The sequence below is a fragment of the Danio rerio genome, chromosome 2 (genome assembly GCF_052040795.2).
Source record: "Danio rerio strain M-AB ecotype USA chromosome 2, GRCz13ab, whole genome shotgun sequence".
Taxonomy (NCBI): domain Eukaryota; kingdom Metazoa; phylum Chordata; class Actinopteri; order Cypriniformes; family Danionidae; genus Danio; species Danio rerio.
This window is the reverse complement of record NC_141022.1, coordinates 43,111,798-43,179,285: the sequence shown is the minus strand read 5'-3', so window position 1 is coordinate 43,179,285 and position 67,488 is coordinate 43,111,798. Positions and strand designations below refer to the sequence as shown.

Below are 67,488 nucleotides of genomic sequence, written 5' to 3'. Positions count from 1 at the left end.
GGGATAAACCATCTCCAACCCCACGGCCGAAGCAGCCCGGGAAAGCACGGCTAACATGTCCGCTTCAGGATCCGATTTGACAGCGCTCACCTGCCCGGAGGGGGCGAGCGGGTCCGGATCTTCGTCGGACAGTGAAAGCCCACCCTCCGATGCCGCGGAGGACATCTGATCTCCGGTGTCAGCGAGTGTGAGAGCTACCATCTGGTTAGACGGATCACTCTCACCACCCGAAGCTTGGATGGAGCGCCGTGAGGAGCGAGAGGTCCGCGAGCCCGTGGGCGGCGGATTAGCTCCCGCTGAAACCCTCAGATCTGCCCGAGCGCCCGCTGCTTTTTTAGAGCAGGAGGCAACTGGGGTGGCTCGCTCTCTTGCGAAAGTTAGCCGCGATCTTAGCTGTGCAACGGTCATGGCATCGCAATGACGACATGAACCGCCCGCGAGCAGCGCATTAACATGCTGGACCCCCAAACATGCAATGCAGTGATCGTGTCCATCATCCGGAGACAGGAAACCCCCGCATCCAGAAACGCACAGTCGGAGCGCCATCCTGAAAAGGACGTGCTGCACGACTGTGTTGCTCTTTTAGGAAAGTTGCAACTATACGCACCGCTCTGGAGGACCGGACCCAAAGAACCGCAGGCAAGGGAGTAACCCAGCTCGACCGTCTGCCACCGCGAAGACCCACTCTGGACCGGGAGACACACTCGTTCGCTCTGAAGTGCTGATCAGCAAGAGGAACCCTCATCGACTCACTCAGAAAGGATCTGAAGCGAAAAGGATGGCGTCTGCTGGCTTCAGGTGTGCTTATATGCTGAGATAATTGCAGATGTCGCACACCTGCGCAAGCTTACGCTGCCAATTAATTTCATTCATTGGCCCGTTCAATACTCTCCAGATAAGCGGCTTCTGATCCGAATCCTCCCATTCATGGCACTGAAGTTCCCCAACCGAAGGGGAACAGTTTTTATACACAATGAAAAAAATTTCCCACAGAATAATCAGAGAGAAACACATTAAATGAACCTGAATAAAAAAATAATTGTATTTGAATGTCAAATGTTATTTGCTCCTTTTTTCAGTATATACTCCCTCTAAACCGCAGTCAACAAAAACCTACAAACAAAGAACAGAATACAGAGGAAGCGCGTAAATGAATGGAGAAGGGATGAAGGAAAGAGAAAGTGAGAAAGAGTAGAGAGACAGAAGAAGGAGATTGACCAAAGCAGGGGAATTAGGGACACACTTTGCCTCGGCTTTGATCATCATCAAAGGATCACACTGACACATGGAGGGGATTCAGCAGGACAAATGCAACAGTTTCACTCTTATCTTGTGTGTGTGTGTGTGTGTGTGTGTGTGTGTGTGTGTGTCTGTGTGTGTGTGTGTGTGTCTGTGTGTGTCTGTGTGTGTCTATATATATATATATATGCACAGGTGAGGCATCATCACGTAGCATTTCCAGTCACATCCTCCTCTCAGTTGCTTTGGAGAGACACTTGTGATCTTGTGATGGAAGTGAAGATGCCGTAAACTTTCTTCTCCTCACAAAGACCTAGTGGAGTGTGAAATAGTCCTCAGGTGTGTGTTAAACCTGCCAGAAAAGAAAAGTACACAGACCGAACAGCCGCCGTAAACCTAGACAGCAAAACAGCCTCTTTATTTATGGACACAAGCACTCTGTTACTGGGGAAACTCGATGATTGTATACATGGAGATGTGGAGTGTAAAAGCACCATAGAGACGTGCATGAATGTTTGCCTAGACATTAAAGGCAGCCTGTGACTCTTTTAAAAGGCTGCAGGAACATTCGATTATTTCACGGCCTTTGGACACGAGCGTTAAAGAGCGCTAGTTCTTGCTGACGCTCAGAAACGGGCAGTTTCCAGACTGGAGACTTTGAGATTCTCTGCTTTTCCTGAAGAGCTTTAGAGACTGCACAGATTTGAGCAAATGTGATTACTGAGACTTTACTTAAAGGGTTAGTTTACGCAAAAATTAAAATGATGTTATTAACGTCTCCCTCTCATGTCATTCTTGAGATCTTCATTCATCTTTGAAATATAAGTTAAGATATTGTAGTTGAAATCCAAGAGCTCTCTGATCCTGTATAGACAACAATGGTCCTGAATCATTCAATGTCCAGAATCAAAAACAAATATTTTGGCACACAAAGTGTTTTTGCAGCTTCATTTGATTACAGTGGAACCATTAAAGTAACATGGAATAATTTGACAATGTTTTTTTTTTTTTTCTGGTATTCTAGATCGTCTCAAGATCGTTGCTGTTTGTGGAGGATAAGAGGCCGTTCACACCGAATGCGCGTTTACGTTTCAAAAACACAAGGCGTTACTTACTGCTTTTTTTGTTGACAAGAAAAAAAGAAGTGTGGTGCGCTTTTTGTCACTAGGCAAGACTGAATCAGCTGCCTATTGTGCGCAAGTGCTGCTGTTGATATTAATATAGTTTTAATATTTAATAATATTGTTATTTGTGAGCCGTACAGCACCAGATAACTCAAAACAGCAACCACAAGTCTCTCCTCCATCTTCAAAAGTCTCTGTAGTTGTCTTGACAACAATAACAATGCAGGCACCTCAACGGAAACCACGCCTCTTCTTTCATTTGATTGGAGAATGAAAAACACGCGATTGATGAAGCTGCATGAATCGGTTCATTATTTAATAAATGACTTGCGCCTCAGAAGACGATGCCAACATGCAATAAACGCGTGTAGTGGCGTTTGAAGGCATGAGACGCGGAGAACAGATGCTCTTGACAGTACTGGAGGTAATTAATAACATAATAACACCAATACTGAAATGTTTAAGGCATTTTAGAATGACCAAATCAACATTTCAGATGTTTTACAGTGTTCTCAGCCTGCTGGTTTGTCCATTCGTACACATTTTTATCATCAGATGATCTCTTATAATGAAATCACATGACTTTTTAATGCACATACTGAAATGTGTTCAGTAAAAGTGTTTCCATTGTAGTTTATGCATATTTGTTTCTTATCAAATAAAAGGTTTATCCTACTCGGTTATATATGTTTTTATGCACATTTTCAATTATTATTTATTATTATTATTTTATTTATTTATTTTTTATAAAAAATTTTTTTGCAGCACTCAGATAAGAATGAACGTTTCAAAGTGACAGCTTTTTTTTTCTTAAAATTATTATTATTTTTATAATTATGTAATACGCTTTCAATTAAATGTTTTCCTTTCATTCAAAATGGGCCATTTCCTAATTTTCCCAGCAGCACAATAAAACCAATATCCTTGAATCAAAGCCTTCAATCATGTGCTATATTCAAAAGAGACAGAGCGATTATATCCCCATCTACAGCTAAATCAATGAATACACAAAGCAAAAAATGAATACACTCTACGTTATTTCAATGGGCAACCTAAAAAGGGGGGTGTGAAGCTTCGCTTAAAGTCACTGTAAGGAAATGTCCGCAGTATACAGATCCAGAAATGTGTGTCAGTCTGGTCAACGATGGGCGGAGGCCAGCAAATCATGGCGAAACTGCATTTTACAGCTCTCATTGTTCTCCGTCTGTTTTTCTTTTCCTATTTTTACAACCCAAGCCCACCTCCCATCCACTAACCAGACCCAGGCCTAGTTTGGGCCAACAAAACCCAGCGGCCCCATCACTTCAGTGGGGAAGAGGGTGGTGATCTGGAGGGTCTGCTTCATTAGCGCCATTGATGAAGATGAAGAAACGCATATGGGGCTTGGGTAAGACTCAATCCGCCTGCTGTACGGCTGAGAGGAAAACATGTCATTCCATAGGAGGGAAAATAAACACGGTGAGCGTTTTGACGACAGACAGGCACACTGAGCTGTGGCCAGACATGGAGGAGAGTCCAGGCTACAGGAAGCCATCTTTACCCAGACACCCGGCAGCATAATCTACTGAACACATATGCAGAGGGCTGTCATGTGACTCAGGCTGTGTAAACACACACACGCTTGCTGTCTGCCTGTCCTTCACACTTCTAATTATTAGACCTTTATTGAATGTTTTTTTTTTTGGGTGTAATGCGTTCCAAAGTAACCCGTTACTGTATTATAATTACAGTTTTGGACAACGCAGTAATGTAAAGAATTACATTTTAAATGGGTGTCATTTGAAGCCTATTGAATAATTTGTTAATTACTACAGTGGTGTTGTACCACAGCAACAATATAATTACTACAGTTTAATTCAAGTAATTATCTATAGTATGCTTCCAAAGACTATAGTATTTTTCATCTAACGCAATTATACAGTATGTACTGCAGCAATGACAGGCAAATATATATTAGTGTAGAAGTAAACTCGGCCCTCTTCATGATATAAGGATCATGCCCTACATATGTGCTTATTTTCTATTTATATCTCCTTTGAAATATGGTATAAATCACAAAAATATGGACTTTCCTGTATGTCTCCCATTCAGATTTTTACTTCCTGCCCTCCATCTCAATTTCGCACGTCACCAGAACCACATGATTGAAAACAACCTATACTAGGCCCTAAAACACATGACATTAGAATTAGAGATAACGTAACAATGAATGCAAAGTTCCTATCTAATCTGGTTCTAGACACGTCATCTACATGCTGCTTGATCGGTTGAAGTTTACATGAGCAGCCAATGAGCTTGCTCCTCAACATTTAAATACCTCAAAATTCCTCCCCAAAAAACTAGCATTTATTACTGAAACGTTTACTAAATCTGCATTATAACTACCCATGATCTCTCTTAAAAGTAGTCCTCATGCTTTTCAAAGTTTTGACAGTGTTGCAGTTTAATTTTAGTGTTTGCACTGATGTTATTTTTGTTTCTTTAATTTTATTCGATTATTTTTTTCAGTTTGTGTATGCTACAGTACTGATCAGTGTGTTTTATCTACTTTCATGAAATATATGGTCCTTTTTAAACAGACTTGTCTGCAATGTGCAGCTAAAGTCAGCTGACAGCCTTGCGGTTCTGTTTCCTCCACACACATGAATCTCAGAGAAAGAGAAAAGGCTGTTGTCTGTCTGACAGCCAAGAGCCTGCAGTGGTGCTTTATCCTGAGAATAAGCAGACTTGACCTTCACCATTGGCACAGAATTCCTATATCCTTCCGATTGCTATGGAAAAAAAAAAAAAAAGTATTATTTTTCACCGACCATCTTTCCGTCTAGATTTTCTTTTCTTTTTTGCAAATCTTGCAGTGGAAACAAATCTCTGAGGGTTCTTAGACAGACTTAGAGTAGGCTGACATATAATTTACTGGCTTTAAAAAAATCCTTGTCACTTGTGCTCTCCTCTAATGTAGGTAAACCATATACAGAGCACATAGTTCTTTCTCTTCCGCCCCATAATCTCAAGAACACAATTGTCTGATTGTTTCCCACCCAACTTTCCGCTGGATAAGAGCACTCCTTTCTACGAACACTGAGCCTCGTGCCAGAAAAATTGATAGAGAAAAACAAGAAGCAAAGAATGAAACATCCAGAGGGGAAAAGAACACCTTAAGGGAATGAGACCTGAAGAATGTTTACAGCGCCCTCTATGGGACATATTTATACCTTTCCTGTATACTGTATATGCATTCTGACTGGCTGGACATATAAAAACTACAAAAAAACATCTAAATAGTGAAAAAAAAATAAAAATCAAATGAAGGAAAGAATGTTTGACTATTTATATTTTAGGTAACCATTTTTGTTGAAATCAGATTATTATTTATTTATGGGGGTTTTATTTTTTATTTATGGGTTGAATTATTTGTTATTATTATTATTTCCCAGAGATGGGTTGCGGATGGAAAGACATCCGCTGCATAAAAACAAGCTGGATAAGTTGGCAGCTCATTCCGCTGTAGCAACCCCGGATTAATAAAGGTACTAAGTCGAAAAGAAAATGAACGAATGAATATTTATTTATTTATTTATTTATTTATTTATTTATTTATTTATTTATTTATTTATTTGTTTGTTTGTTTGTTTGTTTGTTTGTTTTTGTTTACTTGTTTATTTATTATTATTTTTTTGCAGTCACTTAATATTCTACTGATATCCAATATATGTGCTTGCATTGATCCCTGTTTAAAATTCTCTTGGTGATCTCCATTCATTTTAATAATAATTATGATATCTTACATTTATATGGTGCTTTTCTGGATGCTCAAATTGCTTTATACCTTTTTTGGGGAAGGTATATGAATAGGAATATGGAGGTAGGATATACTTGGTTATTTATAGGTGTTTGGTCTTAAGCTGATTGGATAACAGACTGAATAAGAACATTCACATGGACACCAATACTCTGATTTTAATATGATTAAGACAATACTCTAATTAACAGTCTACCATGTACACAGCGATTTTTGATTATCTTAATCCGACTAAAGTCGTAATTGAACTAAATAGGAATGGAATTAAGACATGGAGTATGCCAATTGTTGTCGTGTAGTACAGACATGTAAACACTTTATTCAAATTATTACCATCTTGTAGTACATTTTTTGTTACATTTTACAAAAGGATGCACACACGGCAGTTGTCAGGCTTTTAAAGACAAACAAATGAGAATGGCTTCTAGCAAGAGTTTAATTTTTGGTGTGAGCAAAAAAACAATAACAACATTTTACATGGACACCTGTAATCAAATTGTTTGCCTTAATCTGAATAAGACAATAATATGAGTTTTTAAGATTTTATATGAGTTGCTTTTTGAACATTCCTTTCATGATCCTGTGTTGCGATGAACGTTGTTAAGTCACCACGCCAACCCCATTTCTTCTGGAGTGTCATGTAATTTTGGGTGTTTCATTTTTAATGCGTCGACTTTAACCGCAGTTTAGCACTTTCACTTTCATTCAGGAACATTTTATGCACGCCCCCATGACAAACAAGGTATTGGATGCTAGTATGAACTGCTGGAAGAGAGTTGTTTTAATAAAATTTTTCACCGCATGCCGTAATGGGAAAAACCTTAGGTGTCTGTGGTCCTTCACTGACTCGGTAGGTGCAGAGAATAGCGTCAAACAGCCGTGTGTGTGGACTATCCTGTCGCAAAATCCTACACAATGGTAATAGTTTGATTAAGGTATTTACATGTTGGTAATGCACTTCAATAATGTGACTAAAATTGGCATTCACCTCATGTCGTAATTTGATTTCTGTTTAGTTCGATTTTTACCTCAATCAAATTAAATTAATCAAAAATGGCTGTTTACATGGTAGACTCTTAATCAGAGTACTGTCTTAATCATATTAAAATCAGATACCTGGTGACCATGTAAATGTACTCAATGCCTATGCCCTCATCCAGTATCTCAGAGTTTGTCGCAGTGGCATGAATGAAAGGTTAGAGGTGACCTGTTGCTGGAGATTTTGCATCCGTCATCGTCTGTTTGTACGCATAGTGTAAGAAATTAACTGCAGCTGAATTTGTTGCAAATGTAAAAATGAAACACCCAAAAGAAGTATAGGAAATGATGATACAACTGTGTGTAAATGGACAAACCAGCAGGCTGAGCTCATTGTAAAACATCTGAAATGTTGTTTTAGTCATTTTAAAATGCCTTAACCGTTTCAGTATGAGTGTTATTATATTATTATTTACCTCCAGACTGTGAAGAGGATCTGTACTCTACGTCTCATGGTTTCAAACGCCATGTTCGATGCAGTCGGTATTGTCTTCTGAGAAGCAAATCATTGATTAAACAAAGAAAAGATTCACGCAGCTTTTCCTACCGCAGCAATTTCCCTTTTTACTGTTGATATTTGGCTCCTAATAATCAGCAAGTGGCGATTTTGTTCTCTTTGACTCTTGAATAAAAATTCTGCTTTATTCGCATGTCTTTTATGTAGTTTTCCAGTTTTGTGTATACATTTAATTACCATTTTTGGATGGGAACAAGTTATTTCATGTAAAAATTTGTACATAAAACTTTGAAAAAGCAGGAGGTTTCCATAGATCTTTTTTTTTTTTTTTTGCTTTTCTAGAAATGAGAAAATCTGAGTCACTCAACATTATGACCTTAACTTGTATTGAGCCCAGACTATTCCATTATAATCAAATCAATATTTCATGCCTATATCTGACACAGTCTGCAGGTGAAATCAGACTTTGCCTAAAAGTCTAAATACGTCTTGTCAGCCCGACAGCTGGGTTTGATCTTCAAGCATGTCTTGCTCCAGCACTGAAGTGCAGCAAGAAATATCTTTATCGGTGACTCCTGAATTCTCATCTCACCCTTCCTACTTTAATGCATTCTCTCTCTCTCTCTCTCTCTCTCTCTCTCTCTCTCTCTCTCTCTCTCTCTCTCTCTCTCTCTCTCTAAATGCTTTGATGCTTGCAGAGTCCTTGAAAACATCCCTGCAGACTGTTCATTTGCAGAATTCTAATAGACTTCTCAAAGCCATGGATTCGTTCGTTCGGTCCACCGCTTCAGAGACTCCCAAATCTCCAAATTAGATGTGTGTTGTTGCAAAGGTTTGTGACCTGTCTTGAGCGGAGACACTGAGGGAGAAGGATGGCCAAGCCACCAGGCAACTTCTCCTTTGCTTTTCTCCTGTGAAGCTTGCGCTGGAGTGGCACATCAGTCTGAGAATGACAGGTGGCGTCCTTGAGATGCCATGCTTCTCTTCTTCTCTCTATAAAAAGTGCATTTCGGAATTACATTTAGATGAATGTCCTCATAAACTAGAGCAGGTTCTCCGACACCATAATGAGGGCTGATGTAATGAGATGAATATTCTGAACATGCAAACCAAGAAGGGCTGGAGACTTTTAGTGGTGAATGAAGTGGTGGAGAGAAAAAAAGGCATGGAGGGTCAAGATGACATGAGATGAGACAAGAGGAGATAAAAAAAAATGCAGCGGAAAGATGAGAAAAGGAGGAGGGCAGACAGGAACTGAGATGAGATTCAGTTAAAGATGAGAGGAAATGACGTAGAATGTAGGAAGAAGGAAAGAGGGAAGACAAAAGATGGCGAAATGAGATGAGAGAAAAGCAATAGAATGAGGAAAGAAAGAAAGAACAAAAAGAAAAGACTAAAACCTTTGATGAAGGAATGGAAAGGGAAAGACAAAAGAAGAGATGGGATGATAAAAAGGAAATAAAGAAAGGGACTGGAGATATATAGATGAAATGACAAACAAGAGCAGATAAGAGGATGAAAAAGTTTTTTTTTAAATCAAAAGAAGAGAAAATGTGAGATGATGGAAAAAAGAAAAGAAGAAAGTGATGAAAGAAAACGGACAAAAAAAAGAATGGATGAGATGACAAACAAAAAGAGATGATGAAAGAAAAATATATTTAAAAATTATTTAATTAACATGAGAGAATGAAATCGAAAAAAGACAAATATAGGTGAGATGATATCATGAAAGAGAAAAGAAAAAAGAGACATAAGGAAAGAACAAATGAGATAACAAACAAGAATAAATGAGAGGAAAGTAAAAAATCAAAAGAAGAGATGAGATGGAAAAATGAAAGGAACAAAAGAAAAGAAAAGAAGAAAGAAAAGAAGAATAGGTCCAAAAAGTGGACAAACAAGAACAAATGAGAGGAGAAAAAGGAAAGTCAAAAGAAGAGATTAGGTGAGATGAAAATAGTAAAGAAGAAAGGAACAAAAGAAAAGAACCAATGAGATGACAAGCAAGAACTGATGAGAGGAGGAAAAAGAAAAGACTAAAGAAAATAATGGGACAAAAGAATGGATGAGATGACAAGAACAAATGAAGAAATGAGATGATGAACAAAGACGAAATGAGATGATGAAAGAAAATATATTTAAAATCAATTAAAAACAGACGAGAGGATGAAAAAATAAAGGAAAAACAGATGTAGAGATGGTATGATATAAAAAGAAACATGAAAGAACAAATAAGATGACAAACAAAAACAAAGAGGAGGATCAAAAAAGGAAAGTTAAAAGATGAGATGAGATGAGCAAAAGAAAAAAGAAAATGGCAAAAGAAAAGAACAAATGAGATGAAAGAATAAGGATAGAAAAGAAAAGTCATAAGAAGAGATGAGATGAAATGGAAAAAAGTAAAAAAAAAAAAAAAAGGGACAGAAGAAAATAATGGATGAGATGACAAACAAGAAAAGATGAGATCATGAAAGAAAATATATTTAAAAATCAATTAAAAACAGATGAGACGATAAGAAAAGAAAAGGAAAGACAAAAGTATAGATGAAATTATATCATGAAAAAAAATGAAAAAAACAATGGATCATAAGAAAAGAACAAATGAGATGACAAACAAGAACAAATGAAAGGGTGAGAAAAGAAAAGAGAAGTCAAGAGAAGTAATGAGATGAGATTAAAAAAGAAAAGAAGAAAGGCATGAAAGAAAATAATAAATTAACAAATGAGATGAAAAACAAGAACAGATGAGAGTATAAAAAAGAAAAGGAAAGTATAGATGAGATGAAGAATAATGAGATGACAAGCAAAAACATGAGATGATGTAAAAAGAGAGAATAACAAAAGAAAAAGAAGTGAAAAAGTATGAGAGGGAAAAAAGGAAAATTAAGATAAAAATTAGATGATGGAAGAAAGAAACAAATAACAGGAAGCAGGAAAAGAATAAATGAAGATGGAAGAAATTAGATAAAAATGAAAAAACAGAATAAAAAAGAAAAAAGAGACAAGATAGCAAATGAAATATACAAGAAAAAGAAAATAAATGATGAAATGAGGTGAAGATGGTAAAAAAATCAAATGATAAAAGATAGACAAGATGAGTTGATGTGAAGATTAACAAAAAGCAGAAAGATGTGAGAATATCAATCATAACAATTGAAAGAAAGATGACACAAATTAAGTTGATGAGTGGAAGATGAAATGAGTCAAAGAAGAACTTAAATGAAATAAGTGAAGATGTATGAGCTCAACCAGTTTCAACATTGATAATAAAAAAATTATATTTCTGAGCACCAAATCACCACATCAGAATGATTTCTGAAGCATCAGCTGACACTGGAATAATCATGCCAGAAAGAAATTAACATACACAAATTACAGGACAAATAAATAACACAGTAAAAAATTACTGTAATTTTATCGTAACTTACTGGCAATTTTGGTTGCCAATAGGACTAAATTTACAAGCACACTGTAAATTAATAATTATGGTAACACTTTACTATGAGGTTCAATAGATAATGTTAATTAATGCATTTACTAACATGAACAAACAATGAACAATACATTTACTACTGTATTTGTTCATGTTAGCCAACGTTAGTTAATGAAAATACAGTAATTCATTGTTAGTTCATGTTAACTCATGGTGCATTAACTAATGTTAACAAGCATGGACTTGGATGTTAATAATGCATTAGTAAATGTTTAATTATGATTAATAAATGCTGTACATGTGTTGTTCATGATTAGTTCATGTTAGTAAATACATTAACTAATGAACCTTATTATAAAGTGTTACCATAATTACAATTGTAATGTAAAAAATACAGCACAATTGTGTTTATGTAATAACAGTGTGCTTGTAAGTTTTACAATAACTTACTGGCAATATTCGTGCAATCATACTGCAAAATTGCACACTACTTATAAGTATAAAAAACAGCACAATTGTAATTATTTATGTCTTACTGCCAATCAAAGTTACAGTATATCTTTTTTCAAGTGTATATTTAAAAGGAAACAGGTATTTACTGACATTTTATAATTTTAAAAGTAAATCTGAATCATTTAAATGCAGCCCTGATGAGCGTAACACTCCAGAAGCCACTCACTTTTTGAGCAGCAGTGAGGTAACAGTAGATGAGCTATAGCTGAAGCAGCTTTCACACATTGAGTGTGTGTTTACAGCTCACTGGCAGGTGTGAGGAGGAGTTTCTCTGTGTTTCACACTGACTCTTCACCACCACTGATCCCACTATGAGATGGATGACGGTGTCAGCTGTGGTGCAACATCAAACTCTTCCTCTAACAACTGCCTGGAGAATATTTCCCCAATTCATGTGCACTGCAAGGATAATTGGGAGTAAACACGTCTGCTTCAAACAACAGCTACGGTAGATATAAAAGTTAAATGTTTTAAACAATCAGTCAATCAATCAACAATGTCATTATATACTCTTTTCTATGAACATCTGAACTGTTTTGACTGGATTAAGTCATTCAAAACAGTTTTATAAACCAAATGATTAACTGAAAAATAACTGAAAAATGTTTAAAATATAGATAAGCTCATCAGTTTACATTTTTATTAAGTAGTGGTGACTTTTTATAATGTTCTTCAGATTTGTGCTTTATTAAGATTATTTGGCAATAGATTATTTTAGGATTCTAGTAACGCTCTTGATGGGGTAACTTTCAACTAATAACTAATATTTGTATTTATTTTTTTATCAAAATAATAGAGTCTGCAGAAAAAAAAGCATAATTAACTCACACCTATGCTCTAGTTAGGTTGTTCCCAAATTAATAAATACTATAGTAATTTAGTAAATTCTAGTGTTTTTGAACTAAACTGTAGTCCTTGAATTAATCTGTTGTGTTAATTCTACAGTGCTGTGGTAATACAACAATGGTAGTAGTATGAACAAATGACTAAGTTTTGAGCAGTATATTTTACTTCAGTAGACCATAGTTTACTGTTCTAAAACTAAACTATAATATAGTCTGTATTACAGTTATTCAGTCCACTATAGGTAATATTACTGTATTCTGCAGCATTTATTAACAATACTAACACTATAGTATTTACTCAAATTTTTTATTTATTTTTATTATTTATTTATTTATTTTTTTTTGTATTTTTGAGTTGTGCTTTAACTCAAATTTGGGTGAAATATGGACAAACCCAACTAAACATTTAGGACTGTTTATTTTTTGCTTCAATTTGAGTTAAATCAACCTAATTATCTATAACAAACAAAAAAACAATATTTTGTCCAATGAAATATCTGCATCAATTTGGGTCTTATATAAATATTAATCCATAGACTCTTTTCACAAGACGGTTATGATGTGTTAAACGGTCATCAGAATCTTAAATCCTGGAAGTTTTTTAATATTTAGATTTTTTTTTTTTTAAATATGTGTAAATTTATAAAGGTATACTTTGTAATATACTAGCAAATAAATTAAAACTAATTAGTTAAACAAACAAAAACTAGTTAACGCTTTTGTAAGGTGTCTGTAATGCAGCGTCAATGGCCGGAACAATAAATTTGACATTTGTTCATTCTTCTAGCTGCCATTATCAGCCCTGCTGGAAGGCCACTGTTCTGCATAGTTTAGCTCCTACTTGCAACTCAAGCTCTTAATAGGCATCCTACAGACTTCCAGACAGGTGTATTGTGGCAATTTGGAGCTAATCTCTGCAGGACAGTGACCTTCCAGCACAGCTTTTGGACACAATCTCGAGGATAGCAGTTTAGCACTGCTCATTTTGCAATCTCTAGAACCATCCATTATTTTGTTGCTGGGGGTCATTCTGTTTTTTTTTTTTTTTACTTTTTTACCTCCTTATATGTATGAACCACTGGGCAGGGCTACAGGTTTGATGATGTAGAAGTAGGCAGTGATCTTCTGCACAAATGAACATTTATCATACTATGAGTATACTTACAACATGCAACACAGACTCATTTGAAAAATGTGCCCATAGATACATTTTGGGAACTGAGAAATATGTGATTGTGTGCCACACAAATGCAGAGGCAGTATGGACGGCATTTCCAGCATGATTATTTGTGCTCGTTAGCTTACCATGAATGGTGTCAGACTTGGGACATGGAGTGAAGCAGACCTGGTTTGAGTTCAGTGAACAATGATTCCGAATACCAGGTTAAACAAAATCCCCGAAAAAGCTGTGTGACGTCATGTTAGAAGCACTCGGCCGCAACACCTTTTCCCTTCTAGTTTGCTTTTGAAAAAACTGTTAGTTGGGTTTAGGGAAGAAGGTGAGAATTGGTTCAGGTGTGTTTGATATGGGTAGCGACTGAAATCTGTAGGAAGGTGGCTCTCCAGGAACAGGGTTGGCCTACCCCAGATCTAGAGTTTTCGGCAGAGGGTGAGTCCGTGGCGCCTCTCAAACTTTGATGCTTCGCCATAAAACAGTAAGTTGTTATAACTCAGACATGCATTGTCTGATCTGCTTCAGAATACCCACTTCGTGACCTGAACATGCCAACATCCAGATACAGTTATAGTGTTACCTGCTGGCAATAGGAAATTACATGTTTTACAGTGTTTTAAACTCCTCCTATAAATTTGATCAAATCCTATCCATGTTTATTCAGTATAATCCAAAGGCTTTGTGGTATGAAATTGTGAAGATCTAGAGTTTTTGTCGAAGGGCATGTCCGTGGCAAACTGACAAAGTCCAGTGATTCGCCTTAGAGGAGGAAGTACTTATACTTCAGCCAAACAATGTCTGATCTTCCTGATAACTCACAGGTTCGATGAGATTCCTCTCCTGAGGACATCCACATGCCAATATTGAGTCACAGTTATAGTGCCACCTGCTGACTGAAAGACGTTTGGCATAAATCCATGATTTTTTCAAATTTTAAAATATTTTTCAGCTTAAATAATCATTGTCCGCTGTTCCCTGTCATCTTAAGGCCACCGGGTGGCAGTGAGCCCGGTTGCGAGGTCCCTTTCATCACTGCTTGCAGCTTTAATTACAGAATGTTTTTATAACACAGTGACCTCTTATATGTCAAGGGAAATTTCTTTACTCATGACCTCTTTAAATTGAAACAGAAGTCTTGGAATAGAGTGCGTGAGTAATATGAACTAATACCAAAATACAGCTGTGGTAGACCAAGTAATATAAAAATGCTAAGGCACCCCTGAACATTTGGTTTGTCCATTACAGTCCAATCGTTGTACATCAGCATCCCGCAATAACACAAGTGACTCTTTCAGCCCAGAACGAAGCTAAATAAATCCTGAATATGTGAGCCATGCTCCACCTTCTCTCCATTCATCACAGAGGTAAACAAATACCGTAGCGTATTCCACTGGGGACCGGATAGGAACAGAGAAAGATCGAGAAAGAAAGAGAAATGGAGAGAGAATAAGTGCTCTTGTGGAAAGGGATCCAATTGGAGCAGGAGAGGGAAACCTCTGTCGGATCTCCCCAAATCCCTGGCTTTGTTTACCGCCTCTCTGAAGCTCAACTTGAAAAAATATACATCTCTTCCGTCACAGACTCCCCGGTGAGTTTCCAATGCTCCCCGAGAGGAGTTCTTATTACAGGCATATGCCCACAGCCGTGATCTTCACAGAGCTCCAGCACCTGCTCCAAGCCTTTATATCCAGTTCTGTTCCTGTGCACATGCTGAAGTGGAAATCACCCTGTGTTTGCACTGAACCGTGCTTGGTTTCTAGGTGTCAGCCATAAAGCACTTAGCACTGAGATTTCATGCCTCAGAACACAAATACTGTGGTCTGATGGCGTACGGAGAATAGCAGACGCGTCACTCTATAGCGAACTCTAACCCACGTCTGAAAGCATCTACTGTAGCAAAAACGAAAAGTTTGCATTTTACTTAAAGGTGTAGTGATAATTGCGTCATCATTTATTGACCTCAATGTTATTTCAGACCTGTGTGGAAAATTGAGAAATGTATTTTAATGCAAGCGGGGTTACTCAAGATTCACCTTTAAGCATCATCTAAAAACTTACTTTGTGTGTGGTGATGTGTTTGTAATTTATATGAATGGATGGATGGATGGATGGATGGATGGATGGATGGATGGATGGATGGATGGATGGTAGGTAGGTAGGTATGTAGGTACGGCAGCTATATTGCGCCAGACCACACACCAGCTGATTAGTGGAAAGGAGACAGGGTAATGAAGCCAATTATGATATGGGGATGGTTAGGAGGCCATGATGGACAGTGGGCAAATTTGGCAGGATGCCAGAGTTAAACCCCTACTCTTTTTTGAAGAACATTTTAATGGCCACAGAGAGTCAAGACCTCAGTTTAACGTCTCATCAGACAGACAGACAGACAGACATATAGATAGATAGATAGATAGATAGATAGATAGATAGATAGATAGATAGATAGATAGATAGATAGATAGATAGATAGATAGATGATAGACAGACAGACAGACAGACAGACAGACAGACAGACAGACAGACAGACAGACAGACAGACAGACAGACAGACAGACAGACAGACAGACAGACAGACAGACAGACAGATAGATAGATAGATAGATAGATAGATAGATAGATAGATAGATAGATAGATAGATAGATAGATAGATAGATAGATAGATAGATAGATAGATAGATAGATAGATAGATAGATAGATAGATAGATAGATAGATAGAATGTAAGCTGAGCCAAAGATAGATAGATAAAATGTAAGCTGAGGCAGTCAGACAAAACTCAAAGGCCCGAGCTGGTAAAATAATGATTCGAACTTCCCATCACTAATGAGTGAGTGGGTGGATGGATTGATAGATTATAGACAGATAGATAGATAAAAATTACTCATAAAATTTGACTGATATTTTGGCAAATTTAACTAAATGAGCGAAATTACTTATATAAGATTTTTTCCTTGCAATGAATGAAACTCAAAGGTCCGAGCTAGTAAAATAACGATTCGAACGTCCCATCACTAATGGGTTGGTGGGTGGGTGTGTGGGTGGATGGATGGATTGATAGATTTTAGACAGACAGACAGACAGATCGACAGACCGACAGACCGATAGATAGATAGATAGATAGATAGATAGATAGATAGATAGATAGATAGATAGATAGATAGATAGATAGATAGATAGATAGATAGATAGATAGATAGATAGATAGATAGATAGATAGATTGACTTTACTTAAAAAGTGGTGAAAACCCATTGCCTTAATATCATTAAGTAATTACACATAACTATGAAAATTAAGGGGTTGGGATCAACTTAACAGTTGCCGATTTTAGGGGAATGGCTTTACTCAATTTTTTTTTATTATTAAAGCGACTGATCCATTTTTCAGACCAAACTTACTTCTTTAGCAGTGCCTTTTTAATGATTGTTAGCCATAATTCTCATTTACTTTCATTTCATTGGAAATAATGAACCGATTTTTTTCTGTGGAAACTTTTTGTGGAAGTTAAGCACATTTAAAATGACAGAAGAGTATAAATAATTAAATAAATAAGTATATAAAAAAGTGGGTGAACAGCAGGAAGTTATTAAACCAACCCAGGCTCATTCTGAAAACGTAGTCCCGTGGACGTTTCTGGAGACTGCGAATTATGTAGCCGGATGTATGTATGGCTGCATTTAATTTTTTAAGCAAACGCTACGGGGCAGTATGACACCGTTCCTTTTCGTGCTTACCGGCTGACTGCTTACCTCCGTGTTGAGGGCTTTCCCACTGTAACTAGTTTGTCCAGTTAGCTCGTCAAGTATGTCGGTGGACTTGAGATGCAGAGAGGAGCTGACCATGACAACGATGACCAGGTTCGAGTCCGGGGAGAAGCGGTTCCAGAAATCAGGTAAGACAAAAACAGAATCCAAAAAATAAAGTAAACAAGTTCAAAACAAGGTTGGAGTGTGGTAAAATCCAAAAACATGGTAAAAATCAGACGAGTGCTTTTCTTTTTGTGGCCGACTTATGTAAATTGTTGGTTGGGTTTAGGGAAGTAAGAGGGTGGGCGGGTCGATTGATAAAATTGGTTGGGTTTATGGAAGGAGGAAGGTGGGTCAGTCAATTAGCTTGCCGCCCAGTAAATCATTCAGTCAGTCAGACGGTCGTTCGACAGCGGCCCCTGTGGGTTTACCCAAGAACTGTGCAGGCACGAACAGCACTCGCAAGAGACATTTGAGATACGAAAAAGCGCACACAGTGGCCTCTCATGGATTCGTGAAAACAAAAACTGCAAAAATACGTCCCTCCCGGTACGTATTTCACGATCTCCAGAAACGTCCACGGGACGATCTCAGAATGTGCCTGGGTTGTAATAAACAGCAATTTTACTGATAAAAAGTCTAATGAGAGAAATAATTAAGACAGGAACAAAAACCCTTTTAGAACAGCTTGGCAGAAGTTTTCAGGTCATTTACGAGCCAGGCATTGAGGAATAAGAGAGAATTTTTTTTGTTCAGAAACAAATTAATTTGAGCATACCTCTGCTTTTCATTCCGGTATGCACACAGCCTGCGATGGCAATAAGAAACAATGCCAATAAAGAACAATGGCAATTCCTCTCATTTAGTTTAATTTAATTCCAAATAATGTACATAATTTACTCAAAAAAAATTTTGTGGAAGTCAAGCACATTTGAAATAACATAAGTATAAATAAATAAACAATTAAATTAAGAAATAAACAAAACTTGAACAGCAGGGAGTTAAAAAAAACAGCATTTTTACTGCTAAAAAGTCTAATGTGAGAAATAATTAAGACAGGAAAGAAAATCCTTTTAGAACAGCTTGGCGGAAGTTCTCAGATCATTTACGAGCCAGGCGTTGAGGAATGAGAGTGAAATTTTTGGTTCAGAAACAAATTAATTGAGCATACCTCTGCTTTTCATTCCGGTGTGCACACAGCCTGCGATGGCAATAAGGAACAATGGCAATGAAACCCAATCTCCAGGATGCCTGCAGGTCCTAGTGTTGAAACGTGTAGCTGGCCCACTACTTTACCCCAATGATCAAGCAGATGAACAAGTGCTGGCTTTGTTTGGGAATAGAAGGGGGGCTTGAGATTTCATAGAAAGCCACTGGCACACAGAGGCATGTGGGGTAAGTTAGCCCGAGAGTTTTGGGTTTCACTCCTAAGTGCAGTTGTTTTGCTCCGGTTTCACCATGTATGTCCATAGCCACCCTATTGTTTTGACAGATCAACACATAATTTCTCTCTTTTATCAGTGGCAGTGTTTTTTTGTAACTACTAAATTGTCTGTTGATGGCAGTGAAAGATAATGCTGTTTTGTCTGTTTCTTGCAACAGTGATTCAAGGTATCTACTTTTCTTTGATGTTCTGTTCTCATTTTATCCATGTTAAAAATCAAAAATTGTTACATTTCAAAGTGATGGATTAGGTAGAAAGAAAATTGCATATACTGCCGTCTACACTGGGTAATGCTGCTCTAATGGGACTTTTTACTAAAATATTTTACCCAACAATTTCAACTTGGACATCTATGATGTGCATACCATTTGTTTACAGTGGAGAGAGGACACGCATTATGCTATTCATAAAAATTGTTGGTACTTGTGGTTGTCTTTAATGCTGCAACCATAAAAAGTATAAATTTTCCAACACAATCTCACGGCAATTCGTAACTTTTTGATTTAGTGGCTAATTCATATAAATTCATATCTCATTTGTACAATTTAGCATGATTTTCTTATCCCCAGTGACGTTATGGTTTAGGGGTTGGGTGCCCTGCCTCCATTTTAAAATTGTAGATTTTCGTACGACTGAACTTGTATAACATACAAATTTGCCACTAAACTGACAAAACGTAAAAAACTTACGTTCCTCGTGAGATTAGGCTGATTTTTAATAACATTACATTTTATATACCTCATCATGCAGCAAGAATTTTGAGCTCCAGACTGTTCAAAGTGGTCAGGACCATTTGCAGAAGTGACAGTTTAAAGCAACACTGTAAAAAATAGCATTGTTCCTGTTACAGTCACCAGCAATCTAGCTACTGCAGATCCCTGGAGAACCTTCACTTTCACTCATACTACAAGTCTGACACACGAACAACAAATCCTCTCATGCACCTCACACACACCTGTTCCTGATTTACATTGATTACACTCACATCATCAGATCATAATGATTTGATCACATGGATTATAAATATAACACACTTGCACAGACACAGAGCTGAGTCTTGTTGTTCTACCTGTAGCATCATGAAGCATTTCTTCTTGCTTTGCTGAGTTTTGATTCTTTGCTTTGTTTGATGATTTGATGTTAGCCACCTGTACCGATCTCATGCCTAGTTTTGACTACTCTTTTGGATTGCCTTTTTTGATTCTGTTTGCTTTCCAGTTGGATCCCCACTCCTCTGTCCAGAATGGTTGCGTTATAGTTCCGTATTTTGTGATTCATGTTTTTTATTTTGACATTTATTTATGCTTTTGAATTGCAATATGAAACCTTGATTCTTGAAAAGTTTGGAAAGTGACTTTCATCAATATTTTTCATAGTTTTAAGTGATATATTGTCTGAGTTGGTGTCGTATTTTCCAGTACAAAAAACTTGTAATAAACTGTCAGTACATTTTCTGTTATTTTAAAGACTTATTTCTACATCATTTCTACTAAATTATATTATTTCAAACTGTTAAAATGTCAAAAAAAGTATAAATTTATTTATTAATTTAAGAGTTAAAAAGAGTAAATTTTTTATCGTCAAAAGTGAGTAGAGCAGAGATCAAGGTCCCATCATGTAATTCACAACCGCAAATAAACGGAAAACACTAGTGAATCACAAAATACCTAAACTGTTAATTAACAGATATGTTTTACAGTGTAATAATGTTTAATTTCTCATGCAAAAATATCATTTTACTTCATAAGGTCTCAATTTATTGTCAGAAGTGAGTTAATTAAATTAGACTAAATGTGTTTAAGCACAAAACTGTCAATGTGAACGCACATTGAAGAAGATGACCAGAGATGTGAACGTGGAGCTGCTTATTGCACTAGGGAACAATAATAATTTATTCAGAGCTGAAGCTGCTACTTGAACCATCCATACTTTTCTAATCGCCAGTCATTTTAACAACAAGCGTGTCAGCTTTCTGTCTTCTTCTTCTGTGTTACAAGCGGGTGTCAGAAGCTTAAATTTGTGTAGCACCATCCAACGTCAAGGAGTGATTTTGCAAACTCTTCTGCTCGAGGCCAGTGAAAATTGCTTGGGTTTCAATCCGGAAAATATCCTCGAAAAACACTGATGATAAACACAAATAAAAAGCGACCCGGTGTGTACGAGCCTTTCTATTTTAAAATCTTAAAGTGGAATAATAAGTTGAGACTATTCAAATGATTTGAGAAAAGGGATTCCCTCAGTTGATTCCCAAATGTGGTCTCTTCATTGAATTAACTAAAATGTTTAAGTACAGATAACTTGAAATGGCTTATAGACTAAACGTCCAATTTTTTCAGCTTTTATATTCTTTACTGACATTAAATAATTTATAAACCACTGGCTTATACTGTATTCACATAATGCTTCTAAAAGCTTCTATTTAGTAACAGCAAGCTCACATGTTTTTAAAAGACGTGGTACATGGGGATTACTTAATGGGTAGGTGTGTCTCTGACACTTTGCCTTTTTTCATTTGGAAATAGTCACCAATTTCTTCTATTCAATCTGTCGAAGTCAGGCTGCAAGTGGGAGATGATTTATTGTGATAATATTTTTCTAACCAACAGAGAAATAGACTGTATTTTTACACTTAATGCCATATAAAATAATAATTTAAGCAACTAAAAACTGTATAGATTCTTTATTAATAATCATGACTTGATTGGAGGGTCGAATTGGAGACCTTGTGCCACATCACTATGGTCAGATGCTTTCTTTTTGTGTTTATTCTGGTTTTGAGAAGCCTTTATTTACATATTCTAAACACCACTGCATCCAAGCATGACTGACAGGGTCAGGGTGTTCGCTAACGTTATTGATTTTGACCTTTTCTTTTCTCCTAAGCAAATGAACAAAAAAAAAAAAGTATTGCTTCTGGAGTATAATGGCACCTTTACTAGACAAGGAAAGCTTCTTTATATAGTTGAAGTCAGAATTATTAGCCCTCCTGTAAATTCTTTCTCTCAATGTCAGATATTTTTTCAACACATTTCTAAACATAATAGTCTTAATATCTAATTTCTGATAAGTGATTTCTTTTATCCTTGCCATGAAGACAGTACATCATATTTTACTAGATATTTTTCAAGATAATATTAAGCTTAAAGGGACATTTAAAGGTTTAACTAGGTTAATTGGTTTAATTAGGTTAGGGTAATTAGGCGAGTCATTGTATAATGATGGTTTGTTCTGTAGACAATCGTCAAAATAATAACTTAAAAGGCTTAATAATATTGACTTTGAAATGGTTTTAAAATAATTAACAAATGCTTTTATTCTAGTTGAAATAAAACAGATAAGACTTTCTCCAGAAGAAAAAATATTATAGGAAATATTGTGAAAAATCCCTTACTCTTGTTAAACATAATTTGGTAAATCTTAATATTATATTCATATTAATAATATATTTTTTTATTAATTCTAATAATTTTGACTTCAACTGTATAGCAAATTTCATAGACAATGGTAAATCAAAATGATTTAAAGAAATCATAAAAGTAAAATAAAAAAAACAACAACAAAGAATTAACATAAATAAAAGCAGATTAATATGTGTTTAAAAAAAGGCTTAAAATGAACATCAAAAATGTAATAATGACTCAAATAGTGCGATCTGTCGGACATAGCAAAGGACCAACCTAATTTTTCTCCTGTCATCAAAAAGATTAATAAGAAGCTGTTCAGACAGCATACATTCCTCTGCACTATTTTTAATTACATTTTTATGCAAACAGGCTACGGGAATATCTTTGACCTTTGCAACGAGTCTTGCTGGGTTTTTTTTCAATCATCACTTTCGCACATGAAACCTGTTAGACTGTAGTAAAATTGATGGATAACTCTTTTGCTAAATGCACCACATCTGCTATTCACACGTCCAAGTCTGTTCGTCTTCCATCCATATTGCTACCATTCACACATCACCACCAAAACACCATTAAAGCACTGTGATCTCGATTGCCGGAAATGACCTTTAAACAGCCGTGTTGGAAATATAGTAAGATCGTGAAAGGATACTTGACTCTTCCAGTAATCTGTTGACTACTTTCCTCATCTTCTTGGAAGAAAAAAGGCTTTTTCATTTCAGAATCCGACAATATTGTCATAATCATAAGTTTCATCATGAGCATCACAGTATTGTAACTAAAGGGCATGCTTGCAGCTAAACTAATCTCGTATGTTTTTAAACTGTTAATCACACATAGGGTTTTTTCACAGAAATCATCAGTGCAAGACTTTTTTTTGGCAATGTAACAACTTGTTAAGTCTGCAGATTTGCTGGCGTGTTGACAACAGGTCTTGTTGAAACAAAATGGAAAAGTGCAGTTTGAGTTAACAAAAAAAGGCTATGTGTGAAAGCGCCTAATGCCTTGCTAAATGACTAAATGTACAGAAATATAAGGCCTGAGCCTATACAGGCATAAATGTTCTCACTGGTGTTACGGGTACTTTTAAAACCCGTTTTAAAACGGGTACTTTTTGTGACTTCACTGCAAAAATAAAAAAGGCTAAAAAAAAAAACAAGTATAAAACTATGCAGACATTAAAACATAGCAAATTATGAAAATACAAATCTATTAAATATTTTAATAAAAACTACAGTTGCTATACTTGGTGATGGTAAAATAACACTGAAGTAATTAACCAAAAAAGTAAATAGATTTTTGGAAAAATAAATAAATGAAAGTGGATTTTTTTTTAAACATATAATATTATTAAAAAAGCATAAAATAAAATTAATATTGAATATTTTGATAAGGAAATTATATATAGGAGATGCTATATATATATATATGTTTATTTGTACCCCAATTTCTGTTTAACGGAGAGCAGAATTTTTCAACACATTTCTAAACATAAAAGTTTTAATAACTCATCTCTAATAACTGATTTATTTTATCTTTGCTATGATGACAGTACGTAATATCTTACTAGATATTTTTCAAAACACTTCTATAAAGCTTAAAGTGACATTTATAGGCTTAACTAGGTTTATTAGGTTGACTAGGCAGGTTAGGGTAATTAGGCAAGCAATTGTATAACAATGGTTTATTCTGTAGACTATCGAGACAAAATAAATAGCTTGAAGGGGCCAATAATATTGTTCTTAAAATGTTTTTTTAAAAATTAAAAACTATTTTTATTCTAGCCGAAACAAAACAAATATGACTTTTTCTAGAAGAAAGAATATTATCAGACATACTGTGAAAATGTCCTTGCTTTGTTAAGCATCATTTGAAAAATATTAAAAAAAGAAGAAAAAAAATTTGAAGGGGGCTAATAATTCTGACTTCAACTGTGTGTATATATATATATATCATGGTGTCATGAGTGTCGTAGTGGAAAGCACAATTGGCTCACAGCAAGAAGGTTGCTGGTTCGAGCTGGGTCAGTTAACATTTCTGTGTAGAGTTTGCATGTTCTCCCTGTGTTCGCATGGGTTGCCTCTGGGTGCTCCAGTTTCCCCCCATAGTCCAAAAACATGCGGTACAGGTGAATTGGGTAAGCTAATATGTCCATAGTGTATGTGTGTAAATGAGAGTGTATGGGTGTTTTCCAGTGATGGGTTGCAGCTGGAGGGGCATCCGCTGTGTAAATTATATGCTGGATAAGTTGGCGGTTGATTCTACTGTGGCGACCCCTGATTAATAAAGGGACTGAGCCAAAAAGAAAATAAATGAATGAATGAATGAATGAATTAATGAAATTATACTCTTGAAAACTCTGCAGCATCTAGCCTAGTTTGAAAACTCCAGAGCTGTTTTTGTAGATCGACAGCAAACTTTTAAAAACGATTTTTGTGCACTTGAGTATTTTGTATTATTGGTTTTCTCATCAAAATTGATTGGAATATTTTATTTATTATCAAATATTCTGTATGGTTAAATTGTTTCAGCATTAAATGTCAATCTGTATGCATATCACATCATAGCATGCAGTAAAACAAATTAGATAGACTTTGAAAACGGTTACACCGTGCATGCTGAGTGCTTAATATTTGCAGCCTATGGGCTATGCTTCTCGTCATGTTTTGTAGACATATTTTTTAAAGCACAGTATAATGTAAAATCATGCTTATTACAAAGAAATACAAAACAACCAAATAAAGTAATATTTTAATTGAACGCATCACCTCCTATCTAGTATTGTGAAAAGGCAAAGCTGAAAATTGCATGTTGATATTTTAGCTGATGAAGTCTATGGTTAAAGCACCACCCATTAGTCAAAAGCTGCAGGCACATTTACTGCCGCAGAGGGAACATATCGAAGTGTTAACATATACACACACACAACAGTTCTGTCTGGATCTTGAATCTGGTTGGCTGACAGCCGTGCAATATTCAGCAAATAACATCACTCGTCCAGCCTCTTAATCCTTTACCCTTGTGTATTACTCCGCCCACATACAGCGACAAGCAAGAGACGCTCTACAAATATTGCTGCTGTTGGACAACATAATGAGCTTTTGGGGCTTTTTTAGTTTATAGAATGTAGTTGTTTAGATTGCACCTATGCAGTTTATTCATAAGGATAGTGCCTATTTTAAATATTTATATTTTCTGAGAGACATCGCATCGGCGGCCATTAGTCTGTCTTTGAGCAAAGACAGACTGATGATGTTCATTCACAAAATGGTGACAGAACACATGGGAGTAACACATACAACTGTGATAAGATCCAATATGCAGGTTAAATCAGTGGTCAGGCAAGCAATGGTCAATACAGTTGCAAACAGGTATATGGAGACAGTCCAGAATCGTAATCAGTAAACAGCCGAGAGGTCAAAAGGCAGGCGGCAGACTAAGGCTAACATGGCAAGGGTCAAAACAAAAGAAAACAAGACTAGGAAAACGCGTTGTAATGTCACTGTAAGAGATAACAAGACTCGGCAATGTGAGTGAGTGAGTCTGCTGCTTAAATAGTGTGTGCAATTAGTCTCTGACAATCCTCAGATGGTGTTAATGTAATCAGTTTAGATGAGGAAGCATGTGTGTCAGGGTGAAGTGCATGTATGAAAATGTAGTCCAGAAATGGTGGAATTGTAGTCCATTAGTTGTTGTGAGTGAGATCCAGCGATCTATGGAGTTATGGTCGCTGGAAATTGTGACACTCTCTCTCTTTTGTATGTTGTAGTGCTGTATTTATACCATAGTAATATTGTGATCCCCCGATTGCAACAGAGAAATACTGGGAAATCTCTGTAGACTGATGGCAATTCATGCCGTTCAGCCTCAAAATCTTAAAATGTGAGCAAAATCACCTATTTTTTTGTCACTTTAGACAGTTTGCTAGAGAATCATTTAAATACTAGTTCTAAAGTGACGTTAAGCATGACGTTGAGTGAATGAGCAACCGTTTCTGCTATTCTGACGTAAGCTGCAGATGTGAATGAATAGTCAAAGAAAGTAGTTCTCTTCTTGATTTTTTAAATTTTATTTACATGATTGTGCCGTGGAACTGTTGTATAAATAAAATATCACACTCATAGCAGTGTGATGTGGCTATTTGCTGACACTGATGGGAAACTAATGCACGCCTCCCAGCAGTGCCGACAAACAGCTGACAAATATCGCACTGCTACTTGTGTGATATTGCTCATTTATATTTCCTTATCAAAATGTTCAATATAAACATTTTTTGAAAAATTATATAAAATAAATCACATAACTCTAAAATTATGCTAAAAATATTGCTAATAACAACAGTGCTAAATGTTTGTGCAACCACTTCTCATACCAATAATTGTACAAACTACTGACGTTTAGTGTAAGCTATGGTCTCCATATAGTAAAAAACTGATGGTTACTACTCCTCACAAGGCAAAAAAAAAGGTCACTGGATACTCAGGAGACCAGTGGAATGATAATTCTAAATGCTAATGAGAAAAGTTAAATCCGACAGACACACGGCTGCAGTTGGCGGGTGAAGAAGGGGGTCACTGGGGTTCAGGTCAAGTAGACTCTGCAAAAAAGAAAAAAAAAAATGCAATGAGCTTCAGCAAGCTTTCATTTCAGTTGCTAGGAGAAAGAAGAGCAATTGTGTAGAACAAACACACACATAGGTGAGGGTTTTACATATATATGAGCGCCCTGAAAAACGCAGTTTAATGAAAGCTGTGCCACAAAAGACTGATTAAGAAATTATTAATTCAGTGTAAATGAGTGTTGAAGAGCCTGAAATATTTCCACTAATGCATCCCGGCCTTATAAAATGACTATGCCCGCCGGTTAATGTGCTTACAGCACAGTCTGAAGAGCGTAATTCACACTGGCAGAGAAAAATGCGCAACGCGATGCCATGACAAATGGAAATGACAAGTAGCAATGGAGGTGAGCATAGGCTGTGATACAGAGATACAGACAAGAGCAGATTTACCTTCACTCAAACTCTATCTTTCCCCTTCATCTACTGCTCCATGAAATCTCTCTTTTTCTTCTCGCTCTCTCTCGCAGATCAATACCAGCCCTTTCCAGTTTGCCACAGTCCATCGTATTCTATCACAGCGAGCTAAAAATGATCTGATCTCTGGCTTCGCGCAAAGATCAGTGGGCATTTCTCAGAGACCTGTCATCCAGCCACATCTGTTTGCTGTTTACACGTTTAGCTTCGCAAAAAAAAAGAAAGAAAACGGAGCTATAAGGTCTTCCTGAGAGACTCTGAGGTCAAGGTCACCAATACAAGCATTTCGTGTTTGGCTCTGCGTTTGTAGGGTTACAGGACGTCTTTTGTGAGATGTTAAAAAAGCCTCTCATTCATTGCCTTACTACAACGTATTATTTTCAAGTATCTAAGTTTAAAATTACCTCTCTCGTAGTCATCCATCATTTCAGAGGGTTTTTTTACATTGCAAGTGCTGCCAAAGTTATGTTTGGATCAACGTGAGAAGTTTTTTGCAACTTTTGGACTAGCGTTCAGTACAAATTATTGCATAATCTGATTGTGTTTGCTGGATTATGGGTGTTAAAAATCCACCGAAACGAGTTTACTTTGCTGTTGTGGAGCTATTTTACTCTCCATCATTATATCTGGCGTAAAACTCTATATTCCTTCAGTCGTTTTCAATAAATCAGCTTCTCTCATAACCAGGGTTTTATGTAAAATGTCTACCATTTCACTGCTCCCAGGCGCCAATATATCTCAGCGCATACACCTCTGGCGGTCGCAGAATCAATCCGCGATGAGGGGGAAAACTTTGGGCTGTGTTTTAATGCCATGGAGAAGAAATGCTCTTAAACCTTTCAAAGTTCTGCTTATGTTTTTCCTCTTTAACAATGCTTTAACGAGGTGTAGAGAGTCAGGGAATATTAGTCAAAATGAAAGATCTCTCTGAAAATACGACCGTAAAGTCTCAGCATGGCAACTTAACAACTGAGCCAGTCCAGACCACAGATGGAGAGCGGGCTTCAGTCTGTAAGGTGGTGTGTGGAGATTTTAACACAAATGGACTTGGAATTACATGATTCACGGTTTCTTTCCAGTTATGAATAAGGTTTACATTTGTAAAGTGGAAAACAGATTTTTGGGCTTATAAAGAAGGAATATTTATTGGCAGAGGAAGTTTGTTGTAAAACTGTAAGCAATATTAGCATATGCTGCCTTATTGGAACTTTTTCACACAACATAGGATCATTCTGAAAATGTAACCCTATATACATTTCTGGAAATTGAGAATTATGTAGCCAGAAATACATATGGCTGCATTTCGTCTTTAAAGCAAACGCTACAGGGTGATATGACAACGTTCCGTTTCGTGCTTACCAGTTGACCGCTTACCTCCGTATCAGCTTTTCCGATGTTACCAGTTTGTCCAGTGGCTAGTGGCGGTTCCAGAAAGCAGCCTGTAAAAAAATAAATAAAAAATGTATGTCCTGAGACATATTTCATGATCTCCAAAAATGTATATAGGGGTACGTTTTCAGAATGATCTTGGGTTGTTTTAACCTGCTGATTAAAAACAGTGTTCTAAAATGTCCAGGAATGCATTTGTCCGAGGCTCAGACACATTTTCTTAGTTCAAAACTATATTAAAGACCTATCTTTTTAGCAAAGCATATACACAATGCATTACATAACTGTAGGATGCATGAGTGCTCCATGCAGGTGAGTGGGCCTGACAAACCACCTGTAGGATACACTTCCTATCTTAATAAACAAGGTACTTTGTTAGAAATATATCTGTTTTATGTGGTTTTTTTTTTCTTCTTTTTTTAGATCCTATCTTCATTTAAAACACTTCATTTTCACATTGACATTACAGTTTATTTTCAACTGTTTTCACACAAAATATTTTTGTGTCAGGCTATTTTTGAAACCTCTCACTCAAAATGCAAAACTACATGGCAAATCTCCAAACCCTAAGCTATTTCTCAGGCTGGAACTCAGTTTTCAATTGCATGAAACACTTTTTTTTTTTCAGAACATTACACACAAATCTCTACCTAAAACACAAAAATCGAAAAAAAAGCTTGCTTTTCTTTTCCAAACACAACCACTATTTACCCGGTCCCACACACTCCAACAATTGGCACCACTAACAATTTAGCTACAAATTCATATTCATCAGTCAAACTGCTGTAAACACCCACAATCTTCGCCAGCACTGCAGTGTCTCTCTATGCAGCCGTTTTCCCTGCGTTCTACATCTCGAATAACAAACTCGCAAAAGATATGAGAACACTTTATATTACTTACACATGCTTATAACCAGAATATGTATGAAAGGCACTTGTTGAATTTTATTTTAGAGAGCAAGCCACAGCAGAATCAATCTGTCTGATTCAGCTACTGTTTACACATGGCATGTTTGTTGGGGCGTGACGTGGAGCCGATACGCAAATCACAGCACATTATGTTAGCTGACCAACCAGAGCCTCTTTAGGACAGACCTTTCAGAGGAACTAGGAAATATGACAGTCGTTTTCATGTTAGCTGAGTAGCTTTATATAATCAAGTAAGATACATGAAAACATAACGTGATTTTCTAAAAATGAAGCATGAGCACACATTACCTTGCATCATATAAACACTACCAAGCCTTAAAAATACACTGTGGACCACTTCTTTAAATTAAACATGATTAATTATCCCATGTATCAGGTCATAGTGGCACACTGGCTAAACACCAGACTGCAATAGCCAATGGTGAAGTTGAAAAGTGATTGACAGATGATTGACACCTCTCAGCGTTTCTTGCTCTGAAAGGTCAGCATTACTTTTGAAGGAGATCAACCCATGAAAAAACGCATGCTACTATTGTAATTCTCTATAATCATTAATTTTGCTGATGCATTCTGGTACACTTCCAGAAGCTCTTTCCCAACTTTTTTTATTTACATCTGGAGGAGGATGTAAAACCACGCAGAGGGGCAGAATACGTCTGAGAAATGTTTATTTACACATATTCAATCAAAGGAACGAGGAGGAGGTGTACAGCTCAGTGCTTGTATATCACTCGGAGTCTAGAAAGTAGAGAGTTAAACTGAGATATGGCGTAAACATTTGCAGAACATTCCTTAAGGCTCTGCGCCATGTTACGATAACAATCAAAGAGTAGTAACAACTCACTCCCACAATCCGTCTTCACGTCTGCCGCAAGCAAGCTATTCATTACCTCCCGCCTTACGGATGGAGAGAAGGGAGAGAGAGACAAAGACAACCAGATAGAAAAATACATTAGCGGACCACACCAGGCCCTCGTAAGAGTCGGCAGGCATGTTTCTCACATAGATTTTAGCAGGCAGAGAGGGAGAAAAAGGTGAATCTTGTTTTCATTACAGGAGAAAATTGAACTGGCAGCTATTGAGCCCCATCAATCATGAATTCCATCATGGGCTGTCAGGGTTGAGTTATCACCCTGAATGGCATTCCCACACACACAGAGGGCACCGGCTCACACCGGCACCAAAACCTTCATCTGTCTCTTCCTCTCGTTCCCCAGAACCTCAACACTCCTATATAGTGGCCTCTTGCTTCTTTTGTCTTTTCGTTCTATCATTTCTAAAACATATACAAGTCTTTGCAAAGAAAGAAAGTATGGTTTTAGAATAAAACTCTGCCACTGAAAACTGTAATGCTATAGTTTTCGGACATTCCAATTTCATTGAATTCACAGTTATTTGTAAAACCTATAAATGCAAACATGTCCAATGCAATTTTGCCAAGAAAAAAAAATAATAAATTTCAGGGTAGAATGATAGCACTCCTTACATCAGAATATGAATGGAGGAAAACTGTCATATCACTGTCAGTTATATCACTGTGTGTGTGTGTGTGTGTGTGTGTGTGTGTGTGTGTGTGTGTGTGTGTGTGTGTGTGTGTGTGTGTGTGTGTGTGTGTGTGTGTGTGTGTGTGTGTGTGTGTGTTTGTGACACAAATCTGTATAATGACAGGTATGACACAGGTATTACAAAAAGATAGAGAGAGATTAAAGCTGCACACAGTCTCCTGTGATGGTTGGGTTTAGGGGTGGGGTGAGGGCAATACAATATACGGTTTGGACTGTATAAAATGAATGGAAACCTATGTAATGTCCCAACTTTTCACAAAAAATGTGTGTGTGTGTGTGTGTGTGTGTGTGTGTGTGTGTGTGTGTGTGTGTGTGTGTGTGTGTGTGTGTGTGTGTGTGTGTGTGTGCGTGTGTGTGGTTTGAAGAAAAACACCAAACTTCATGTTGCAAAGGTTGTGCACATTTTTGTGCATTTTTCTTTTAAAGAAAACTACACTCACTGGCCACTTTAATAGGTACACCTGTCCATCCCAACCACAACTATTTCTAGGGTTTACAGAGGATGGTCAGAAAAAGAGAAAATATCCAGTGAGCGGCAGTTCTGTGGTCACAAAATTCTGTACCTTGTTGATGCCAGAGGTCAGAGGAGAATGGCTAGACTGGTTCGAGTTGACAGAAAGGCAACAGTAGCTCAATTAACAACTCGTTACAACTGAGGTATGCAGAAGAGCATCTCTGAAAGCACAACACGTCCAACCTTCAGGCAGAATGGCTACAGCAGCAGAAAACCACACCAGGTGCTACTCCTGTCAGCTAAGAACAGGAAACTGAGGCTACAATTCACACAGGCTCACCAAAATTGGACAACAGAAGATTGAAAAAACACTGCCTAGTTTGACGGGTCTCAATTTCTGCTGCGACATTCAGATGGTAGAGTTAGAATTTGGTGTCAACACTACGAAAGCTTGGATGCATCCAGCCATGAATCCATCCAGCCAGGGATCAACGGTTCAGGCTGATAGGGTTGTAATGATGTGGGAGATTTTTTCTTGGCACATTTTGGTCACATTAGTACAAAAAAAAATTTAAATACTTTTACCATTAGAAGCTGCTTATAAACACAGACTGTTGCCACACAACAGTGTTTAAACCCTTTCCAAAAGTGATTTTTACTTAATAGGGTTCCTTTAAAGGTGGGTTAAGGTGTAAGGAATGGGTCAACGCTGTAATGTTAAATGTAATTACAGAAACTAATTACAGATGTAATTATTTGCAGATACATGTTTCAATTAAAGTATAATATATAAACATGTATGTCAGGGGTCACCAATCCTGGTCCTGGAGGGCCGGTGTCCCTGCAGGGTTTAGCTCCAACTTGCCTCAACACACCTGCCTGGATGTTTCAAGTATACCAAGTAAGACCTTGATTAGCTTGTTCAGGTGTGTTTGATTAGGGTTGGAGTTAAAATCTGTCGGACACCGGCCCTCCAGGAACAAGTTTGGTGACCACTGATGTATGTACATAATAATTTTATTGTATCAAATTATACATTTAAATGTAAGTATATAGTAATTAAGGCCACTAAATATAAGTTTTTTCTTTTGTAATTATTTGTTAAATTCTCTACCAATTTCTGAGTGAAAAGTGTTAATCCAGGCTCATTCTAAAAACGTACCTCTATTTACATTTCTGGAGATCGTCAAATACATCCCAGGAGCTACATTTTTGCAGTTTGTGTTTCATTAATCCACCAGAGGCCGCTGTTGAATTACTGTTTGACTGACTAGCAGGTCACACACCAGAAGCGCCGCTCGACGGCGCGCCGCGCAGCGCCACGCAGCAAGTCGGCGGCTGTAGGCGGCGCCCGCCCACGACTCAGGACGCAGTTCATTTTTCAGCTGCGCCACAGAGCGCCATCTGATTAGTTTCATGTTAAATATCATTCAAATGTGCGCGTCTGGTGTGCGATACTTTAATCTGTCATGTGCGCGCCGTGTCGCGGCGCCGAGCGCCGCTTCTGGTGTGCGACCTGCTACTGACTGACTGACCGATCAACTGACCCACCCTCCACCTTCCCTAAACCCAACCAATAGTATTTTCAAAAGCACATTTTTTCCCCCCAACCACTTCCCTAAAACCACTCGACAGTTTTAAAAAGCAATCTAGATAAAGAAAAGTCTTTACCTGATTTTTAATACTTTTTCAGATTTTAGCACATTCTCACTCTGTTATTTACTTGTTTATTTTATTTTTTGAATTCTGTTTTTGTCTTACTCACTTTCTGGAACCATTCCTCATCTGACTCGAACCTCATCATTGTGGTCAACTCCTCTCTGTGTCTCAAGTCCATTGTTGTACACAGCAAGCTAACTGGACAAACTTGTAACAGTGGGAGAGCTGTCCTTACAGAAGCGGTCAGCTGGTAAATGCAAAAAGAAAAGCCATCATACCGCTCCGTAGTTTTCATTTTAAAAACGGAATGCAGTCATACCTACTTCTAATATATATAGTTTACAATCTCCAGAAACACATATAGGGCTACGTTTTCAGAATGAGCCAACACTGTAAAAAATAAAGAGTTGAGTTAGCTTAAAAATTAAATTTATAAAGCTTCAGTGGTTGAAGTTGTGCCAAGTTATTTTTTTAAGTTGACTGAAAAGGCTGTTTTAAGTCAAGTACTATCGAATTATTTGGCACAACTTCAACCACTGAAGTTTAATAAACTCAAATTTTCTTTGCAGCCAGTTGCTTTAAAAATTCAAGTTAACTCAACTTTTTCTTTACAGTGGTAAATGCTCAAATAAAGAAATCAAAATTCAAAGTCTCTTCAACAATTTTTTTTTTTACATTCATTGAAAAAACATGCAGTTAAATTGTTTTTAGGGGTAAATTCAACTCTGAGCTTAAAAATATGTCCACCTAACTTACAAATTTAAACTGAGTTAACAATTTGTGAGTTGGATTCATTCATAATGTATGTTTAGATAGTGACAAAAATAGTCCTACACTATAATGTGCGAATAGCAAACAGTATTTCTTTACATGTGCAAAAACAGAAGGATATTTTTTACTTACATGTCCACCCTGATAAATATTCAGTGCAGTAAGAGTGACAACCAGACTCAGTCTGCTATGTATCAAAATACCACTGTATTAAGATCCCATGCCATCTCTGAATCATTGCGTTTCAATCCGCTGTATTATAAAAACACAAATCAGCTTGGACAAATGATTTAGACAGTTCAGGGAAAGTTGAACCAAGAAACAGTGTGACGCATACTTAATGTGTATATTTTAAAAGTGCTTTCTCTCGCATTCCAACAAACAGCCAAAAAAAAAAAAAATCATCAAACCGGCCCCAAAAGAAAAGAAGCCGCTTAAGGATATGTAACCGAGACGTTGGACAGTGCTGTTGATTGACAGCTAATTCAGATCCAGTCAAACAGTGGGGGATGAAATTTTCATTGGAGAAAGAACAATAGCTGGCAGGCAGTTCGCAGACCCTCGTACCGCTGCGTGGAGGTAGAATTTGGCAAAAAACACCCAGTTCAGTCCGATGAGAAGCACATTCCCTCACACCCAGATAAATAAACAGCAGCAGTCTATATACTACAATCTGCACCATCTTTCTCTCTTATTACCAGCTAACATTGATTTTATTTTTCATTACTCTTTTTCTTCCCCCTACCCCCCCTCAACAGAGGCAGGTGGGTGAAAAAAGGACACAGTCAAAAATATGAAACGGAAATATGGATTTCTCCCCCTCTCTCTCGCTCATATTCTCTCGGCTTTTATCTCTCCCATTTATTCTTATTTCTCCCCCCTCCCTCTGCCTTTCTCTCTAATCCTCGCTTGGTCACCATGCGTTTGCGCATCTGTGTGTATACGTGAGAGGCCCGACAGCCCTCTGAATTGAGTCGTATTGATTCGAAAGCAGACATTTTATTTGGGCGATGCATCAGCCAAGATGCACGGCATCAAAAGAGCTGAGGGGATGCTTTCATGTCGATGGAGAGGGTGTGTGTCTGTGTGTGTGTTACCGCCTGAGATCAAGGTTCCTGTTTGTGTGTGTTTGTGTTTGGGTAGAGGAAAAAAAGACACGGTGTGATGGAGAAAAGCAGTGGATGGCGAAAAGAGGGCATGTGTTACAGTTTTCAGGAGACGGAAGCAGTGTCCGTTCCCAAAATGTGAATCCGCACCATTACGTGCAATCATTTTAGCTTAGCAGTTAATGTTTGTGGATGCAACCCAATTTGAAATTCTGTGTAGTCAGCAAGATGAGGATTACAGCTTCCCAAATTATAGTACACTGAGTATCTAGAGCATCAAAAGCTTGTTTTACTGCATGCATGCTGCTTTTGGAGTAGTTTCTCAAATCAGATTTAACTGAACCACATCTGTTTTAAAATATAAAAGAGTTACGTTTGGTTATGGGAGAGTCGAGACAGGATCTGTGATTAAAATCCTGTTTACAAAACTCAAGCACAAAAATAAGCAGCACATATGAAACCAAAATGACAAGAAGAGACTATGTACAACTGAAACTGAGGGCATTAAATACACTGGGATAACTTTAAACTAAACAAGGAACAGGTGAACACAGTCAATAAACACTGGGGTGCACATAATTATCTTAGTCTAATTTTCAAAGTAGTACATGCTGATGTTGCTCGGTCCTCGCACTGTTCACAACCATACATGCTGTCATTATCATATATAAAAATATAAATACATATGAAAAATAATTACGTTCAATTAACTTAATTTGAGGGTAACATAAACTAAATCCTAAAGCATATTATCACCAGTGATAAAACATATCTTTATTAATTTAACATGGGTAAGTACATTTTTCAACCCCGTATCATTATTGATACGTACCCCTGAATACATCTCTCGAGAGTGCAAAATATGCCCCAGGAGGTACATTTCCTTCCAGTTTTTGTTTTCACAAATCCACCGGAAAATATTGTAAGGCCCCCCTCCATATTTAATGATATAATCGCTCATATTAGTTCTCAGTAATAATGACAAAAAATGTTGTTTTCAAACAGACGGTATGTTTATTACTATATCTACATATGTTTATGCACAAATAATATCCTAATGTTTCCCAGAGAAGGGTTGCAGCTGGAAGGGCATCTACTGCGTATCAACCGTTTTCTCAGAGGATGACAAACTGACAAAACATTGCTGTCACTCTCTGATACAAGTTTTATCTATGGAGAAAAGTACAAAGGAATGCAGTGTTTGTGTGTTCTGTGTCTGTCTGAGTAAATTAGTCTTACCGAAATTCAATACAAGCTGAAGCTGATCGGTTAATTCTTGTCACACGACTCATGGTGCGCTCGCAGCCCGAGCTTCATTGATGCGAGCGCGTCACTCCGATTGTGTGTGCACCTCCATTGGAAACAACAAACTTGTGCAGACTCAAGAAATACACGATATGCAATTGCCCCCTAAAAGGCCGCCGTTATTTGCAAACTCCATCAGTTGATCTTCTTGTATAGCTATGGTGGATTCACCTGGTTTGTTGACAAGTGGGTTGCAGATCTATTCCTTAGCAGTTCACAGGTCCTTCACTGGGCCTTTGCCCCTTAGTAAAGAAACTTTCTAAAGATGTCTGTTTCTTACTCATTTTGCTGCTTTTGGGTTAAATTTGGGTGCTAAAGTGACTGAGATGTAAGCGAGAGAATACGGTAATTTTTCAAAATAAGAGACTTTTCAAAATAAAAGATTGTTCAGACTTAAATAATAAATAAAACGGAAATAATGATTTCTTGTACGCCCGAACCAATTGATCCACGGACCGGTGGTTGAGGACCACTGAGCTAGGGGATAAAATCAACTAAGGCAACATGATCATTCTCCTAATTGTCCACTGCTAAGATTTTTTTTAAATATGACGCGACCCCCACAAAGCTCACTGAGGCCTCCTTGTGAGTCGCAACCCCCCTGTTGGGAACCGCTGCTATAGAGTACCTTTGGGATGTGGTGAAACAAGAATAAATGTGCAGCCGACAAATCTGCAGTAACTGAATCAATGCAATGAAGGACTGAGGTGGTTCTGAAGGCAAAAGTAGTTCCAACTCTGTACTAGTAAGGTGTACCTAATAAAGTGGTAGGTGAGTGTATATTATGCATTTTAATATTATAATTATAATTAATATTAGGGCGACGTAGTGGTGCAGTTGGTAGTGTTGTCGCCTTACAGCAAGAAGGTCGCTGGTTTGAGCCCTGGCTGGGTCAGTTGGCATTTCTGTGTGGGGTTCATGTTCTCCCTGCGTTCGCGTGGGTTTCCTCCAGGTGCTCCGGTTTCCCCCACAGTCAAGAGACATGCGGTACAGGTGAATTGGATACAGGCTAAATTGTCCATTGTGAATGAGTGTGTATGGATGTTTCCCAGGGATGGGTTGCAGCTGGAAGGTGGTTCATTTCGCTGTGGGGAACCCAGATTAACAAAGGGACTAAGCCGAAAAGAAAACGAATGAATGAATGAATGAATAAATGAATGAATGAATGAATGAATGAATGAATGAATGAATGAATGAATGAATGAATGAATGAATGAATGAATGAATGAATGAATGAATGAATGAATGAATAATATCAGCCCAAGATCATGTTTGTCTGCATACATTAGCAGTATACCATGCAGTCTTTTCATGTGCTATTTTCACTGTAGCAGTATTGAATGTAGTTTTGACTTATGCTGTCAAGGAAGTGAAAAAGAAGAGGAAGTAATTATATTTGTGCAAGAATCAAAGTAATTGTTTACTTTAAGCACATAATTTTGTGATAAAAACAACTTGTAATTCTTGTAGCCTTTCAAGGAATGAACATGATTAGTTTTTGACAAAATAGGCTGTTATTAGATGGCTCAGTGGTTAGCATGTTGGCCTTATTTCAAGAAGTTTGCTGGTTCGAGTAAGCATAGTTTGAATCTTCTCTCTGTGTCTGTGTGGGTTTCCTCCAGGTACTCCGGTTTCTCCCACTGTCAAAAGATATGGATTATAGGTGAACTGGATAAAGTAATTTGACTGTAGTGAGTTTGTATGCGTGTCTGTGTGTGTGCGTGCGTGCATGTGTAAGTGTGACATTATTTTCCTATTACTGGGGGCTATACAAGTTTTTTGCACTCTCTTGCATGGATCATAGCAAGAAGGGCATTCATTAGTAACACTTTCCATAGTAACCGTCAGTTCATTCCACTGTGGTAACCCCTGATAAAGAAAGAAAACCAAAGTGTGGTGTGGTTGTACAGTAGCCATGCACAAGGAATGATGTGGTTTAATGCATACTTCAAAAGTACACACTTTCCTATCAGCAGCTAATGCATACTTCAAGTAGTATGAGAACTGAAATATACACCCTGTAGCTCAAAGATGCTGCAGTCACAACGGATCAAAGTTCGGCAGTATGTATCAAGAGTGTGTCAGCATGTTATCAATTATACACGAAGAAATTGGGAGGGGAAAAGTGTAATATAAACATTAAAGGAGTTTTGGATCAAGAAGGGCTGCTGTGATCTCCGAGCATCCTCATGTAAAATTCTGATTTTAATTTCCAAAAAGAGCCCCGTCTCACCAGCGTCTGCTCACACAGCGCTTATACAAGACTTGCGCATGCACACTCACGCACACGTGCAAACACACATTCTGCATGGCGCCAGCGAGGAAAAAGCGTCATCAGCCTATTAGAAATAAGCCAGCTAAAGCAGTGCGCCATTCACTAGGGTCAGGAACTATTTTACAAAGAGGGGAAGTTTGGCTTTTTTACCTCAACATCACAGGGCAAATATCACACCCTGTGGACTCATAAAACACAATCAGCCACATTTCAAAAGAACTTGGACTGTTGAATGGATACACTGATTAAAATGCATTTAAAAACTGGTTAAATGCAACAAAAGTGAGGTGTCAAACCATTTAGGTAGAAGATACTGATCAGGTTCTTTTGCTCTTGAGTCAGAGTCTGAGCCATTTAATTTTGAGTGTGTACTGATACCAAAACCCGAACCAATACTTCTATAATGCATAAAAAAGGCTATGGCAATGTTGTCATTGTCAACTTTATGATACCTCCAGACCGCAGATATGCTTGCGCTTTCCGCTTCAAGCTGCTTTTGTGTTCTACTTTGCCAGCATTTAACCAATAGCGTCTCTGCAACAATGTGATGTCATGCTGTATATCATATATACATATACTAGAGTCCTGAATGGGAGGTAATGTCCAATTCCGATAAAGTCTGAAACCGCATGATTGGGCCCGATTTCTGATCCCAAAATATAGAATCTGGACATCCTTAATACTGTTATTCAAATCCTTATTTCCTTAAGTAGTTTCCTTATTTCCAAATACTTAAGTAGAAATTCTAAGGATTTGATTGGACAAGAAACCTTGTAGTGCAGGATGAGTCATCAAAGTTTTAAATCCATTTTCCAAAGTTTTAAATCCATTTAAATCCAGTTTAAGTTTTGTTAACATTTAAAAGTACATTAGATTACAGGTCACCCTAAAATCTTATCCTTCAAGTGTATTTTGTTTATGTATGTTAGTGTACGTTGGTGCATGTTAGCTCTCATTTTCTAATGTACTCCATTCAACAATAGCCCCTTTCACACAGTGATACCGGTAATTATCTGGAAAATTTCCAGAACGACTTTACCGGTATTTTCAAAAAAGCTCTGTTCACACAGGCGAGGACGTTACGGAAATTTTCCGGAAAAGAGCATTCACACATCCATTCCAAAATACCGGTAAATTCTGACATCATTCACCACAAATGAGCTTTAAACGGCTGCGCTTGTATTTGTAAACATTTGACTAAATTACAAACTCTGTGGATGATCAATATTGTGAACAACTTTCACAGGATCACTTTCGCATGTCGAGATGTTCATAATATGTGCGTGTGCAGGCGCTCACAGGCTGTTTCACAGGCACATGCAGAGCTTGAAGGTAAACAAACAACGGCTTATCATAAGCATCTCATCGATGATTATTTACACAGTTGGCATTAAGAAGAACATATAAACGTGATCTGACTAACTTCTAGCAGCTAAATGTGTCTGGAAAAATATTCAAAGGCTTTTATGCTCATAAACCGCGCAGACGTAAATGCGTCTGACTGTTGTGATTGGCTAAAGCAGACGTCTCACGTCAGCACGTTCTAGACGTGCACGCGCTTATTACGGGAATCTTCCTTCTGCATTCACACAGCGCAGCATTCCGGCAAATTGCCGGTAATGTTACAACTTCTCTTTCCGGAAAATAGCCAGAACGAATTTACCGGTATTTCCAAAAAGGGCCTGTTCACACATACAACCTTTCCGGAAAATTGCCGGCAATTTTCCGGAAGGGTCTGTATGTGTGAAAGGGGCTATTGTATGTGAATGTAGAATTCATAATAAGTTACAAAGAATAAAACGCTGGCTCAGTGGTTAGCCTCACAGCAAGAAGGTCATTGGTTCGAGTCCTGGCTGGGCCAGCTGGCATTTCTGTGTGGAGTTTGCATGTTCTCCCAGTGTTCATGTAGGTTTCCTCCAGGTGCTCCAGTTTCCCCCACAGTCCAAAGACATGTGCTATTGGTGAATTGGGTAAACAAAATTAGCCGTAGTGTATGAGTGCATGTTTGAATGTGAAAGTGTATGGGTGTTTCCAAGTACCGGGTTGTGGCTGGAAGGGCATCTGACGATGAATAAATAAAATTCCTTCTTATTTGCTTGAACTGTTTACATATCCTAAGATACATGTGAAATCAAAAGTATACATTGGACTAAACAGACCAGGACTAAATGCCATAAAACTCCTGAATATTTAAAGGCCCAATTCTAATTCTAACCGTTTGTCATTCCCCTTACTAGTTTTGCGCGTTCACTCTAAGAGGTAGGGGTGTCCAAATTCTCTTTACCTTGAAGACATAGGGTTTAGGGGAAGGACTAAATAGCTATAGATAAATGCATGAATGTTTACATATCTATGTCTCCAGGTGGCTAGTCCTCCACTACACCGTGGTCCCAAATTCAGTTCAAAGGAGCGCTACCCTGCACTAAAATGGTGGCTCTCTTGACGCAATCCTTCCAATATATAACAACAGCGTAGACGACATCTAATGTAAATATCTATAACATTTACACACTGAAATAAAAGTATCAGCAACTTCCGGTTCATGCAGACTTTAAATTCAAACTATGAATTCAAAAACTTTACAAGCAAATTGTAGCCTAAACAGTGCATCACGGTGGCACAGTGGGTAGCGCGATCGCCTCACAGCAAGAAAATTGCTGGTTTGAGCCTCGGCTGGGTCAGTTGGCATTTCTGTGTGGGGTTTGCATGTTCTCCTTGTGTTGGCATGGGTTTCTTCTGGGTGTTCCGGTTTCCCCCACTGTCCAAAGACACACACTATATTGGGTAAGCGAAATTGTCTATAGTGTATGTGTTTGAATGAGTGTGTATGGGTGTTTCACAGAGATGGGTTGCAGCTGAAAGGGCATCCGGTGCATAAAACATATGCTGGATAAGTTGGCGGTTCATTCCGCTGTGGTGATCCCAAATGAATAAATGGACTAAGCCGAAAATAAAATGAATGAATGAATGTAGCCTAAACAGGTTAAAAATTAAGTAGTATTTTAAAATACATTTTTTTGTAAATAGATTTTAAAAATCAAATGTTATTTAAATATTATCAGAGAGCATATCAAAACAGATGTGTGCCCGAGAAGTGCTCATGAAAAAAAAAAAATCTTTAAACATTAAAATGCATTAACCACTTAACAAGCAGGTCATGTTTCACTTAAAAAGACACAAAAGGTGCCCAGCAGGCAGTTCATCAACAGTGGTGTCCGTCTGGATGAAGATGCGTTACAGAACACTAAGAATGCCGGAGAGGTGGGAGTGGAGAAGTTGAGTGAGTGTGTGGTTATGACACTCGCTGCAGCAGAAAGGGGAGGTGGAGAAGGCTGCTTCCTACCAAGACACTTAGATCTGAGAGAACCCAGTCTGACCCAATTTACAGAGGACAGAGAAAGAGGGAGAATAAGGGAGGGGGTGAAAAGAGAGAATCAGACGAGGGATACAAGGAAAAAAGACGACTAAAGAGAAGAAATAGTCTTCACATAAACACTCTTTTAGATGACTGCTAACACAGACTGTCAGCTCAAATGTTACATGCCAAACAATGACATTGTCCAGACTTGATTTTTTTGCATCTGGGATGATGTAGCTTGAATCGCTGGAATCATAAAACATTTGTTGCAGATGAGTTAGATTCTGCTATTGTAAACCTGCTGTACTCCCAAATGACCTTCCCCATCATTCTTTAGACACAAATATTTATCCTTTTCTTCCAGGGTAAAGAGTAAAGAGTCGATGATGTGTTGAGAAAAAATGTGTTCATCCGTTTGTGAGCACTTTAAATTGACGATCAAATGGCGACATCTGGTGGTCAAAAGGGAATTTAAGTCAAGAAAATTGGGTATTTCACATTGTCACTGGATTATGCGTTTGATTAAATAAAAAGAAACGTACATGCTAGTATATATGTGTGTGTGTGTGTGTGTGTGTGTGTGTGTGTGTGTGTGTGTGTGTGTGTGTGTGTGTGTGTGTGTGTGTGTGTGTGTGTGTGTGTGTGTGTGTGTGTGTGTGTGTGTATTATTATATGTGTGTATTATCATGTATACCGTATGTACACAATGTTAAATTGTCAAAACAAACTTTTTTATTTTAATTTTTTGTCAAGCACTTAAATAAAACCACAAAAACCAATGCTGTAACTTCAGAAAAGAAAAGTCAACATTTGAAGAAATAACCCTGATTTTATAGAGCCCTTATACTGGGTTTTTGAAAATGCCCTTCTACGCAGTATGTAACAGCACTAAGTGAATGAAAACATCCAGCTGTGGTTTAAATCTGAAAGTGCACTGTGTTTAAAACTATTGATTCTTTAACGAAATAGTCAACTCAGAATTGAATAACTGAATTGAGTCCAATGAATGTGTCAATAGGTGTGTGTCGGTTTAGTAAAACATGAACGTGCCTTTCCCTTCAGACAATAGAGTGCGAGGGATCACGGGACTGATCATGACATGAAAACGATGATTCGACTACAAAGAATTCAGGGTAAAAGTTCATTTTCACAACAATACCACATTATTGCCAACCATGTGCTGTGTTTGTTCCTGTCATTTTTCTCATTTTTGATACAATAATGTACGCTGCGATGTGGGATTCACCGCATCTGTTTGCTATTCAAGGAAGGAGCAGCAGAGACTTTTATGTATAGGGCTTTGTCAGACTGCAGCGACTTTGTCAGTAACTGTTACAGTTCAAATGGGCCAGTTTCTTCTTCCTCCGAATCATAACATAGAATTGTAATTAAAATGGTTGCCTTTTTTTTGTATAGTTTGCCAAATATGTGTTTAAAGTGTAAAATTGTGTGTTATAATCACGTATCTAGACCAGTACTTGTAATCTATCTCTCAGGTTAAACCTTCATGGGGCTATTCAGATATTGCGTCCAAAACATTAAAAACGCGTCACATGCTTCATCTTTCAGCAGTTTAAATGCATTTCTAAACATGCGATCCTCTGCTGTTTATCCTTGCTATGGCCACCATCAGCTGTTAATTTTCTGTAAATCAGCTGTGAATAATTTTCAAAATCTTTCTCTGTGTATTAAGACTGAATGTGTGTCATTGTTATTACTCAAGGCTAAGTTTAAGAGTAGAGTAATACTGTGCTGGTGTTTAACTGCATTCTTTTATTGCATTCTTGCACTGGGCTCATACTCTGCTACTTCATAGCCATGGTGGTCTAGCGATGAACCTACCCAGGTAGCAAAGAATTCTGGCCCAGATTTGGCATAAAGCTGGCACAGCAGGCATTCGTCTGGCACTGGCATGCAACATATGGGCCAAACATGGCCCAGGTTTGGCTGAGGTGGCACCATCTTACAGGCGACCCTCAAAACTTGGGCCAGATCTCAAATGTAGTATTTGGCCCAGATGTTTAAATGTATATGTGGGCCACATAAGTTTGGCCTAGCTTGACCCACTTTTAAAATACATTTATATTATTTTTGAGCAAAGAAAAAATTCTATCAATCAGGCCGCTTCAAGAAAAAACACAGCCATAAAGCGAAATGCTTCATGGGTTTATGAAAAACATTGCAATCGTAACACACCAACATATCGGGCCCAGTTCAGGCCCAGTTATGGGTTATTAATTTGCCTGAGACTTGACCCACATGGTCCATGTTTGCCGCTTGTATGGAAGCCAGAATTGGTCCAGTCATGTACCGTAATTCACTGTGGCATGTGGGAAAAGCAATTGCTGATGGTGTGGGCCAGATCTGGGCCAGAGAAATTTTGCTATGGGGTAGTCGATCAATCTCAACAGAGTGGGTCATCAGTCCAATCAGCGCAGATTAGCTTCACGCTAAGGAGGAGTTTGGAAACAAATGAATTGCTGAACAAACTCGTTGAGTCGTTAAGATAATTAGGTAAAAACAAATGCATATTATAAGACAATGAAAGTGTTTTTTTTAACCTTGCATGAGTATCAGCATGTTGTTGGAGACTTCCAAAACCAAAATCTGACCTTTTATAATGGGAAATAGGGGCTATTTAGAAACATTTGCTATTCTGATCTATGGTTGTTTATCTAAATGGCAATGTTTCCATAATTGTAATTTTATTAAATCAATAATTAATGTAATAAAACAATAAAAAAATTCTCAAACCCATACCTAATCAAGTTAATTCAGAGAAACTGGGAATCTTATCTCTCTCTTTTTTACACATCTGCATATTTAATATACTTTATAAACATGTCATAATCTAATTTATATAAGTGATTATCAAATGACAGAAAGGTTAAAGAAGTAAACATCCCAAAATAACATTTTTGAAGAGTTTCTTGGCGTGGGTTTCCTGTGGGTGCACCTGTTTTTCCCACATTCCAAATACATGCGCTCTAGGTGAATTGGGTGAACGAAATTCGCCATAGTGGATGAGTGTTTGTGAATGAGTGTGTATGCGTGTTTCCCAGTACTGGGTTGTGGCTGGAAGGGCATCCGCTGTGTAGAACATATTGAATATTTGGTGGTTCATATCGCTGTTGCAACCCCTGATGAATAAAGAGACTACGCCGAAGGAAAATGACAATGAAATGAATATGAAGAGTTTCTTTTCTTTCTTTTTTCCTTTAAGGCCATAAGTCACGATTTACAGCTTGCCTGTCAGCTGCAATTTGCATTCAAGAAAGCATCTGATTTGGCACAAATCTGCATAGTGCAGAAGTCCATTCTTAAATACACAGTCTGCAAAAAAAAAAAAAAAAAAAAGAAGGCTCAAAATAGGCTAGCCTTCAAAGGCAAAGGACATGCACAAAAAGCCACAAATCTCCCAATATAGTGAGTTCTTAAAAACTAAAATACATTCTGCTGCACTCATAAAGCATCTTTATCTCAGCAACAAACAGGAGGCTGTGAATGTGCAGTCCCAAGCTGTAATGATCTTTTGCAAGCAAAAATTGCATGCACAGCTTCAATAAATTTACAGGAGGGAAGAGAACTAAGAGTATGGAATACTTTATCTATAGTCGTTGCATTTAAAAGGAAAATTAAACTAAAAACCAGCTAAAGTAAACTTTCATTTTAATGAGGACCAGGCCAAACACAAATAGCTGATATTGTGAAAATTGCAAATAAAAAATATATGATAAAAAAATGTAAGTTTTTTAAGGTCATCTTAGATAAGGGCGTAGATTAGCTCTTACCATTGGTGGGGACAAACATCCCTAGAGCGCATGCATTGAACAGCACAAATTTTGTTTTGTGCTTTTAAAAACATGAATAAAGTACTTAACTATATGAAATAAACACTAAATAATACAAATACCAGTCACGTCCCATTGTGCAAAGGTCAATTTACATGATTTTACTGCAGTCGGGCTTTGAAGAGGTATTAATGTAGAGAAATTTAGAGGTGTGTGTGATGCAATATAACTGTTTTTTCCTGATTATTGTTTTTTTATGATCATGGAAGCCAAAATTGGAACCAAATTTTGATTAAATGCACAGCTTGGGTTAATAGTATCACAATGAATACCCATAAAACACGCATTGAAACGTGTGCATCTGTTTTGTTTTGTTTTTTTTCTCTGCCGGGGTTCCGTACCAAATATCCCACCGAGTATAGAAAAACATTCATTTCTGGCTTCAACCACTAGAGGGCATTCTGCATCAGAATCTTCTGTGCTGTGTCTTTCTCAGAACTCATGAATTCAGTACGTTCAACTAGTACTACCATTTAAATATTGTGATAGTAGAACAAATGGGGTGGGGAAATAAATATATTAAACACAAAGGTATCTGAACATTCATATTTAGGGTTAGAAGACCCACCCCTTAATGACAAAGGCTCAGAATGATGCCCATGTGATGTGAGCTCATTTGTCCTATTTTGACTGCTGCGCCATCCTATATTATGAAAATAACCCATTGAAAAAAGATGTACGACCAAACAGAGTACTCTGTTGGCAATCGCTTTGGTGGGACTTCAACTGTTTTGGCCAATGCAAACAATTATTTTTGTCCAACCTCCAGCCAGGGGCGAACTTAAACAATAAGCAAGGTAAGCAACCGCCTTGGGCCCTGGGGAATTAGGAAGCCTGGACCAATGTCAAGAAGCCTATATTAATCATCATAATAATCATTAACCATTAAAAAATGCTTTTATAAACTTTCTATCATATTGTAAAATCTGTCAATGACCATTAAGATTTTAACTTTATTCTTTTCAACAGTAGAATGTTCCTTCCATACTGCACATGCAAATATTAAAATCTAATATGGCTAATTAACTGTACATAGTTTGTGAACTAGCTTTTTATTTATTAAATTATTGTATTTAATTTTAAATTAAGATAAAGGTTTCACTTAAACTATACTTTTAACATGCAGCAGTTTACAGAACAAACATAAATAAAAAACGAATCTACAGAGAAAAAATAATAATAATTATATATATATATATATATATACATATATACATTTTTTTTTTTTTTTTTTTTTGGCCTTCATCTATAGAGAAAGACAGTGTTTTGAGTTTTAATTCTAAGGCCCTTTACCTGGGAATGCTTAGGGCCCCCAAATCCCTAAGTCCAGCTGTGCAAGAAAGCATACAATCATATGTAAGTTGTCATCTTTTGCTACTGCTGTTTTTTTTAATAGAAAAAAAAACATTTTACAGGTAACTTTTATTCTAAATCTTGGACCTTATTCTTGAAGCAAAAAATTACCAATAAGAAGGTGTGAGGAATCAAAAATGGCCCATATTTAAGTAATTTGAATACTAATTTGGCTAATGCTGATATCCATGGATTTTCAATCAAATGTATTTTGTTTTACAAGAGAGGCTAGACAAATCATGAAGCTCTTTAATTAATATTAGTTTTTTTTATTATTAAATTTTTTGTATTATTTTTAGATTTTTTTATTATTCAAATACTCAAATTATGATTGAATGTGCTGGCCAGATTGTTATTTGCCTAAAAAAATGTCTACAGTTTTTTTTTCATTTAAAACTTTAACAGATTCCTATTTTTTTCTTATGATATATGATGTAATAAATTTGTATATTAAAAATAACTGTTTATTAATCTTTATTTATTCTAAATATTTTATATTTTGGTATATTAAAAAGTGTGTTACGACAATCCGACAAGCTAATACAGCTAAAAATAGTGCTTAAAATGTCATTAAAACGCAGTATTTAAATCTTTGAATTAAATAGAAAATGAGGCAAAAAGGATAAAAGAAAAAGAAAAAGGATCGAGCCCATTGAACAGGCGGGCACGGGCCTGCATGAATCTCAGTATTTTGTTCAATAAGGCATGCAGAAGCTTCTCCAGCAGATGTCGCCAAACTGCAGCAAAGCCGACAACTTTTACTCATTCATTTCTTTTTCCGCTTAGTCCCTTTATCAATCAGGGGTCACCACAGCAGAATGAACCACCAATTTATCCAGCATATGTTTTACCCAGCGGATGCCCTTCCAGCTGCAACCCATCCCTGGGAAACACCCATACAATCCCATTCAGACAAATACACTACAGACAATTTAGCTTACCCAATAGGCTATCTGCACACAGACTTTTAATTTTCAGCCAGGTAAGGTATTTCTTTAAAAATCAGCATGAAGATCTGCCTGTTAGATGTACAATATGAAGTGGGTCTCAGATAAGACAACAAGCACTGCAATGAATTCCATTTCTCCCACCATGTCTTTAAAATATGACAGTTTATTTTACCACAGTGTTTTCAAAGGAATTTCTGCACTAGCCTGTTGCTACTGACAGTGCTAGTGGTTACAGCGGGGTTTCATCTTGTTTTAAGCTTGAACAACCAAATGAATGCTTAAGTCTATTTACATCAATTCTGTAAAAACAACCTTGTAAAATTGAAATAGTCATATTAGGCTTTCACCAGAAGTTTACCGTTGGCTTTATACATGAACATGCAAACTCCACACAGAAATGCCAACTGTCCCAGCCGAGGCTCAAACCACCTACCTTCTTGCTGTGAGGTGATTGCGCTACCCACTGCACCACCGTGACGCCCCACAACTTTCACTACAACAACTTAATAAAAACATAAAACATAGAACTTTTGTAGAAAAGTAATTGTCTAATTTGGCATTAGCTCTTGCATTCAGTCAACAGAGTAAAGAATCATTAAAATATAGTTTAAAAAATCTCACACAATCATTAACGCAGCAATGAACGTAATCAACATTGATTAAACAAACAAAAACTGATAATGAATAGCTTTTTATTGTATTTAGAAAGTCAACAACAAGCCAAAAAGCATAACAACAAAAGCTAGCCTATCTTGTTGTCTTATCAGTGCACAGGCAAGACGACAACATATCGTTTTTGAGTGGATGTCAATAGATTAGACCAAGCTTTCACTATGGTGATACATAAATATTTGGTTGGAAAACATCAGATTTTAGAAATCAGCATCATATTAAGTAATAATCAGAAAATCACAAAAAAATGTGTGGAAATAAGGTTAATCTGTGCTTCAGCTTTGGTCATTTCTGTTGTCAAACTTCACTGTGTGTTAAGTTTAACTAGAGTCTGTGGTAGACTAACCTACATGCTGAGGGACTGTGCTGATTTGACAGTGACCTGTGCTTCACTTTGTGTTCGGACATGTTGGTCATCATCATCATGTCAAAGTCTAAATCAGGCAAATAAATACACAACAGCAAAAACGTGACATCCCGTATTCACTAAAAACCTTGAACATTCAGCATTTCCCAGTAATGCCTTAAAACCTCCCCAAAAGTGGCTGCTTTTAGCTTCTCTTAGCTAAAAATATTTGCTAAATATTTTTTTTCCTAATAAAATAGGTCAGACAGAATCTGCAGACATTTTTTAGTAAATAGAGTGAGAATGTGGTAAAATATGAAAACATGGTAAAATTCAGGTAGATTTTTGGATTGCTTTTCAAAACACTGCCGTTGGGTTTAGGAAAGGGGGTGGGCAGGTCAATTGGTTCTATTGAAAATAGATGATGTCACACGGGTTCAACCGCGCATACCGGTTGCAAAAAAAAAAGTGATGGGCAGTAGGATGCCTATAATCGAAAGTACAAAAATATAAAACTTAAATTTTACCATACACCACTTTGTTTTTAATGCCAACTGCAGACGTCTTTGTCTAACAGCCATCAGAAGAGCTGAATGGAGTGAGGACCGCAGTTCTTATGTTACATCAGTTAAATTCATGCTATGCTGAATCATACACATTACTCGTTTCTGATCGCAGCACTGATTTCAGCAAAGACAGTTAAATTTGGTTAATTAAACTGCAGACACTTAGATTGCTTACAATGAAATGTAAAAATGTAAGTTCACATACCCTGCTGTACAGGTGCAGTTTGCTGTCAGAATGCAGTTGTTTTGCTTGATGATTACCCAGGCCTTGTAAAGCTCTGTCTTTTTTCCTTGTCTTTGGCTAGGCAGAACCTCGGTTTTTAGCACTACAAAGTTTTGAATCTGGTAATCATGGAACATTATTTATTACACATAACTACACAGTGGATCAGTTGGTTAGTCAGTAATTCATTCAATCAGTCGACAGCGCCCTCTAGTGGACTTATGCGATAAGAGCGGGCACAAATGACACTTGCCAGAGAAATTTAAGATCTGAAGAAGCATACGCATTGGCCTCTGGCAAATTCACGAAAACAAAAACTGCAAAAAAAAAAAAAAAAACATAGCTCCCGAGACTTATTTGGCTCTCTCCAGAAATGTATATAGGGGTATGTAATCGGAATGAGCCTGCATTGGCAGATTTTTGAGCCATCACTCTTTTTTGCTTATAAAAATGAGCGTAAATATGTATTTCTTCAGTTTTTGCATTACGTTAAGTAATATTACAGTATAATATGCAAATGTTCAGTGGTGGAAAGAGTACTGAAAAATCATACTCAAGTAAAAGGGCTATTACTTGCCTAAAAATGTAGTGCAAGTAGAGTAAAAGTATCTGTTGAAAAAATTACTCAAAGTATTTATAAAAAGTAGCCCTTTTAAAAATACTCAAGATTAGTGAGTATTACGCTGTAAAAAGCTGAGGCATTTACATGTAATTTGTGCATGTGCGCGTAAACGTAACATTCTGTAGTGCATTTAGTTAATGCCCAGCAGGCACACAACATCATAAGACGTTAATATTAGGTTAGATTTAGGTTGTGATGTCAGATTTCAGCATAATTCAATGTCTAGCCAGCGTCTAAGGATAACATTATTTTGATGTCCAATAATGACGTCAAATGACGTTGATATTTAGTCGATTTTAGGTTGGAAAGTGATCAAATTCCAACATCGAGCCAACATCTTAAACTAACGTCATATTGACGTCAAATACTGACATTTATTCGTCAGGTATGACAACCAAAATCCAACGTCTGATAGATGTCATAGTGGTATCATCCACACAACTTCAAGCTGTAACATCATTAGACGTTGATATTTGGTTGGTTTTAGGTTGGACATTGAGGTTGGCCTGACGCTAAGTTCTGAAATCAATCAATTTTCATTTCCAAACAAAATGCAACATCCCCATGACGTTAGGGTACGTTAGGGTCTTCTGCCTGCTGGGTGTTTAAGGCCATTTCGGTCATCACAGTAAACATCCGTCATCGTCTCATCAGTGACACGCATCTGAACAGTCTCTGGGTCAATGCTTGTAAAGATTTTGGACATCTTCTTGGAAACTTTTACAGTTTTTTTGGATTGCTTAAGCACGATTTTCAAAACAGGGCCCGTGTTTTCAAAACAGTACACACAAATAGCACAACCACACACCCAATTAGCAAAACATTACAGATCCTTTGCATAATTAAACACTCTTATAAAAACTATAGACTTCTGTTTAAAAACCACACTTTTTTACCATAAGAAACACACATTTTCACATTTACTATACACTGTTTGCACGAGTTACACACTGCTGTGATAAACCTAAAACACTTTTGGCACTTCTACTTCCCTATGATTAGAGTAGGCTACCATCAACAAAGTACAAATATAAAGTAAACTCACCAAACACTACTCAAGAACAATGTTGCATCTTGAAGAAACTCATTTATTCCTCAACATGTCCAACATGTTGGCATGAAGATTCAAAGTACTGTAACATGTCACTTTATGTATTGAACTGTAAGATAGATCTGGCATGAGAATTATCAATTGCAACATTGTCCTTAGTAAGACACCTCGGAAAGAAGTGTCTTGAATGTAGTATCTTGTATTGCTACTACTTCCATCTGGTCACAGGCCTCCTCCATGGCTTGGATGAGGGGTACCTCAGCTTGGAGACGAAGATCATATACTTTCCAACACCATGCTGAGAAAAACTGTTCAATAAGGATGAGGAATGGAGAGTATGGTGGAAGATATAGGACGGTAAAATGTGGATGTTGCTAAAACCAGTTCTGAACCAGAGCAGAACGGTGGAAAGACACATTGTCCCAGACAACAATGTATTGCGTATATGATCGATTCCATTTGCTGCTGTTATGTTGTGCAATTGGTCCAAGAATGTAAGTATATGTGCTGTGTTGTAAGGGCCCATATGGGCATGGCAGTGGAGGAACCCATTCTTTGTAATGGCTACACAGAGTGTTACTGTATATTTCCCCCACATTGCCCTGGGACATTGACTATAGCCCTGTGGCCAATGATGTCTCTTCTACTCCGTGTTCACGTCAGGTTGAACTCACCATCATCTACGTAAGCAAACTCATGCTAGATCTCCTCTCCATCCATTCGTAAAACTACCTGAAGAACAGTGTCAGGCAAAATTGCGTAGTTCAGTGTAGATCTAGTATTACAGTACAGTAAAATATTATGAGACAGTATGCAAGATCACACTGCTAAAGTGAATACATACCTCTGCATAATCATGCCACAATCTTTTCACCCTTTCGAAATTGTGCTCGAAAGGCACTCCATAAATTTGCTTCATTTGAATATGTATATTTATATATATATATATATATATATATATATATATATATATATATATATATATATATTTTTTTTTTTTTTTTTTTTTTTTCTTTTTTATGGTGTGTGACAGTGTTGATATTGAGACCTGATGGTTATCATTGAAACTGGCATTTTATAGTGCTTAAACACCTGATTGGTGTGTCTACAATTAATAAAACAAGTTTTTGCACACCTGACGACTGTGTTGAACCAATTGGTTGGACGGTGCAGTAATTTGACAGTCAGTGCTTTGGTATTGCAAGGAAGTGACTTCATGATAGATTTTAGTGTGTAATGTATGTTAAGTGTGTTTAGTGTTTTGCAAATCACTGTGTGTAGAGATTTGCAACAAATGTGAGGCTGACAATGTGCTTATAGTTGTGCAAATATGGGCTGATGTTTTGATACTTGTGTGTAAGGTTTTGCTAATAGTGTACTACTTTTAATTTTAGTGTGTAAGCAATCCAAAAAAACTGTAATGCTTCCAAACTGTTTGCTGCAAGTATAAAGTGCACATCTTGAGGTTATTCATTATGATGGGATTTACCTTCTATGTGTGATTTGGTTGGATTCACAGGACTGAATTTTCTAATCCCCACAGACAAGAAAAAATAAAGTAGTGAATGCAGGTGTAATAGTACCGATACAGCACTAAAAATGCACTCAAGGGAAAGTAAAAGTACACATGTTTAAAACAACTTAGTAAAATACAATTCCTGAGAAAAACTAGTCAGTTACAGTAATTTGAGTATTTGTAATTATTTACTTTACACCACTGCAAATGTTTACATAATTTATGCGCAATACAGTTTGTAAAGTTATATATTCTGTGTTTTAGTAAAGATGTAATATATGAGAGACTCTTTCTTTACCAAACAAGTGGTACAAAATGCATTTGCATTGTAAACCATAAATAAAAGTGGATTTATCTTTTTAAGTTAAATCTTAAAAACATTCCACATGAATCTGCAGAGCTTTATTTTTTTATCTACAGAAATACACAAACAAAAATGTCAACAGATTCTGTCTGGCCCTGGTTATAAGATTGTGCAAACACCTAAACTTAAAGCTGACACTTTAAAAAACAATTTCAGTGTCATAAAAGTATTATAATTGATTTTAGACTGCAATTTTAGTCAATTTTTCAGATTTTAGTGCGATTACATAACCAATCAATTTATTTTACATGCGCACACAGCATGTGGAGGCTTTGACTGACCTCGTCCAATTTGACCCAGGTGTGTTGCTGTCTGTCATGTGAGCCACAGAATGGCAGATTAGTTTAGTTTAGATCAGATATGAACAGCGAAGGGCTTCACTCAGGACTCATATGAGTCATATGAGCTAAAAAACGTGCACTCTATTACTCTCACTCGTCCTTATAAGGGTCATGAGACCTGGACAGGACTCTCGTTATCTGTCTGGGAAACACGGGATGTATATTATGGTAATGTTACAGCCATCTCGTGTCTTTATTTTGGTCTGGCCAACTAACAAATGCCTGGTTTCAGAAACTAGTCAATATAACATTGTCGAAGCAATGGAGCATGATGTGTGAGCATGATCATTTAAATGCTGATAATTTTTTACACCTTTGTGTATTTTATTATTAATATCGTTCAAATATGAATGATTTTCTATAATGATGTAGTATCAACATTTAATGTAGCTCAACATTTGACCTCTAAGTTAAAGATATGGTTACCCATTAACAAAAGTGAAAGCTTGCTGCTAATTTACTCACCCAAAGGCCAGGCAAGATGTAGTTGACTGTTTTTCTTTAGAGAACATTTTCTGTTGAGTCTGTGGTCCTTGGTGATTCATTAAATGTTAATGATTACCAGCACTTTAAGAGTCTAAAAGCAAATGAAGAAGACAAAAATTATATATCTAGTTATTCATGATAAAATGAGGTCCTAGAAATGATTAGCCAATAAATAAAAAAAGTATTTTGGCTGAATATTCTAAGGTGTACTAAAGAGTCTGGGGTGGAGTGAGGGTGAATTTTAATTTTTGGAGTTACTAATGCTTTGATGTGCAAACTGACTTGAATGTGCACAGAAAAATAAAATAAAATAACTGAATGCATGTTGAAGCAGTTGACCTGTAAATGTTAAATGTTAATGTGCAAATCATGCGGTTGAAATGTGCACACTCCCATATTTCCCATGCCTTGGTTCATTAATTATGTAGCAGAATCTGATTATTCTGATGAAACTATTTCCCTTCCTGAATCCTGTACAAACCAACAAATATTGACCTTAAAAATCTAAACATGTAGTTAAGAATTACATTTGCCAGCTGTTAGTTTGCGCCAGGGTGCGAATTATACATGGACATATTATCATTTGTAAATAAAATGTACACGTTTTTACTGTTTTGAGGGATATTTGGTGACTATTTTAGAGGTTATTGTCGGTCAAACTATACAAACTAGGTGTCTATTTTTTCATTTTTTTAGGCTGCATGCAGATATGAAAAACCTATTGTACCAAAGGCATATTTTGTGAATACTTGAAAAACATATGCTGGATAAGTTGGTGGTTAATTCCGCTGTGGCAACCCCAAATTAATAAAGGGACTAAGCCGAAAAGAAAATAAATGAATGAAAATAAAATAAAATAAATAAAACATAAAATAAAATATAAATAAAAATAAAATTTAAAAATGTAAAAAACTGCTTGTAATACTACAACAAAATCTAAACACAAGAATCTAAATTGACTTTAAGTTTATATGTTTATGTTAAAATTTAATATTCAAGAAATATGTTCAGATTATCAGGTTTTCTTCTTGTGTTGTTTGGATTGACTGACCCTCCGGATCAATCTAATTTTGGAATTCTTATCTGTGTTAAAGTTCTTCTGCTGACCGTTGCTCTCTAGATGTTTCGATCATGGTTTAATATTAATCTGACTTAAGTCCTGACTTAAATTGGCTTTATAGTTCAATGTAATACATTAAAAATTCCATAACAACCTCAACAGTGTCTGTGACAATATACCAAAAGAATAGCATAAGCTGTTATGTTTGATGATGAACTTTGTTCCTTTTGGCACAAATAATAGGTAGGAATAAAGTACAGCACAGTTAATCACAGACCTATTCTTGCCATCACCAGTTTAGGCACATTGCTAAATGAGAGTAGTTATGCATGCTGTAATGGATTCCAAGGTGCTACACATCAAAATGTAATTATATTGCATGCTTTCTTGTGACACCACTCATGCCATGGAATGGAAATGACATGAAGCTAATAATGTAATTAGTATTTTACTCATTTAGGACAATTATATGCACCAGTTTGCAGGAAGAGACCTTTATTTGTATCATTCTCCTTGTATCCAGCCTTAAAAGTCACAGTCTTATCTATAAAAGGAAAAAGGGTCAGCCACAACTGTTTTAGGCTGGCATGCCTAGAGAATTGGATTTTCCATGCACATGATTTGAACTTTTTTCAGTTGTGACTCTAATCGTGAAACCAGGAGGCGTGTGCATTTTATTCAGCTATTTAGTACGGAAACCAGATTTTCTTAAGTGATGCTGTAACTCTTGTCAGCTGATGAACTCGGGTCCTCTAAGGTCTTTTTTTTTTCATTCATTTTACAGTGTTTCCATTCCATGCATTCATGATTAATGGATGATATATTTTTAAACCTATAGCATTTTGATTTTGATTCAGAAGAGTTACATAATTTCTAACAGACATTAATGAACACACCTTTGAGGCTTTAAGATCATCAAAATGCAAAAATAAAGATTTAAAGTGATATATCCTTTTATAAATATCATGATTATTTTTGTTATTCATTCATTCATTCATTCATTCATTCATTTTCTTTTTGGCTCAGTCCCTTTATTAATCAGGGGTCGCCATTGTGGTATGAACCGCCAACTTATCCAGCATATGTTTTACGCAGCAGGTGCTCTTCCAGCTGCAGCGCATCACTGGGAAACACCCATACACTCTCATTCGCACACATACACTTCGGACAATTTAGCCTACTCAGTTCACCTGTACCGCATATCTTTGGACTGTAGGGAGAAAACCCACGTGAACGCAGGGAGAACATGCAAACTCCACACAGAAACGCCAACTGACCCAGCCGAGGCTTGGACTAGCAACCTTCTTGCTGTGAGGTGACAGCACTACTTACTGCGCCAACCTATAATAATAATACTATATTTAAATAGATATATAGCTGATGTCATGATGGCACAGTGGGTAGCATGATTGCGTGTATGAATGTGAATGAGTGTGTATGCTTGTTTCCCAGAGATGGGTTGTGGCTGAAAGGGCATCCACAGTGTAAAAACGTGCTGGATAAGCTGGCGGTTCATTCCGTTGTGGCGACCCCGGATTAATAAAGGGACTAAGCCGAAAAGAAAATGAATGAATTAATTATTATGTATTATCTATTAATTTATACATTTTTATTTTATTAATAATTTATTTCACATTATTTTCACAGATTTGTATTTTTTTTGCATTCAGGGCATTTTAGAACAGAGTACCTAAGCAGGTGGCACACCAGAAGCTAAGCAGTACAGCGCGCACATGACAGTTGGAAGTATCGCACACCAGACACACACATTCGCATGTTATTTAAACTGAAACTATTCAGATGGCGCTCTGTGGCGCGGCAGAAATATGAATAGTGTCCTGAGCCGTATCTGGACGCCGCAGAGAGCCATCGACTTGCAGCACCATGTGCGTATCCTGATAGAAATTTGTTTAGAATTCTAAAATGCACGACGCTGCATGGCGCGACACAGCATGTCGCTGAGCGGCGCATACGGTGTGCGACCCCCTTTAGAGTGTTTACCATTTTCAGAAATAATTTCTCTATAAGTAAATATTGCTGTATTTCTGTGTAAAAAACTAAAAAAATTTAAATTTTTCAATTTTTATTTGAAATGTTCATGATTTATTTTGAAAACCTTTCAGAGAATTGTTTATGTTGTCCAGGTATAAATTAATGATTTATTAAATACATTTTTACTAATGTTAATGGGTTAATACTGGATTGTATTTTGTTATAAACTGCATATTTATGTGTGTGTGTATATATATATATATATATATATATATATATATATATATATATATATATATATATATATATATATATGGATGGATGGATGGATGGATGGATGGATGGATGGATGGATGGATGGATGGATGGATGGATGGATGGATGGATGGATGGATGGATGGATAGATAGATAGATAGATAGATAGATAGATAGATAGATAGATAGATAGATAGATAGATAGATAGATAGATAGATAGATAGATAGATAGATAGATAGATAGATAGACAATAATTTGATAGAGACCACCAAAAAGCCATTTCTAAATGAATAACTATAATGCAGCTGAAACATAACTAGTATCCTATAAATATTTTTATGAACATTTATAAAAACTCGAATAAGTGTCAAAAATAATCAAATCATTTAATCATAATCAAATCACTTATCTTTAAGCCGGGGACATGTCCTTACATGTCTTCCTTCCTAAACTTTATCAGAAACAAATATTTTCCCATGTGACTAAGTACGCATGCATTAAACAAGTCTCACAATACTCCATGAAAATATGTGTATATTTGTGAACAGCCCACTATGAATGTCCTCATTCATTCTCAAATGTAAATCTGGCGCTGCACTGTTAAAATTATTTGTCACCTGACGTTTCTTATGCACTACAATAACACGCGGATTTCTATTCACCCTATAAACACATTTGCAAATGTGTCTTCTGAACCTCAAAAACCTGCATAAATCAATATTTACGATTTATCAATTGCGTGATCATGTGAAAGGAGCATGATGAGGCGGGGCAACCAACGTCATTCTACCAACCGACCAATCGCGGCCTCTGTTTTGCGGTTTCTGATTGGCTCGTAAATACCGTCTCTGCTGTCCGTCTCAGTCAGCGCTTCTGCTTCTGAATCACAGACGCCTTCGACCCCACACGGATCTAGCTCCACAAAAACCGCGTCCCTTGCAGCCACGACCTCGAAATCAGATAGCCGTCTGTGTTGTTTACAAGAACAGAACGGAACAAACTGAAAACAGGTCGGCTGGAGGCAGAAAACAGGCAGCTGCGCACATCGGCAGCCGTTAGCGGACTTGGCTAGCCGCATCGCCGACGCATCTTGCCCGCGAGACGTCGGGCTGAATAACCGTGTGCTTCAGTATTCTCATCCACATAAATAAACCTGAGCCGTGCAACAGAATCGCAGCGGGTTCGGCGGAGCTGTCCGGCTCTTGCTCGCTCTGCAGGCCTGGGTGTGGGTGCGGAGAATGCTAAAGGATGAGTCAGAGGGACACCCTGGTTCATCTGTTTGCTGGAGGGTGAGTAGCAAGACCGATCAAACACTGCTGTCAACCTGACTCCCCATTCATTTACCGTTGAGCTTGATTGCTTTTAAAATCAAATGTAAGACACATTCCTTCTTAAAAAGCAGGACGAACGTTTTAAAGGTCACACTGATGCTCATTCATCAAAGCTGCCTGTAAATAATCCAGCTAGCGTCTGTCAGCTTTTCTTCATATACTACGTTACGTATCAGTTTGTGAATGCAAGGTCATGCAACAGATCACCCCTAGTGTTGTTGTGACAGAATCATCTGGAAGTCTCACGACGCCGTTTCTTCTTCTTCAGGAAGTGCTAACGTTATTGCTTTGATGCTTTCTTTCACTCATGCGTTTTGCCATGCAGATTTAGAGATTAGAGACAGGAAAAAAGTCGAGGCTAGATGCTTAATTTGAACCTGAAGCAATACCATTTCCTGCAGCAAAATCAGAGGCTTTGTTTGTAGGCCTGTGGTTTCAACTGTCAGCTTGACTGCTGGATGTTTGACACGGATCTCTTTAGTATAGTACAGCTATTTTTGACTCCATTCTCATTCCCGTGGCGTCCCTGGCTGTTCGTTTTCTGTTTGAGGCCTATATAAACATCATTTTGGTTTCAGTTTTTGAATCAAAGGTTAAAACCTCACCATTGTTTATAATCAGGAATGTAGCAGAGATATGAGATGAGTGTATGGTTCTTTAACAAGCTCATATCACTTAAGGTCATTTGATGAATGCGACCCTGAAGGGTGATAAGATGTCTAACAAGAAGCTTAACAGCGGCATATTTTTGTTTGCTCTCTGTGGTCATATTCCTATAGCTATCATACATTCTGTTGCAAAGTATTGGTGGGAGTGTTTTCATAGTAGCTCATTCATACCGTTTCTAGAGCATGACCACTGGACACACACTGGACAGTGATCTGTACAGTAAACAATTTGGTGATGGTGGTTTTGTCATTGAATAGATGATCACTCAACAGTGGAAATAAGTTTCCCCTGTCAGTTCATAGTAAAATGTTTATATATATATATATATATATATATATATATATATATATATATATATATATATATATATATATATATATATATATATATATATATATGTACAGTTGAAGTCAGAATTATTAGCCCCCCTTTTAATTCTATTTTTCAAATAATTGTCAAATGATGTTTAACAGAGCAAGGAAATTTTAACCGTATGTGTGATAATATTTTTTTCTTATATGTTTTATTTTGGCTAGAATAAAAGCAGTTTTTATTTTTTTTCCCAATACATTTTAAGGTCAAAATTATTAGCCCCTTTAAGCTATTTTGTCTTTTGATAGACTACAGAAAAAAAACATTGTTGCAAAATAACTTGCCTAATTACCCTAACCTGCCTAGTTAACCTAATTAACCTAGTTAAGCCTTTAAATGTCTTGTTTATTCAAGCTGTATAGCAGTGTCTTGAAAAATATCTAGTAAAATATTATTTACTGTCATCATGGCAAAGATAAAATAAAGCAGTTATTAGAAATTAGTTATTAAAAATATTGTTTAGAAATGTGTTGAAAAAAAATCTCTTTGTTAAACAGAAATCGGGGACAAAAATAAACATCTTTGCTAATAATTCAGGGTGGCTAATAATTCTGACTTCAACTCTATATATTTTTTAAACCTTTGAAAAAGACTTGAAAGCATCCCTTACAAACTATGCAGCTGTTGCTGTAAATCAGTAGTTGACACTCACTCAACATAAATTTCAGTGTTAAAAATGCATTTTATTTTAATATTTAATTTATCCAAACATTTATGCAGGGAAGACATACTTTTAATATGATTACATATATGTATTATAATTGGCCACTTTAAAATTCACAATTTAAAATTCTCTATAATTTAACACTTGTATTGTGATAGTTCAAACCTTACCAGCAAGCATGTTTTGTTTTTAAAAGATGTCTAATAGATGTCTTATAGACATCTAAACATAGTCGTCTTGTCTAAAACAAGGCTAAATTTTAGCCGTTTGTGAAACTCTAACAGACGTCTAAAAATAGGAAAAAACTAGACTAGTCATCAAATAAATACAACACATATAAAGTCTGTCTAATCTGTCTATTTGACATAGATTTTCACTGATAGCCCAAGTTTAGCCTTGTTTTAACCAAGCTGTCTAAGTTTAAATGTCTATTAGACGTCTATCAAATCCAAAGTTGTTTGCTGGGTATTAAAAGGATGGTTCAACTAAAAAGAAAAAAATCAAACACTCCGGTCATTCAAATTAAGGGTTACTTTTTTCCTCAGTAGAATATTAAGCTAAATATTTTAACTTAACTGTGATCCTTCAGGATTCATGTAGTGAAAATTGACCATTTGTTTTTCATTCTTCAACTTTAAACTTTCAATATGCAGAAATGCATAATAATTGACTCCAAAATATATACTGCTCAGTACAAAATATAGACATGTTTTTGTACAGTACACATGTAGATGCACACTTTGTGTCTTTGAACTGCATTGCAAATGATTCAAGACTCACTTGGCCAGTTTGGTCAGATGTCAGTGTCTTTGAAACTGTTTGACTGGACTTGAATACCTGTTGATTTCAGGTCCTGTTTAAGTATGCCTAGTTACTGTAGCCAACAGTTTTGTTGTGTTATTCTTGGCACTTTTAGCACTTTGAACACGACTGTGTAAATCTCAAGTGCAAACTTTTTTTTTGGCTTCAGAACTAAACAAATCATTAACTAGGGGACTTCAATTTGGTTATGCGGTCTTGCTTTTTCAGAAGAAAATAAATAAATGTATATCTTTCCTCTTTTTTTTTGAAGTACTTCCCTTTTTTTCAAAAACAAAACTTCTTGTGTAATAGTTTTTTTTTTTTTTTGTTATTAATAATAACATTAAGTGGAATTTTTTTTAAATGCCCATGAGAGTTTTTTAGGAGTGGCAAATGAGTTTTACTGGTGAAGTCGGCATGACCGTTCTGTTCACTGTCCAACAAGAGAGAGAGAGAGAGGGTAAGTGAGTAAACTATAGCAGCAGCAAACCAGAGGGCTCCATATCTGGGACAAAGTTCACAGCTGCTCTCTGTATGTGGGTCGGTCTTTTGAAAGGCAACACACAAAATAGACCTTGAGATATTTAGAAAACAGAAAATCAATTCTGAGGTCAGAGGGTTTAACATGTTGACATCATTCAGAGCTTGCTTTGTTAACTTTCCACACACAATAAAAGCAAGGAATCTGTTTGAGCTTTTTATTAGTTTGAATGATAAGCGTTTTGCTAGACCTTTGACATTTGTAGGTATCATGTTTGTAGTCTGATTTGATTGATAAAGTGGATTAATGAAAAGCCATCAAGATGAAGTATCTGTTGTTTGGTTTACACTCTGACAGATAAGTGCTGTTAGGTTATTTTAGTATTGTTGGTTTATGCAGGTTTTCTCCTGGCCTGACCTCAATGCACACTGCATGTTGGACCCTTTTTCCCCCCTGCTACTCCTGCTCTGTACATACACTCACACATACATGCACGCAAATACTTGTTAAACTTGACCCACATACAGATGTTAGACAAGGCTGCATTCACTGTAGATGTCAGCTGGAGGAAAAATCCTTTGACACTTAATGCACACATTTTAATATTAGCAACTTATTTCTTATTCACACATAAGTATTTTGCCTTTTTCGATTAATTTTTTTATCAATAAATATTTATTATAGCAAAATATAAAAGTGTTAATCAAAATTAGTTATGTAAATATCGTATGGTTTTATTTTCTTAAAAACCTTAATAGTTCACATTAAAATATTTCAGTAAATTATATACTACTGTCAATTATGATTTCTGAAATCATTCAATTTAATGCTTGGCAAAGCCGTGTTAAATTAAGAATAACAACTGAAATATTTATAAAGTTTGAAATGAAATCAAATTTTAATTTAAATAATGCCAAGTCATTGAAGCATTCTGTAAGTTTAAACAGTTGCTTGTTTATTTGAACGTTTACTTCTCACATTAGGTTACTGAACTATCCCGCTTTTTACAATTCCAGGAGGCTTTTTTTAATGAAATGAACTTTAAGGACATTTTTAACAAAGTGACACCAGGATAATTGTTAAATTTTTTCACATATTAACACTAAAAAATCGTATTTAATTTATTTAAAAATGCATTTAATTTATGTATTCAATTGTTTGTCATTTTAAATTTATTATAATTGAATTGTTCTAGTCTTGAAAATAGCCTTGGTTGCTGACATGGCATTCAATATAAAATACATTACATTTAGGGATGGGCCGGTATAAGATTCTGACGGTATGATAACCTTGGATAAAAAAAATATCACAGTTTTACGGTATCACGGTGCCGTGCTCACTGCTCTAAAATATATTCTTTTTAAATGTCTGGGTAAAAAAAAAAATCCCCTTTGAAAACAATATATTATAATTTATGACACATTTTAAATATTTTGGAGTAGTAAACACGTCAGGCTAAATAATAATCAACTTCTGTTTTCTTAATTTGTTTTAAAACAAATTTAAAAACAATTAAAAACAATTAAAAACAGCATATTTGGATATTTTCTTGCTGGAAATACTGTTGTCCTAAACAACGATAAAAAATACAAACAAAAATTCTTACACGCACCGTAGAAACAGTATTACAGAAAGTTTTGACGGTTTTGAAACCTTGACTTTTCCAAACCATGTTATACCTTAAACGGTTATCGTCCCATGCCTAATTACATTACATCTCGCATTAGGTTCTTTGAAAATGATAATAATAAAATCAATTTTCAAGTCTAATACAGTTGTTTTCATTAAAAATGAATTTGTGTGAATAAATAATTATCCATTACTTCCTGTCTCTAGCTGTGGTGGCACTGTAGGTGCAATACTGACATGTCCTTTGGAAGTGGTGAAGACGAGGCTGCAGTCTTCTTCTGTGACGTTTTACATCTCTGAAGTTCAGCTCAGCACTGTGAATGGGGCCAGCGTGGCCCGTATGGCCCCACCAGGGCCTCTGCACTGTCTCAAGTAAGTACCCCAAATCCAAACATCATATATGAAGCTCTGGGTTATTGTAACCAGTGTTGCAATGTTTCAAAAACAGCATGTGGAAACTGGTAAAAACATTGCATATTTCCGTAAAACATATACTTGTAAAGCTCATGTTTAAAGGTTCTTGTTGGTTAACAGGTTTTTTTTTTAGACTTTGAAGTTGCAATGAAAGCTCTTCTCTATTAGTCTCTCATGCTGACAGTAAATTGCAGCAGCCATCTGTAGAGACAAGACAGTCAGAATGAGGACAGAAAATGGCTAATCTTTAAAATGTCAGCTACCACATTCTGCTAACGTGGTTGCTGGACTACTGTAAAGGACCTTCAGAATGTTTTCATATTAATTGTTTCTGTTTTTGGCTATAAGGTCAACAGTAAGAATATTTTTTTATCTTTTACCAACATGCAAGCATTATAGTATTAATCTAAAGCAGTCGTAGAGTTGCATTGTAAAGGAATTAATCAATTAATCCTAATCAATTATCTGTGTTGTCTGTTTATAATGAGAATTGTGCTAATATTTGAACCAAAGGGCTATAAAAAATATATTTTCATTGGACATTGGAAAATACATCCATGTAAGTTCAACTGTAATTAATTTTTGCTAATACATTTGTATTATACAAATGCATAATGCATTGCATACTCGTTGTACTAAACATGCTCCTAACCTTAAACATAAGGCAGCACAATAGCAGCAAAAGTGTCACCTAACAGTTTTATGTTTTTTTAAATGGATGTACATGCTATTTAAAGACAATTGATATGAAGTGGGAGTAGACAGTCTTATACTGCAAAACATATTTAATTAATAATACAAAGTACATTCATTGCCACTTCAAAGTTGTTGTTAACACTTTTTAAAAAGGCCTTGTAGAACAGCCGTTGACATTTACATGGCCATAAAATGAATATATAATGTTTCTACAAACGAAAATCATACATTTTATTGACTGAATATGGCTTTTTTTTGGCCCTTTTGTAAGTAGTCTTATTTCTGAGTTCTCTACAAGCCGCATTTGGTATTATTTTGCTAGTCTGGCAAAAATGTTGCAATCCTAGGTTTCTGGGTGTAGTCTTATGTCTTCTCCAGGATTGGAGTCACTTTATTTGGCCTCCGGCAAGCGATGGTATTCGGGCCTATTGTGTTACTCCAGAATCAGAGGGAAAAGGTTTGGAAAGTAGGTCAGAAGAAAATGACTTACATCTGCAGTGTTTTTGAACAAACTTCTGAAAGAGCCATTCTAAAATAGTCTGAACATGTCCATTTCTGGAGGCAAAACATTGATTTTCACTTAATTTGTATAATGCTACTCTGCAGGAAACGGCCTTTTTTTGTATGTAACCACTGCCATTTGTATAGTTTTGCACTTATGTATACTATTGTCACAGCAAATAGTACTAATTAAAGGACAGCTAAACACTGGTCCTCCAAATTGCCAACTTTGTTTGAGCCTTTGGTTTGTCTCGATAACTTATTGAAAATATTGCAACAAATATTAAGTATTATTTGTTATAATAAAGCACTATATTGATGCATATCTAATGTAACTTTCTTTCTCTGTTTCAGGTTAATACTGGAGAAAGAAGGTCCTCGCTCACTCTTTAGGGGGCTGGGGCCCAACTTGGTGGGAGTGGCTCCATCCAGGTAGGACTTGTATTCAAAACCAAAGTGTGTTTCGGTTTCTGTGATTAGAGGAAATTTCTGTTAGAATTAAAGGTGCAGTAGGTCATCTGCCAAAATGCAAGCCGGTTAGCTTATTTGGACGGCAGGGGATGGAGGAAGGCCGACATTGTTCAAAAATAAACCAATGTGAATATAAAACCAACTTCACCTCAGTAAAGCAGGCTGAAAAGTGAAACTGAAAATAGTCATATCGATCTTTCACTGGGAGATTTCAGTGGCTGAACAACACTTCTGTGCATATAACCTATTCATAACACAACACGATTTACATCAGCTTTGGTGGACTAAAATGAACTCAACAACTTAAATTACACTGATTTAAAAAAACACAAGTCAATGAAATGTCATTTTATTGATAGTAACATAAAATACAGAAAAATATACAGTTGGGCAAAATAATTGGGACACTTTTAATTTTTTTTTTTCGTTTGCGTTTACAATACCCATATACAAAGTAAAATATCTACAAAGTCGTCATTATTCTTTTTAAATATATTACCATATAACCATATAAACCATTGTGCCAACATAAGGAGATTTGGGTCATTTGCTTTCATAAGAAATCAAACTAGGTCTAATTTACTTGAAAATTTACTTCATTTAATTGAAATGATTAGGTTTTATGCTGTTCTCACAGGTCCATTGCAAAAGGTGTCCAAACTGCATGTGTGACTTTTTGTTTTTCATTTTGCGCACTGCAGTTAAGTTCTGTCATTTAGTTATGAAAAACAATATTTTTTTTAAGCATTTCGGAACATATATGAATATTATTGAAACATAACGTTGCATCTTATTACTCTAATAATAATCGATTGACCAAACCGTGATTATACACTTTAGATCAGGTGTGGGCAAACTTGATCCTGGAGGGCCAGTGCCCTGCATAGTTTAGCTCCAACCCTATTCAAACAGACCTCCATATAGGGTTCAAGTGATCTTGAAGACATTGATTAGTTTGTTCAGGTGTGTTTGACTAGTGTTGGAACAAAACTCTGCAGGGACACCGGCCCTCGAGGATCAAGTTTGCCCATCCCTGCTTTAGATACTTTTGATATTTATGAACTCATAACTCGGCTGTAGTTCTATAGCTCTCACCTGATCTGTTCCAAAATTAAACATTTGACTACAGTAATTTGTGTCTGTGGCTCTTGCATTCTCTGCTTTGTTCTAGTGAATTTCCCTTCTAACTGATATGAATCAGTTCATTGACTGCAGTGTCATCATCGTGATTCAGAGCAGCTACTATTATACCCTTATTTACTTAAGCTTCATGTGCATGTCTGTGCAGCCTAATCACATTTTTGTTGGTATGTGTGAGATGGTGTTGCCACTTAAAATAACTATTTTAGTGTTGGCATTCTTTTCATGCTGCAGGAGGTGTGTGCGTGCGTGTGTTTCTCCCCATCTGTGCATGTATTTCCCAGCATCCCCTTTATGTCCTCTACTGTCACAGCTGGAATGATTGCCTCGTGACTGTATTACGTAAAGATTAAAATGCACGCATGTAATAATATGGTTTGGTGTGTGCCTATGCTCACGAACTGACTTTTAACTGTTCACATCAGGCTGTAAATTCCTTTATCCAATATTCAGCATGAGATTATTTATGCAGCATCCTCTTGTGAAGGTCACATTATTTCATTCAGATGAACAAATTGTATCCCTGCACCAAAATGCAGCAGTATTACTAGAACTGGATTGGCAGATGTTTAAACTGGGATCTGATTGGCTGTTAGTCAAATGTG

The 67,488-nt window shown here is 36.7% G+C and overlaps 2 protein-coding genes across 4 annotated transcripts in view; one reads left to right on the top strand and one right to left on the bottom strand.

Moving 5' to 3' along the window:
- Positions 1-25,522: 25,522 nt before the first annotated feature.
- On the bottom strand, positions 25,523-53,907 carry LOC147837194 (uncharacterized). Of its 2 annotated transcripts, none has more exons than XM_087241235.1 (4): positions 53,859-53,907; positions 33,351-33,495; positions 28,624-28,688; positions 25,523-26,811 (listed from the first exon to the last, which is right to left on the bottom strand). In XM_087241235.1, exons 2-4 carry the CDS (start codon positions 33,424-33,426, stop codon positions 26,719-26,721), a joined length of 234 nt encoding a protein of 77 aa, XP_087097361.1. In that variant the 5' UTR covers positions 33,427-33,495; positions 53,859-53,907; the 3' UTR covers positions 25,523-26,718. The 2 variants fall into 2 exon arrangements, with proteins under 2 accessions (XP_087097361.1, XP_087097362.1); XM_087241236.1 differs by lacking the exon at positions 53,859-53,907 and adding an exon at positions 34,152-34,280.
- A 4,667-nt stretch (positions 53,908-58,574) lies between these two features.
- The window catches only part of slc25a36a (solute carrier family 25 member 36a), a 25,521-nt gene continuing 16,607 nt past the window's right edge, over positions 58,575-67,488 (top strand). The window contains exons 1-3 of one of the 2 annotated variants that reach the window (XM_087239250.1): positions 58,575-59,003; positions 63,869-65,237; positions 65,627-65,704. In XM_087239250.1, coding sequence (XP_087095376.1) covers positions 65,137-65,237; positions 65,627-65,704 — 179 coding nt within the window. In that variant the 5' untranslated portion in view covers positions 58,575-59,003; positions 63,869-65,136. 2 annotated transcript variants of the gene reach the window in all.

Excerpts from the sequence above, each read along its gene's own strand:
- LOC147837194 (XM_087241235.1), bottom strand. The coding sequence starts at position 33,426 with ATGGACTTGAGACACAGAGAGGAGTTGACCACAATGATGAGGTTCGAG. Across the intron at positions 28,689-33,350 it reads GGAATGGTTCCAGAAAGTGA|GCTGCTTTCTGGAACCGCCA; the intron begins GTAAGACAAAAA and ends ATTTTTTTACAG. Across the intron at positions 26,812-28,623 it reads TCGGAAAAGCTGATACGGAG|AGTCTACTTGACCTGAACCC; the intron begins GTAAGCGGTCAA and ends TCTTTTTTGCAG.